Source organism: Gastrolobium bilobum, unplaced genomic scaffold, assembly GCF_033153095.1.
Source record: "Gastrolobium bilobum isolate Gb01-03AN ecotype WA unplaced genomic scaffold, APGP_CSIRO_Gbil_v1 utg8615, whole genome shotgun sequence".
NCBI classification, from domain to species: domain Eukaryota; kingdom Viridiplantae; phylum Streptophyta; class Magnoliopsida; order Fabales; family Fabaceae; genus Gastrolobium; species Gastrolobium bilobum.
This window is the reverse complement of record NW_026896078.1, coordinates 1,610-73,698: the sequence shown is the minus strand read 5'-3', so window position 1 is coordinate 73,698 and position 72,089 is coordinate 1,610. Positions and strand designations below refer to the sequence as shown.

General features: G+C 37.1%; 1 protein-coding gene across 2 annotated transcripts; it reads left to right on the top strand.

Annotated features, from left to right (window-relative positions):
- Window positions 1-24,430: 24,430 nt before the first annotated feature.
- On the top strand, window positions 24,431-36,287 carry LOC133297673 (uncharacterized). Of its 2 annotated transcripts, none has more exons than XM_061496842.1 (10): window positions 24,431-24,821; window positions 25,129-25,198; window positions 32,320-32,444; window positions 32,677-32,785; window positions 32,880-32,943; window positions 33,031-33,086; window positions 33,220-33,327; window positions 34,263-34,412; window positions 35,262-35,432; window positions 35,837-36,287. In XM_061496842.1, exons 1-10 carry the CDS (start codon window positions 24,607-24,609, stop codon window positions 36,068-36,070), a joined length of 1,302 nt encoding a protein of 433 aa, XP_061352826.1. In that variant the 5' UTR covers window positions 24,431-24,606; the 3' UTR covers window positions 36,071-36,287. The 2 variants fall into 2 exon arrangements, with proteins under 2 accessions (XP_061352826.1, XP_061352825.1); XM_061496841.1 differs by having other exon boundaries at window positions 32,677-32,797.
- Window positions 36,288-72,089: the final 35,802 nt, after the last annotated feature.

The following is a 72,089-nucleotide window of genomic DNA, read 5'->3' as shown; positions in this document are numbered from 1 at the left end:
GAAATGAGCTTCTTCGTGAAAAAGTATGGAAAGTTCTTCAAGAAGAAGAATTTTCAAAGAAGACCTCCAATTCCTCCAAGGAGAAGATTCAAGGATGAAGGAGCTTCTCAACCTCCTCATACATGTTATGAATGTGGAAAAACCAGACACTTTAAAGCCGATTGCCCTAAGCTTCAAAAGAAAGAAAAGAGTGACAAGAATCAATTCAAGGATAAGAAAAACTATAAAAAGAAGGCGTATGCGGCTTGGGATGAAGATTCAAGCTCCTCCGATGGTTCAAGCAATGAAGAAGCAAATGTATGCTTCTTGCAAGATTCTAAAGCCTCAAATGAGATAAGCAAAGGAATGCAACATATGTGTTTCATGACAATGGAAAATGGCAATGAGTCGGAATCTGAGGTAAACTCTACTTGCTCTACTATATCTCCTTCATATGATGAATTGCAAAATTTATTTGATGAATTACATAGTGAATCTTTAGAGCATGTTGAATCTCTTAGAGAAATGAGAAAGACCATTGTACCCTTAGAAAAACAAATTGTATGCTTAAACAAAGAAGTAAAAGAGTTAAAGGAGAAAATGAAACACTTAAGTTGATTGATGCTAGTACAAATTGCATTAAATTTTTATCATCAAATGATCATGCATCATCATCACCATGTACAAAGCACGCTGAAAAGTCTCGTGTTAGTGTGTGGGGACAGTCGTTGATCCTTGCAAGTTGCCAGACGTTACAAGTGGTATCAGAGCAGGGCCTCTCTTCCAGTACGGTGTGGTTCGAGGATGAACCAGGCAAAAGCTAGTGGGCATGTAACATCCCAAGCGCTGACGAGGGCAGGGAGTGATCGCCGGTGCGAAAGGGCATGGACAAGGAGCGACCCCTGACAGGCTTCCAGCGGGGGATTACATGCATGAATGAATCGAATCGACACCCGAAAGAGAGGGATTCCAAAGACTGTGCAGGTATGAGACTGCACAGTTTGGGATAGCTTATAAGAATTAATTGGTACTACCTATACTAACAAGATGCATCTACTTTTCGGTAGCCCGGAACGGAAGAACTCCATAGTTAAGCATGCTTGACTTGGAGCAATTCTGGGATGGGTGACCTCCTGGGAAGTTTTCCCGGGAAGTGTGCGAGTGAGGAAAAAGCACACTGAAAAGTCTCGTGTTAGTATGTGGGGATAATCATTGATTCTTGAAGCGGCTGGGCATTATAGATTCTCACCCTATGTGAAGGGAATAGAAATTGTTTAGTACTGATGGATTGAGTAAATGTCTTCTAGGAAGGCTTGTGATGATGAGATGTTAAGTTAAGACGATGGACTGATGGCTCTCAATGAGAAGTTAGTTGTGACGAAGTCAAGTAATGATAACTGATAACTTAAATTGTGTTCGGTTGGAGAAAAGGTTGATAACTCAGTAGAGTAACGTAGAGTATTATATGATTATACGTGCTTGGTGGGAGAGATGTATCCTTGGGGAGATCCAATATATGGATGCAATCTTAGAAATTGATTTAAGGAGGAAATTAGTTCCAGATGATTAAACAGTTATGTTGGAAAATCCCAAGGTGATGGGACTTATAAAAAATAATAATAATAATATATGATATAGTATATTGAGATGAACATCCATGATCAAATGTCGATGATTACGAAATTGAGGTATAAATAAGTGGAAAATATGTTTAATTTACAACCTTGGCATTGAATGATAAGTAAAAATGGTTAGTTGGTGAAAGTATTAGGCATGAGGCCTTTGATGCGGAAGTCATTGATGGATGTTGAGTTTATGATTTGAGATGGCTAAGTTGATAGAGTTGAGATGGCTAAGTTGATAAATAGAGTAACATTGAGTGGAAATTATAAATATGACGTTGTAAATGGAAAGATTCATGAATGAAATTGTGGGTGAAGACCTTGAAATGACTGACAGGAAGTATGAACTATGATGAGGGTTGTTAATCCCTGTATCACTAAGAGAAAATATATTGGTGATTATCTAAGAAGATGTAGAGACATGTGATAAAGTAAAGTAAAGGATATAAGTATAGATTTCACTGTGAGTTGGGATTGTAGGATACTGTAAGGTGTCATTGAAATTAGAAGGTATATGCTTAGTGGAAAAGCTAATACGTCAATGAAATTGTAAGATCAGTATTATCAGTGGAAAGGACAGGTATCCTGGTGTATCGTTGAAACAATATTGGCAGCGAAATGATTGAACTGTTAAGGAAATGGTGAGTTAAAATATTCAGAAAAATAACCGATAAATATACTTGGAAACCGTTTGAGGTTGTTATGTATGACCTTGGGTCAAATAAATAGATAAAGATGAAAATGAAGTGAGGTTCGGCAGACAAAATTATAATATAGCTATATTATTACCTATCAATTAGTGAAACTGCAACCGTGGCTTATGGAAAATTTAAATATAGTAAATTAAAAAGTCATGTCACCGGAATTGACAAGTATTTGTGAAGGATTGGGGACCGATGGATACCACAAAAATGAGGTTAAGCCTTTGACGAAAGTAAAATGGTAGAGGCGCACACCTGACGAGGCTACTTGAGAGCGGAAAGACGAGATTCTCCGGCTAGATCCCGAGTTAATGGACCAGTACGATGCTAATTTTACGGATAAAATTTCAAAAAGGAGGGGTGAATATAACACCTTGTATTTCTAAAACGTATAATTATATATGAAAATAAGGATTAAAGGTTAGGTTAGTGAAAATCCTGAAATTAAGGCAAAAATACAAAGGAAGGGTAAAATGGTAATTAGCTAAACACGTAACCCTAGGAAGGAAAAATTGAGTAGGAGGTCTCAAATGATAAAAATAACCTTGAAAATGGATTCAGGACGAAAAATTGAGTGGTTAGGCAAGTTTCTGAAAATTCGATGAATAGTGTTTTTACCGGGTAAAAATATTGTGGTACAGTTGCACCGTAAAGCGTGCCAATGAAATTTGAGCTCTCGGTTTAGGTATAAGTTATAAATGGTATACAGGACTAGGAAATATGATTTCTGGTGAAAATTGATGGAAATTAGTAAGTTTGGGGAAGTGTGTCCACGGCGCGCATAACAGCTTAAAACTGCAATTTCTCTGAACGACCAAAAAACTCTGAATTCATCTGATCAAGGGTAATTAAAGGACTATGGTTAATGTTAAAAATTAGAGTTTCTAAATAGGTTATGAAATTATGGACGTTTAGCGGAATAGACGGAAGATTTGAATTAATTTGGACGCGTGAGGTGGCGGTGGGACCCACCCCACTTAAGTGAAATATGACAACATGGCCTAGACACTATTCACTCACCTTCCTCCGTCTTCTCTCTCCTATTCCACGGCCTCCATGGATATTTGGGGAAGTTTTGATTCAAATTTTCATTCCCTCATAACTCATTCAATACTACTCCGAATCAAGAAATGTTTGTGAGCAAAGTTGTTGAAAATCATCACCCGAACACATCCCACCTATTAGTTTCCCTTGAAACGCTCTCATTTGTGAGAAAAAGGGAAAAGTCAGCCACGAATTTGAAGGTAATTTTGGGATATTTTGGAGTTGTTTGCTCAAGTCATTGTTTGGGGATCACTTGGAGGAGTCTTGTGAGTTGATTGTGGGTAAGCTTCAACACCTGTTACTGGTTAAATTGGTGAATCAATTTCATGAACCCTAGACTTGATTTGTGTGATTGATGTAGTTAGAGAGCTCAATTGAAATTGTGTATTAGATGAAAGTGACTTAGAATGATGTTTTAGAGTGATTGATGTCATAAAAGTTATTGATGAATTTATTGGTAACTTAGTCAAATTTTGGAATGGATGATTCAACACTTTATGAAATGACTATGTGGGATGATTGTGTAATTGAGTTGTGAAGTGTTTGTATGAATTAAATATAGGATTGTAAGGTGTGTGGAAGTATTAAATTGGATTGGATACCCTTTGGTTTGTGAGCATGTTGAATTCGGCCTAGAGAGGGCATATAGGGTGTGATGTTGTAAAATTATGTAATTGGCGTGTTGTGGTGTTAAATGGTGTTTAGAGGTGTTGTGTGATGAGTGGATGCATGAAAAATAAAAGGAAAAATACTTGGTTTGTGTGGAATTTACATTGGACCTAGAGTGGAATAAATGGAAAAAGGGTCTTGTGATGGTGTAGGATGGAAAGTAGCACCTAAAATGGTGTTGTGGTAGCATTATGATGCTAAAGAAAAATAAAAAGAAAATTTAGGAAAATGTTTTGGAAATTTACACTATGTTGGCCGAACCTACCATTGTGTAGGGAGGATTTTGACGTTTTGTGATTTTGGTGGATTCACCATGTACTGATGATCCATGTATGATCATTGTAGGTTGCCTCCCGCAAATTTGAACACTGAACCGTGAGCTTGGTGGGTTGCCCTTTGTCCCGGACCAAAGGGGTTGTGGTAAGTACTCTTGAACCATGCATGTAGGCTTGATAACTTGCATGTATTTGGGTGAATGAAAATTGAATTGGGAATGTCCTATGTGTAGGCATTTCTGTTTGTACCTGGCGCGGAAACGTAGTGCATTGGAGCTGTGTGAAGGAGATTATTAAGGTAATCCCTTGATACTGGGGTTTGATCCCCGTGTGTGTTCCACCATGCTCGTTGAGGGTAATGGTAGGAAATGTATGTGAATAATATAGGATAACATGCTCATGCATATTGTATGAGTTGTGGTACATAGGATGTACCGTGTCTCTGGCCAGTAGACTGTTTTCCTTCAGGCGTTATGAACTTCCACTGGATAGGTCTTTGTGAGGGAGTTCCAGTTGACCCCTGGGGTCGTGGTGTGTGATCCGTAGAGGAGCACACTAGGAAGTCTCGGGTGGATATGGATGGAGGGTGCCTTGGTTGATATTCTGGGAACACTCCTTGGTTTGAAACCCGTAGGCTATATGCCGAGGCCAATAGGCTGGACGTTGCGTGATTTTGGCATTGACCATTCCAGCTTCGTCGTATTTTGTTCCTTATGCTTCCCTACTTCACTAAATCCCTTGCTTTATCTCGTTTTAAATGTTATGTTATATTGTTTATATGCATCGAAATGAGCCATGGGGTTATGATATATCTGTATATTGCTCAAGTCATTGAACCTCTGGATTACTGAGATATATCCGTATATCTCACCCCGCTTTGGGGACTTTATTTCAGGTGGTAGCTGTAAGAACCTGCACCGTTAATTAAGGAAATTAATTAATTAATTATGTGAAATTAGAAAATAATTCCATAATTGACCCTAATAATTATTATGAGGCTTAAATAATTATGGTAAGTGATTAATAATGCTGGAAGTCGCTTTTCTGACGAAAAGTGCAGATACCGGTTCTGCTACTCGGTATAAATGCGTACCGATGAAGTATCCCGAAAAATTATAATAAGTGCATGAATATTCCTAGAATATTATATAGGACTTGTAAAACAAGTTTCAGGTCAAAATAATGAGAATTGATGCCTGAACTAATACTGTCAGTGTCAAAAAGCGTACCGGAAAAGTGTTGCGAAAAATAAAAATAAGAATATGACAAATCCTATAAAAATGGCTAGGTTCAGAATACGAAGTTTGAGATTAAAATGATAAGCGTAGCTATTAACGCTAATACTGCGCGATTAAGTTTAAGTGGGCTATAAATAGGTGTGCACACATTTCTAGGTCAGTTCTCTTTCCTCACAAAACTGATTTGTGTGTGCAATATGTCGTTGTAAAGATGGAGATGTCTAGTTTAACATATTAAAATCTTAGAATTTTTGGTAAAGAGCTGCAATTAAAGTTGTAATAAGAGTAAACACAGTTTAATGCTTAAGGCTTTGAGAAAAGCCTGCAGTAAGCGAAAATGAGAAAGAAAACATATTCCTTTTGACATGAAATTATAGAGCATGAGAATTGATATAATTGTTGGTCTAAAACAGATTGTGATTCTGCTGTGTTTGGACTTTGAGTTTGTGCGGACTCTTGGCTTGGATAGCTAGCTTGCAAGATAAGCTTTCGTGTCCTCGGTTTAGGCATTGTTTGTTCCACCATGTCCCATGGGGGGATGGTTATATGCCTGATATGTTTTCATGTACTGTTTTATTGAAATGCTATGGAGCTGTTAAGTGCAAATGCTTTATTATATGTATGTGGTGTGACGCCCAAACAGGAGGCCATGGGGCGATCCTGTGGGCGAATACAACATGGGCTGATACTGTGTGGGTAATAGACGTATTCCTGCACTTCTCCGATCAGTAGAATAGTTATAACACACATGACATGATTATCTGCTGCATTGCACTGATTTTGGAACTTATACTGTTGAACTGCTTTTAGAACTTATATTGCACATGTAAGTGAGCTTGGGGTGGAAGATCCTTGAGGACCCCTTGTCTTACTGAGATTTCTATTTAGAGATCTCACCCCACGTTTGGGGCACTATTTCAGGTTCAGGTAATTCTGGGGTTGAGACCTCTAGCGGCAGGAGACCGGAGCTTAGTTGATTGTTATATATTGTATGCTGACATGACTAGATGTTGGATGCTGTTTATGTTTACTGTACTCTTCATGTTTTATGAGTTGAGACTATGTTGGGCTTTGTTGCCTTATTTGGTGAGCATGGGGATTGTCCATGCCACGTTGATTTGACTTTATGTTTTTAGTTGTTTCAAGTTGTATAATCTATCAGGATATTCTCCAGACTACGTGTTATAGATCCGTGAGTAGATACACATTTTATATATGAGATATTTCAGTTAGCTGTCGTTTTGCAATTTAAATACGGGCAATGTTTTCGAAACGAATTAAGTAATTCATCTTGGTAATGATAATAACGTCATAATTGAAAGAAAAAGTTATTCCGCATTTTTAAATTAAGTGTGGCTTAATACGATGACATGTTAACAAACCGGGTTAACACGGGGTGTTACATTTTATGGTATTAGAGCACTTTCTAGGGTGCCTGTATGTATTGCAATAACTTAGGATGTTTTTTTGTGAGTCGTGTCTGTGTGTTCTCTCCGTTGGGTTTTGCTATGATGATGCATATGTGACCACATTGCATGGGCCTGATCAACTCATTCTATGTGTAACTTGTGCTGAGTCATGGTACTACCTCGGAGGAACCGAGACACTAGCGAGGATCAATTTGATCTTGTCCTGGCTGCATAGGCTGAGATGCAGGCGACGCGACCCTCCGACCAGGAGGCCATGAGAATGGCAAACCAGGCTATGCTGGACGCCGTCAGAGAGGCGAACAGGAAAGCCACAGAGGACGTATTGAAGGCGAACCGCCTGGCGAACATGACTATGATGAGGGTCATATTGGAGGAGAAGAGGGTTGGTCCTGCTGTTGGTTAGTTCCCTTCGCCACCACCTCCACCTAGCCTTCAAGATGAGAGCCTGAGTCACGTTGAGGGTGTCACTCCTCTTACTAGGATGATGGAACCCTATGTGGAGCCTGTTGAGGACCGCGATGCGATTGACCGTCGGCTGAATGCTTTTCGTAAGCATAAGACACCTTCTTTTGATGGGTCTTATGATCCCATTGCTGCTGCGAGATGGCTACAGGCGTTGGATAAGATTTTCCGAGTTATGTAGTGTACTGATCCGCAGAAGCTGATGTTCGCCACATACATGCTGGAGGGCGATGCACATGAGTGGTGGATAAACACCTCTCATGCCTACGAGATGCAGGGTCATGTTATGACATGGCCATTCTTCGAGGACTGCTTTTTGGGCAGATACTTCCCTTAAAATGCGCAGGAAGTTTGGAAGCAAGGGTAAAGGGAAGCAGCTACAGGTCAAACAACTGTGCAACAAATTCAAGAGGTCTACTACTCTGACAGACAACCTTTCTAGACCTTTGACTATCCCGAAGTGTATAGGTTGCGGGAAGGAGCATTGGGGACGCTGTGTTTCCGGTGAGCTGATATGTTTCAAGTGTGGCAAGGAGGGCCACTACTCCAGAGACTGCGTTACAAATGTCGTCGGTGCTACTGTTGCTCATGTGACGCCATTCCAGATGGTTCCTGCACCACCAAAGACCGACCGAGTTTTTACGTCGGATAGTCAGCAAGTGGACCGAGCTTTGTACCTTGCGAGAGGTATAATTCCTGTGGGTGGTACTATGGTGATGTATTGTTTGAATTAAGGATGGCGCATTTATTTTGTGAGTCTGATTGTTGTGGGGCTGGACTTGCCCATAAGTGAACTTTCTACATTTCTGAGGGTTATTACCACTACGGAAGAGAAATGCGATGCTTCATCTATCTATTAGATGTGGTATTTTGTCGGATGGCCGAGACTGCATAGCAAGTCTTAATTGTCTACCCATGGTCAAACGTGGAATCATTTGGGTACGGACGGGCTGTTGGGAAATTGTGTGTGGAATTGTGGTTGATATTTTATCTGATTCTGGGGATACGCTTTCTTGCATTGCAACCCCGATTGTTGTGGGGCTTGAGTTGCCCATGTATGTGCTTTCTCCACCGTTGTGGGTGACTACCGCCACCAGAGAAAGATGTGATTCTACCACTGTACATCAAGATGTCGTGTTTCAGTGGGATGGCCGTGACTTCTCGGTGGATCTAATAGGATTGCCAATGGCCAAGTCGGAGATTATTCTTGGCATGGATTGGTTGTCCAGAAATTGTGTGAGGGTTGACTGTTGTGCCTAGCGAGTGGTGATGTCTCCGTTTGACTCCTCAGCCAGTTCCTCGTTGTATATATCATTGTTGCAGGCTAGGAGAGCCTTGAGTGCAGGGGCATTCAGATATGTCATGTTGGGAGGTTTGGTGAGTGGGGCACATGAGGATATCACTGGAATTCCTGTGGTAAGGAATTCCTCGAGGTATGTCTAGAGGAGGTTCCTGAGTTTTCGCCGCAGCGGAAGATAGAGTTCTCCATTGAATTGTTGCTTGGTGTGGGGCTTAATTCATTAGCTCCATACCGAATGTCGCCATCAGGGTTGGCAGAGCTGAAGAAGCTTTTGTGGGTCTTTCGGCGGAAGACTTCACCTGACCGATCGTGTCTCCAAGGGGAGCACCGGTCATTTTTGGTTAATGGGTAAGATGCCTTACGTTATTACTTTATCGTGATGACGCTTTGTTTGAGAATGTGAAATTCGCTTTGTTTGGTTAATGGGTAAGCATAAATGAAGGGGATGAGGAGATTCTGTCGTCGTTGATTCTGACTTTGTCGTCATCCTCGTCGCTCTTCTCTGTGCTCTCATTTGTGTTCTTGGTCTCATCGCCGCTCACGCTACGCCTGTCTCCGCCGCTTACATCTATCCTCCACCGCCGCTGTGCAGCCTTCTCCTCCTCCTCTGGCCGCAGCAAACAAAGGCATCAAGAATAAGGTTCTACGCTCTCTTCCGATGCTCACAAGACCTCCTCCTCCTTCACTTCTGCTTGCAAGTCCTTGTGCTTCATATCTTTTGCAAAAATACCGAGAGAGATAGAGAGAAGAGAAAAAGATTTTTTGATAAAAGGGCATTGGACCGTGGAAAAAAGAGAGTCAGAGAGAGAATATATTTTCAATGACTGACAGAGGAGATGACTTTTCATATATCATTTTACACAAATTTGAAATCTTATCCCTTGCTGTTCTTTATTATTATTATTTAAATTTAAATTTAAATTTTTTTTTCAATTAAATTTTTATTTTTATTTTCACTCTTTTCTATTTTTTTATTTGAATTAAGAGTTTAATTTTTTTTCTATAATTAATGAAAATTAATTGTTAAATACATTATTAATAATTTAAAGTTTTAATTAAATCTAATATTGATTTATATATATATATATATATATATATATATATTAATTATAATTTTCTTTGATACATAGTATACTCTTACGTTTCGTTTGTGTTTCACGATTTTACGTTTTTGTTCACCCCTATCATTTCTACGTAGACTCTATGTTTTAACAACATTAGATACGATGATTCCAGAATAGGATTCTAAGGATCTTATATAGTTTGCTTGTGTCTCAAGTAAGTGTGTTATAGAGTTTGTAAGGTAAGCTCTCGATTTAGGAGTCGGTTTAGGAGTTCTCTCCAAACTTAATGTTCCACTCGGTTCAATGAGATCTTGGTTTATGATTGTATGGTTGATATATGTTGGATCATAGCATAGTTGCATTCATGTAGCACATGCATATGAGATTATGTGTAGTATTATTATATGTGATGATATGCTATGATACGTGAATTGAGAGTTCCTGATCAGTGAACACATGCAAAGTTATGATCTCGATATACATAAAGTATGACTGAGGGGACTTTAGTCTCTGATCACTGTGTATGACATCATGGTTATGATCCCAGATACATATGTATAGTCTGAGGGGACAATAGTCTCTGATCACCATGTATGTTTATTCCGGAGGAATCTATGATTCTAGGAAATGTATATTTGAACTCTTCATATGGGATACATCCCTGGAGCATACTAATTGGTTGTGTATGGATATGTTACAGTATATGATGTCTTCTATGCTATGTGATCTAACCCTTCATACATGAAGTGAGCTCTTGGGTGGAGATTGCTCCATAAACCAGAGTTTATTGAGCCCTACTTTATTTCAGGTATATGATGTCTTCTATGCTATATTTCAGGTACTCTAGTAGCAGATGAGCCATCTAGGGGCAAGGGACTCGCACAAAGTGGCTAGATCATCCAGCTGGAGTAGTTATATAGCTAGATATTTTGAAAGATTATATACTCATGTTTTGTATAGCAAGATATGTATATGATCATGTATTTATATAGTTATATCTTGATATCTCTTTAGAGAGACATGTGTAGCCTTCTATATTTGTACTCGAAGGATATGATTATGTGTATGTAATTATGTATATCATGAGATGGGATATCTGCAATGGCACAGAGCCATATGCTAGTTTATGTATATATGATGTATTAGACTTTTCTGTATATTAGGTACAAGACAAGTATATAGTAGGACTTAATCCCTAGATAGTCCAATTTATAGCGTTATGATGTCCGTAAAACTATATCCAAAGTAATCCTAGATATTATTTTCGGATATATATTTGATCATTAATTATGGTCAAGGGTTGTCAAGTATGGAGTCTGTGCAGGTATAGGGTTGTACAGATCTTCAATAGAAAAATAAGTTACGTGTGGAAAGTTACATGAAGGAAAAAGTTATGTCACATAGTTACAAAGCACTATTTTGATACTTTATATTGAGTCTCCCGCTACTTTTAATTAAGTACGCAGCGCTGTTATTATCATATTGCATGTTAACAAACCGACTCGAGACAGGGCGTTACACAATGGAAGAGGGGGAATGTTGATATGGAACCAACAAGAAGGGAAAAAAAAGGGAAAATATTTATATTTTTGTTGTAGAAATATTTATTCCCCCCAAACTTTTATAAAAGTGACTAAATCCCATCGCGAAAGGAAAAATAAGAAAAAAACTAATGGAACTTGCTCTTCTTTATATGAGTATGACAAAAAAAATATTAACGTCATTTCCTCCTTGCTGCATAATTTTTTCCGGTCCTAAGCAGTGATATAAAATCTGACTTTGACTGGCTGGTTCAAACCGAAAACTGGTGAACCCACGTTGAAACCTCTAAAGAACCAATTCGACCCAACTGGTTTGGACTGGCTGGTTTAAACCAGAAACTAGTGAACCGATGTTAAAATTTTTAAAGAACTAATTCAACCCAAAAACTTAAGTTATTGGGTGAAATAATATTTATGATTTATACTTCTCGAACATGCCCCTTCACATGAGAGCTCACTGAGTTTGAAAGATGAATAATGCATAAACTCATCAACATGTGCTAATAAACTTTATAATACTTAATTGATTATTAATTAAATGGGAGACAGGTAAAGATCGAATCCGTGACACCAAGACTTTAATACAATATAAATAACCAATTCAACTCATAAATAATATTTATGATTTTATACTTCTCTAGGTCCAAGTTATATAAGGATCAGATATGTTTATGAACAGCTATAAACCGGTTGACTCAGTTGGCTTTTGCAAGAACTGGTGAACCAGCCGATTGAAAGATACCGGGTCATGTTCTTAAAAAAAAAAAAAATTGGATTTTGAAGTGACGAATCTGATCGATGAAAAAGATTTGAAATTTCAGCATTGGGAAGTATCATATGACGCATATCTATGAACTACGGAAATATTAACATACCTTGAGTTTATATTTGCAGAGCATAAGTCTGAATGGGTTGAGATAAAGGTTCAAATAGTATACCAAGACGAAAATAGATTTAAAAAGAAAAGGAGAAGAAGATAGAAATGATGGGTTGAGAATAGACATCCATGATTTTGGTCTTATCTACACGTATGTGAGACAGAGAAATATATTATATTATGCTATTAGAAGAGCTATGAATAACAAGAAGCTAAAGAGACCTTTCTGTGTCTGTGCCCTCTTTTCCTTGTCTCTATGTAGTTGTATTAGTCAATTCAAATAATTTGAGTACGTCATCTGTAATAAAAGGCCTTCCTTTAACTTTTTACCTTTTGTTTATATATATATATATATATATATATATTTTGTCATACGGTATATTAAATTGGGATTTTAAAAAAATTTAATAGATTATTTTTAAACAAAAAAATCTATTAGTATTTAATTAAAATTTTAATGGATTAAAAAAAAGTCATGTGCTATTCGATTAGGATTTTAAAAGATTATTTTAGAGTCCGTCCAAATCCTTTGGTATTCAATCAAGATTTTAAACAATGAAAACATAATCTTGTGGTATTCAAAAATCTAACGATTTTAATGAATTTTTTATTGGTGTGAATTTCGTGAGACTTTTTAGTAAACAATATAAATAGGATGCTGTAACAGCTCGTTGTACACCGGTATTGTTAACATTGATTATGATATTAAGCGCAGTTACAATCACAGCAATTCATTTATAAAAATGCTAGTAAACTTTTTTCGTTTATTATGCGAGCTTTTAAAATAATAAAAAACGTAATAAATAAAAGTTGTGACCGTAACTGTAAACTCTTTGCGGAATAATTATTTAAACTACTTCTACACCATATATTACTTCACTCAAGTCACTAAGGGGTTCCCATAAACCCACTTAGATAAAATCTCACTTTTACGTATTCTACCAATCCGAACATGGTTCGGTCTTTAATTTTCTGCGGACAAACCGCATACGACAAGACTCTCATCTCTTTTGTATGTTATTCTAGACTTAAATACCTTTCTAGGAAGCTATTACACGAGTCATAAAGTTATTGTTTGCTCCGGATATCGCCATTTGAAGTTAGACAAGCAAATCGGCTAGCCAACCCCAAAACGGCTCCAAACAGCCTTCACTCAATCAATCATTGAGGAAGATCCACTCAACCAATTGCTCTCACATTTTTATACATGAAACTAGACATCCCAAGCTTCAATTTGACATATCATACACCTAATTTGACAAAGAAAAAAAGCGAGAATAATTTTCCCAATCTCGCACCAGATCTGTCACATGTGCAGTAACCAAATGGGCAGTCTGTGTTCTCTGCCTTCTACAGGCCGACGCTCAACCCAGAAAAATCCCAAATTTTACCACTAGATATAGGACATCCCAAGCTTCAAAACGGTGTATGGTACGTCCCTATCGGACCTCTGTGGAGGGAGATATGCTCTCTCAAAGTGCGCCTAATTTCTTCCAATTTCTAGAAAATTCGCCAGAGTTTTCTTTGTTTTTCTAATAATCCCCAAGTTTGCAAAAGTGTTCTATGACCTCAATTTGTACCTAATAATCATTGGGTGGCACACAAGGACCAACAATGCCTTGGTGCTCTTACAAACCTTCACAATTTATATCCAATTTAATCATTATGCTCAATTCATGCTTACTTTCTCAAGTTAATCAATTTCAATCACAAGATTCATTTGCATGCTTCTTGCGACATAAAACATAACTCAATCCTAGAATAGGCCTATTTTCATCATTGTTAGTATATGGATGTCCTAGAGACAATCTTTTGATTAGATTAGGACATATGTGGACCTTTTTATATTGTCGCAAATAAATAAAAAGCCCTCTTTATCCTGTTTCATATTTTGTCTCAATATTATTGTTAATATATTATATGAGCAACTGGATAAACCCCTTGGAATAAAATAGGTATCTATTGAGTATCTGTGATGAGATCACGATCATGAGGATTTAAGGATACCAGATGTTTATTCCTAATTTTATGTTCCTAGTCTAGAGACACTGAGAATGGGGATCAGTAATCCCGGATAAGACTAGCACGACTTATCTACTTGTATTCAGATACAAGGTAAAGACCTCATGAGCTACATATATGGATATGTCTTAGCTAAAGTCGTGGGTGGACCTATAAGGATATAGCTCGCACTGAACAGACCCACAAAGAGACTCTATGAGGAAATCTTACAAAAGTATCATTAGAGCAGTCTCTTAATATTTGGGTATGTCTTTCCTTAGACCATAAGTTGTCACCTAAACTGTGTTCTAGAAGGCATGTTTTGATTGTATACCTTGTCTGCCTGAAACATGGAGACTCGTAGGTATACTTTTGGGCATATCCTGAAAGAGCACATGCCTAGAGTGATAAGCTGAAGGAATTCGTCAAATCTCTGAAAGAGATTAGGTTATCTGTAAACCGGAGAAATCGGGATGACATTTACAGGACTCAGGAATCTATGCATAGTAAAAGAGATCATGAGATGATCTGCCTTTAGAGTCAGTAAATTAAAGTTTCCCTATTTCGAATTAAAGCTTACCCTAAACCGCAAGGGTTGATACACTTCCTCACCCTAGGTTTAAAGGGAAGGTAACCGAGACGAAAGGAAATACATATGGCAACCAAATATGTGTAATAGGGTGATCAAGTCATTAATCTAACTAGTTCTGGGGCAACAAAGCATTGCTAGTGCTCTATATTGTCATTAAATGGGTTGTGGGCTTGTTGGACCCGAGCCCATTTATGTCAGTGGCTATGTTGGACCTAATGGGTCACACACTAACACCTTATTGTCATGATGATCTAGCATTAAAGGTATTGGGCCTAATAATGGTTGTTAGCCCAAGAAGAAGTTTGGAAGCCCACCTAAAAAGGAAAAGGGCGCATGGATCATGTAATGGGCTTGGATGGTCCAAGACATTACTAATTAATTTAATTAGTTAAATTAATTATCAAATATTTAAATTTTGAATTTTGAATTTGAAGTTTGAAGTTTGAATTTTGAATTTTGAATTTTGAATTTTGAATTTGAATTTTGAAATTCGAATTTTGAATTGATATTTGAAATTTGAAATTTGAATTTGAATTTTGAGTTTAGAATTTAAATTTTGAATTTGAATTTTGAATTTTGAATTTAAATGTTTGAAGGTTTGAATTTGAATTTGAATTGGCTATGAAAAGTTGTTTCATAACAAAAGGATAAGATAAGATCTTGTTGGAACAAATCCCTTGTATCAAGAGGAGATCTTTGGAGACCACCAAGGGCTGTTTGGGGTGCTGATTTGGTGTGATTATAAGTGTCATCTAGTCAACCAAATAAGCTACAATCAGATTTGGTTGGTTTAGAGAATCAGTGAGTGAGTTGGTTCAAATTTGAATGCAACTGCTCAATGTATCTGGACCCCTTTTGGGGCTGAATGGGGCGCATAGATGGCTGGCCATATGATTGGCCATTAGGTCAAAATTTTGACTAGATAAAGATCTAGTCTCATAAGGATTGTATGGTATGTTGTTGAGAATTTTGAATTGCAACAACTCCACCCTTTCTCTCCCTTTATGTGCGCCATTTGTGATCAGAATTTTGAGAAGAAAATTTAATTGCATCCTTGCTTCCTCTCATCCTTTTGGTACGCCACTTTTGTTAGGTTTTTCCCTAAGTGTTTTGGAATTAACCTAGCTTTTTCTAAGAGCATCCATGTAATGTCCCACATCGGTTGGAGAAGGGAACGAAGCATGCCTTATAAGGGTGTGGATACCTCTTCTAGTGTGAGGCCTTTTGTGGGGTGTCCCAAGACATAAAACCGTGAGCTCGACGGTGCTTGTGCGCGGGGCAAAGCGGACAATATCATGCTACAGGATTTGAGGCTGTTACATTTGGTATCATAGCCTGGCCCTGGACCAGTGTGTACAGCGGGGACGCTGTATTCCCAGTGGGGGAGGATGTAATGTCCCACATCGGTTGGAGAGGGGAACGAAGCATGCCTTATAAGGGTGTGGATACCTCTTCTAGTGTGAGGCCTTTTGTGGGGTGTCCCAAGAAACAAAACCGTGAGCTCGATGGTGCTTGTGCGCGGGGCAAAGCGGACAATATCATGCTACAGGGTTTGAGGCTGTTACATTTGGTATCAGAGCCTGGCCCTGGACCGGTGTGTCCAGCGGGGACGCTGTATTCCCAGTGGGGGAGGATGTAATGTCCCACATCGGTTGGAGAGGGGAACGAAGCATGCCTTATAAGGGTGTGGATACCTCTTCTAGTGTGAGGCCTTTTGTGGGGTGTCCCAAGAAACAAAACCGTGAGCTCGACGGTGCTTGTGCGCAGGGCAAAGCGGACAATATCATGCTACAGGGTTTGGGGTTGTTACATTTGGTATCAGAGCCTGGCCCTGGACCGGTGTGTACAGCGGGGACGCTGTATTCCCAGTGAGGGAGGATGTAATGTCCCACATCGGTTGGAGAGGGGAACGAAGCATGCCTTATAAGGGTGTGGATACCTCTTCTAGTGTGAGGCCTTTTGTGGGGTGTCCCAAGAAACAAAACCGTGAGCTCGACGGTGCTTGTGCGCAGGGCAAAGCGGACAATATCATGCTACAGGGTTTGAGGCTGTTACAATCCATGCCCCACTTTTGTGAAGTTTTCATGCTGAAGACTTCACTCTTCTAAACACCTTTACTTAGCCTCCTCCTTCACACATTGGACGCCTAACAAGCTTTTGTGGTGATCAATTGGTGGCTTTTCAAGAAGAGTTCTTGCATCTTGACGTGGGGTGGGGTGGATCAACGTTAGAGGGTTTGAACCCTTCAAACCTGACACTGATCTCCTTGGTGTTTGAATCACAAACAAAGGTAACATCATGCTGTCTTAAAGCATGAATCTTGATTGCATGTGTTATTTCGCTTGAAAAATTTTGTTTTTCCCTCTCACATGCTTCGACCTTCAAGGTCATTTTTCTTTCAATCATATTACATACTTCATGATCACATCAATTCTCCATATTACAATTTACAACTTTAAATAACAAAATTACAATCTTCCTTCAAATATACAAAATAAATACTCCAAATAAACATAATAATCAAGACTAAACTTAGACAAAATACATCATGAACAAAATGATAACAATACTCCTAATCATATGCATTGTTTATGACCTAAGTCTAGCCTAGGCCCAATGGCCACCAAAATGCAAAATAAACAAAATCCTCCAGCTCAGCCTACAGGCTTCTTGCCCGCCGCACGAACACCATTGCTACCTCCTGAAATAAAGCCCCCAAAGCGGGGTGAGATATACGAACATATCTCAGTAACCCAGAGATTCTGGAGAATACTCCGCCCAATGGTTCACTTCGATGCATATAAATAACATAACATAACATCCGAAAATGGGATAAAGCAAGGGATTTAGTGAAATAGGGGAGCATAGGGATACAAAATACGACGAGGCTGGAATGGTCAATGCCAAAACCACGCAACGTCCAGCCTATTGTCTCGGCACATAAGCCTACGAGTTTCAAACCAAGGCGTGTTTCCGGAACATCAAACCAAGGCACCCTCCATCCATATCCACCCGAGACTTCCTAGTGTGCTCCTATTCGGATCACACACCACGACCCCAGGTCAACTGGAACTCCCTCACGGAGACCTATCTAGTGGAAGTCCGTAACGCCCGAAGGCAGACAATCTACTGGCCAGAGACACGGTACATTATATGTACCAACACACCTACAATATGCATGAACATGTTATCCTATATTATTTACATACACTTCCTACCATTACCCTCAACGGGTATGGTAGAAAACACAAGGGAATCAAACCTCAGTATCAAGAGGTTACCTGTATAATCCTCTTCGACAGCTCCAATGCAGTATATTTCCCGAGCTAGGTACACAACAGAAATGCCTACACATAGGACATTCCCAATTAATTTCCATTAATTCAAACACATGCAAGCTATAAATTCTACAAGCATGGTTTCAAATACTCACCATAATCCCTTTTGGTCCGGGACCAATGGCAACCCACCGAGCTCACGATTCAGGGTTCAAATCCGCAAAAGGCAACCTACAACGACCATATACGGATCGTCAGAACACGGTAAATCTATCAAAATCCAAAAACGTCAAAATCCACCCCCACCAAGGGTGTGGTTCGGCCATTATAGTGTTAATTTACAAAATATTTTGAGTAAATACCCTTTTGGGTCCCTAACAAAAAACACGGTCTCCACTTTAGTCTCTTACAAAAAAAAATTAGTCAGTTGGTCCCTAACAAAGTCAAAGTGGACCCATTTTAGTCCTTTTGATGGACTAATATGGGTCTTTTTTGAAATTGTGAGGGATCACAATTTCAACTAAATGGGTCCACTTTGAATTTGTTAGGGACCAACTGACTAATTTTATTTTGTAAGGGACTAAAGTGGGGACTGTGTTTTTTGTTAGGGACCAAAAATGGTATTTACTCAAATATTTTTCTTTATTTTCTTTTCATTTTTCTTAAGCATCCCAAGGTTACCCCAATGTGTTAGTATATAAGTGTCCTAGAGACAATCTGTTACATCAGATGAACACCTTTTACTACTTATATTTCATGATTTATTTAATATATGAGCACATTTCATCTTTTTCATATTTTGTCTCGCCTTAATATTAGGTTAATATGCGATTAAAGATAAAAGCCCCAGGAATAGAACAGGTGTTCATGTGAGGATCTATGATAGGGATCATGATCATGAGGACTCGAGGACACCACATGTCTATTGCCTAAAGTATGTTCCTAGTCTTGAATCACCAAGAGAGGGCATTGGTGATCTCAATAAGACTAGTACGACATCTTCTACTTGTATGGAGATACAAGGTAGGGACCTCATGGTATGCAGGTATGGTGATACCTTAGCTGATGTCGTAGGTGGATCTGTTCAGAAACAGATAGCACTGAATTGACCCGCCGAGAGACTCAACAAGGATTTCACTAAGTATCATTGGATTTGTTTAGTCTCTCATCGTTTGGTAGTGCGGGTCGTCCTAGACTTAAGGATGTCATCGAACACTATGTCCTAGGGTTATACTTTGACTGTACAACTCTATCCGCCTGAAACATGGGGAGAACAATGTACTCTTGGGTATAACTTGAATACATGAGTCTAGATGGACATGCCGAGAGGACTCTTAGTCCCCTATAAGGGATTAGTCGTTCACAAGACCGGTGGGACTTGGATGACTTCTGATTGACTCGGGAATCTATGCATAGTAAGTGATCATGAGGAGTCCTGATCAATCTTAGAGTCAATAGAAAAAGATTCCTAGTTCTGTGAAAAACTATATTTAGTCAACAAGAGAGATGATACTATTTCCTTGCTCTCGACTAAATGTGAATGATGATATGAGGGATGATTCCGACACGGTATCCAAATTAGAAAGGTAGATCACTTGGTCAACTCAGTTAGTTCTGGGGCCGCAGAGCATTGCTAGTGTCTTATGTGGTCATTAAATGAATTGGGCCTGTTAAAAGAGTTTAATTGGTCCAAGTTCATTTATGTCAGTGACTAATTGGGCCTAATGGGTCACACACAAAGGTTATTCCTTGTTGCAAGCAGGTTTGGGCCAATAATAAGTTATTGGATTTTATCAAGACTATGAGTTAAATTGGGTTGGAATTGGATTCCAAGCCCAATCAAAAACATGCGCCACATTTGGCCCTTTAGAGCGAAATTGTTTCTTGCTAATGGGATCAAATGTTTAGTTAGGCCCAGCAGGGTCTTTGGGCCATGGATCCTAGAAAGTCAAAAGTTGATTTGACCAAAATAAGTTTTGGACAAATTCGAAATTTGAATTTTGAAATTTTGAATTTTGAAATTCAAATTCAAATTTAAATTACGAAATTCGAAATTTAAATTTTGAAATTTGAATTTTGAAATTTTGAATTTCAAATTTGAATTCAAAATTTGAATTACGAACTAGGATAACAATGAAGTTTAAATTTTGAATTTAAAGTTTGAAAAGTTGAAAATCTGAATTTGAAATTTGAACTCATGAGATTGGGTTGTTGATTGATATCTAATGGAGATTGGATATAGATTTTCTGAACAGTTTTGTTTGAATTTAGAATTTAAACAATAGTGTTGGAGCTACAAAATGGAGAAGATCATGGTGATGAATTTCAAAATTTTGAAGATGGTTCTTCTAGAATCTAATTCAAAATTTCAACACTTGAATTTCATATTTTCAGCTCTTGGAATTTTTCGAAATTTTGGAGCCTCTGGAGAGATGTTGATTTCGAATTTTTAGCAAAATTGGTGGAAGAGATATTCTCTCAAACTACTCAATCTTTCAATATCTTTGAAGATTTGTTTTTAAATTTAATATTCTGATTTTTTAAATGAAGAATCTTTAAAAGATCACTTGTGAAGATATAAGAAAGCAAGCATCTTTTCAAAGGGCTCAAGAGAATAAAAATTCGCCCCTCTCTACAAGAAAAGCTCCTATGTGTTTTTTGAAAATAGATCATCACCTATTCTTCTCCATTTTCGTCCCACACCTAATCTCAAGACAACAATCATAGTCTTGAGAAAATTAATCAAACACTTGTAAATCCTCTAGCCTTCATTCGCCTAGCAAGCAATTAAGGACAAGGAGGATCAAGGAGAAGAGTTCTCTGTTGCGACATTGGAGATAGCTGTGTGGACTATCATTAGAGGGCATCATCCTTTTGAAGCCTACAAGAGATCGGAATAAGGTAATTCTAAATCCTCTCGTGTTTCAATTAGCGTTTTTCTTTCTAAATCACATGAGGGCATAGATTGTCTATGCATTCCGCTTTCATAATTTTTTTTTTATTTTTCCCTCATGTAGGCATATCATTGTGCGACAATGATAGTGCTAAAGTTTTGAACTTTCACAATATGGCGGGTTTCATGGCTCAAGACTACCACCAATGTGTTTGGGAGGTGATTTCCAATAAATTTCAAGTCAAAGTTTGCTTGATTTGGTTGAGTTTTGAGTGAGTAATGGAGGAAGGAAAATTTGAAGGCAAACTTGCCCTCCAATGGTGTTGGCCGCAAGTTTGATAGGAGTGAGGGGAGGAAGATGATGATTTAATGGTGGCTTTGCCATGTGGCAAGGTTCACTTAAGTGGGGTGAGTCCCACTGCCACCCCACGCGATTTTTCCAATTTCCCTCTGATTCCACTAAACGTCTATAATTTCATAACCTATTTAGAAACTCTAATTTTTAACATTAATCATTGTCCAATAATTACCCTTGATCAGATGAATCCTGAGTTTTCTGGTCGTTCGGAGAAACTGCATTTTTAAGCTGTTACGCGCGTTGTAGGCACGCTTCCCCAAACTCACTAATTTCCGTCAAATTTCACCAAAAATCATATTTCCTAATCTATAACTTGTATTCAAAACCTAGAGCTCAAATTTCAATCGGCACACTTTACGGTGCAACTGTACTGCGGTATTTTTACCCGGTAAAAATACTATTCACCAAATTTTAAGAAACTTTCCTAACCACTCAATTTTTCGTTCTGAACCCATTTCCAGGGTTATTTTCATCATTTGAGACCTCCTACTAAATTTTACCCTCCTAGGGTTGCGTGTTTGGTTAATTACCGTTTTACCCTTCCTTTGTATTTTGACCTGATTTTCAGGATTTTCACTAATCCTTTCCTTTAATCCATGTTTAATATATTAATATATAATTTAGAAATGCGAGGTGTTATAGATGCCTCTCTCACAATCTCATCCTAACCCCTAGGATTTCTTGAGATTTCTCTGTTGCAGTGTTTTCTTATTCCTTTGGCAAGTTGACCCGCACGAATTCGAGTTCCGCAATGGGAGCTTTGTCAAAACTAAAAAAACATATTTTTGAGCAATTTTCATCACAAAACAACCCAGAAACAATAAATCAACGATATTTTAATATAATCTATCTAAAAAACAACACATTTTTGAGCCATTTTTAAGAAATTTTGGAAGTTTAAAAAGTGATTTTTCAAGTTATGGGTTATGGTTTTTCTTGGCACAAAGATGTGTGATTTTTATATTAAAAACAACATAAAAAAATGGGAAAATAATAGGGGAACTAAAAAACAATTTTTTAGTTTCAGAACAAAAAAACAAAAATACTCGTTTGGTAAGGTCTGTTTTGTAAAAAAAGTTTTAAAATCTGTAACTATTTTTTTGTTTTTAAAATCAAATTTAGAGAACATGTCTGAGTTTTTTTTTTTTTTTTTTTTCTGTTTTGGTTTGTAACTTTCAAAACAAAAAAAAACACAGAAAACAACTGTTTCCATAATTATTCTATAAAACAGTTTTAAGAACAAAAAAACCAAAACCCTCAAACCAATTTTTCGTTTTACATCAATGATATATCAATTTAAAGAAAGATTGAAACTTTTATAATATGAACCCTATATTTCATAACAATACATTCATGAACGAAATTCTTTCACTATAAGAAACGACTTCAAACAATTTTTGTGTCAATAGATAACTAAAAACTCATTTTTCAAAAGCCCCAAAGCAATTTAAGGTTTAAATGTATCGATTGAAATTTTTTTTAGAAATTTTCTAAACTTTAATGTAATAAAATCCAAAATTTAAGATTCAAAATTTTCTTAGAATATGCAATGAAAATATGCATATGATATATGGTTAGAAAACTCTCATCACGTAGAACAAAAACCCCAAGATTTTCAAGATCAATTGCAAAAAATTTCAAACAAAATTTTATCATGAACTTTAGGTTCTATATGTAAATTTAGAATTATTTTAATAATTAAAAAAGTTGGGTCTTATAATCATATATGCATAGCTTTGATACCAAATGAATAAGATAATTTTAAACCCATTGGTCAAACCCAAGAGCAGGAACGAGAAAATGTTAATGCATAGATGACTAGTATAACTTTAGATATGTGAAAAGCTGTTGTTTAGGAATTTTGAATGTTTGTTAAAAATTACATTATATTTTACTGATTGAGAAAGTTATATTAGGTTTTATTTTATTTTATTAATTTTATTGCATTTCTTTGTTATTTTTTTTATGGAGAAGGTTATACTTACAATCTATTTTTGTTTACAACCTTTTACAATCATATCTTAACTATTGATTTTCGTCAATCAACGGTTATTATTTTCGCAAATCAAACTCATTAATTAGTATTTAATTTGCAATGAATGATAACAGTTGATTGAAAAAATCAACGGTTAAGATATAATTGTAAAAGATTATAAACAAAAATAGGTTGTAAGTATAATCTTGCTCTTCTTTTATTGACTCTTGTAATTTTGAATGTTTGTTAAAAATTCATATGATTTTTTAAAATCTTATAAATCCATATTGTTCTTTCAAATCTTATAAATTCTATTAAAATCATTTAAAACCCAATCTTATGAAATCTTGATTGTAAAAAAAGTCTTTAAAGTCCCTCAAATTCTAAATAATCTTTTAAAATTTATAAGATTTTTTAACTCAAAAAAGTCTTTTAAAATCTTAATCCAATATACCCCCTTAATCTCTATCTGTCTCTCTCTCTCTCTCTTTTTTTTAACACTCTAAGCTCTTTTATTATAACAAATTTTTTGACAGTAAATTATTTTATAATAACTTATAATTAATTATGTTATATTTAGGATGTTGAATTAATTTTGTGAAACCTATTTGATTAATAATGTATTGAATATTAAAAATTCAGCACATAAATTTGTTATATAAGGTTATTATGATTTTTAAAAAGGTTTGTTTTTTCTGCCCTGCATATAAGTTATCTGTAGTAAGTCCAATACGACGTCGTTTTAAGGCGAAATTCATGGTGTTTTTGTAATTTTAATTTATTTCAGGATTATAATAGTATTTATCATTCTAATATTTTTATTTTTCAACCTCAAAACGACGTCGTTTCAATAAACATTAGACAAAATTATCTAAAATAAAATTAAATACTTTTTTTTTCCATAACTTAAATATATATTTAAATATAATTATTCAATTTAAACAGTTGAACCAATAACCTAATATCCTAAACAAGTCAATTAGCGGGCGGAATTTTATAAGATTGGTCTCGAGCTTGGCAGTTGACACATATGGTTGTTAAAAATGATGGTGAAATCTATTTATTGTCAAACTTTTCAAAAAGTAATTTGGGGATTTACTCTCCGTAAACAATGGGTGTAAAGATTCAGTTGGGTCTCCGGTCGGGTCTATTCAACGGGCGATCGATTTAAGAATTAGAAGAGTGGATCAACATTTCATTTCACCCACCACACCACCACACCACCAATCCCCCACACACGCACTCGTTCAAATTCTTACAGTAGTTGGAAGCGACGATAAAGCAAAGTAAAAAAAAAAAACATTGGTATGGCTATCTCGTTGTGTACCCCTACCTCCTACAATCTCAAACTCAAATTGGACGGCAGAGTCTCCCATAAACTAAACGCAAACTCCTTTGCTCATTATAAGCGTCGTTTTGGCTCGAGCTCAACCAGAATCTGTTGCAACTCTAATAATTACGGCGACAACGACAAACGACGACCTCAATCTGATGCCATTCAAGTTTACACCCAAATTGAGAGGTTCTTTCTCTTTTATTATTATTATTATGTTACTCTTGTTTACTCTTTTGATTTATTTTCGTCTTTTAATAAAAACCGTCAATTGATTTGCATATCTGAAATAAATTAGTTCTTTGATGAGCGAGGAAAAAAATATAATAAATAAGAGAGAATAAATAAATATAGATGCTTGAGGAAAATAACTATTCAGGGTATTGGTGATTGAGGAAAAAGATATGGATAATTGGAATAATCTCTAAACTATAAGTTTTAGCTTAAAAACCGCACTGCAGTTTGTAGCTCATGGGTTTCTTTTATTTCTTTGCAGATTGCTTACAGATTCTGTTAAACAATCACAGGATGCCTGGTGGGGTTCCAGCGACTGGAGTGAAGTTGAGGTACATAATAGTAAATACCCTTCTGGGTCCTTGACAAAAAACACGGTCCCCATTTTAGTCCCTTGCAAAAAAAAATTACTCTTGAGGTCCCTAAAAAATTCAAAGTGGATCCATTTAGTTGAAATCGTGGTCCCTTACAAATTCAAAAAAGACCCATATTAGTCCCTCAAAAGGACTAAAATGGGTCCATTTTGAATTTCTTAGGGACCTCGAGACTAATTGTTTTTTGTAAGGGACTAAAGTTAGGATCGTATTTTTTGTGAGCGACCCAAAAGGGTATTTACTCTAATATATAGTATGATTTATTATTTTATATTCAGTATCATATAGTTAAAGTTTCATTCATGTTGGGCAATTTGTCAGTATATATTTGGTACTAGCTTTCGTCATTCTGAAAAAGGCTATTCTTTTTTTGAGCAGTCTGATGAAGATGATTCTTTATTAGAGAAGAAGATTACTGTATGCTATCATAGAGAAGGTTATATAATTATATGTGAGAGGAATTTGAAACACAAAACACTAGACTTCATATAAACATATCTGTATTCTGTTGGTATTGCAGTTTCTATTCTTAGGATTTTTTATAGTATGAAGGGCTTTTGTTTGATACCTTTGGAGACTCGTGACATGATGCTTTATATACCTAATAGTTTCTGATGGGCCATGGGCCTGAAAGTTAGTGAATTAGTTAGTTTGTTATGGAAATTATTCTAAAATATTCCTAAAGTATTGGATAAAAGGAGAGTGTGTGTACTGAGGTATGCATGAATTCTGTATTGGCTTATGGGGAAATTGGGGATCTCTGGGAGTTGAGATTTCTGAGTTTATTTTCTACATTTTATCCTTGTAAGGAGCTTGTCTCTGTTTATATTTTCTGCAATTTTACATTAATAAAAGTAGGTTCCATCAATTTAGTATCAAAGCACTACAATCCTAGGAGTGCTTTTTGATCCAGATCTACAAATAAAAAAAAGGAAAATAAAATTAAATGGGAGCAATCAGTGATTTAGAGCATAGGGAAAAATTGAAAAAAATCTTGAATGTCTTCAAGAAGGCAATGAAGAACATGGAGAGACAGAAGCTTGAATATGAGAAGATGGAGTCTGAGAGCTTTAAAAGTATCCAAGAAGCAGCAACGACTGAAGAAGCGAACGACGAAGAAGATGCAGATCAGAAAATAGAAGAAGATGACGACAGTGCAGAAGAAGAAAAAGAAGGAATCGATGAAGAAAAGGAAAAGGACACAGTAGCAAAAGAAGAAACAGGAGTCGTAAAAGATCAGGAAGAAGAAAGAGACAAAGAAGATGTAGCAGGATCAGAGAAAAAAGAAGAAGGGAAAAATAATAAAAATGCAGAAGATGTAGAAGAAGAAGTGGATGGAGATGAAGTTGCAAAAAAGGAAAGAAAAAAACATGCAGCAGAAAATGAAGAAGAAGAAATGAGCGAAGAAGAAGAAGAAGAAAAAATAAAAGAAATAGTTGATGACGGAGGCGGAGAGAAAGAAGATGGAGAACAGGAGAAGCTGCATCTACATGGCCAAATCGATCTGGATTGTGTCTCCATAGATCAGAAGATGGCTTTAGCTCAAATGGTGGAAGTTATGTCTGTGCAAGGGATCAAAGAAAAGGAAAAGCTAGCAGAGAGGATGATGATTCACTTGGGCCGTAGGGTGAAGTGTGAAAATAATAGGCCCAATATACATATTATGGAAACCACTAATGGGCCAACGGCCACAAGCCCGAACAACAAAGACCCAGATTCTAATAATTTCCAAGGTGTGAATAATAGGGCTGTTGGGCCTCACATTCGGCCCAATGAAACAAACCCTACACCTGTGCAAGTGGCAGTTGAAGATATAGAAGGGCAAGAGTCAACGCAGGGAGCTTCCGTGGGAAATGTCAATGGTGGCGATAGGTGCGGCACACATTTCCAACGACTGTCGTCGGAGGAGATGGAGGAACGACGGCGGCACAACTTCTGCTTCTTGTGTGACGCTCCAAACTCGGCAAATCAGGGGCTGGCGATGAGGGACCTAGGAGAATAGTGAGCAACGTGAACCAGAATTTGAAGGAATGGAAAGATTCAACACTATGCACCTAGATGTTTGAAGGAACGACATTTGCTGCATACGCAAATACTAAAATAATAGTCAAGCTGGTGGATGATGTTGGTGCTGTTTGTTAGAATAGTTGTAAAAATAGTTCAGTATATATATAGTCCCACATCGTATGAGCTCAACCTATTAGGTGTTTTAGTCTCTTTAAATAGAGAGCTCTTGTACATTGTAATACACTATGATTATTCAATATACAATTATTCTTTAATCTCAAGTTGGTATCAGAGCTTTTTCGCTCTGGGGATCCGCTTCCGCTAAAACCCTAAGCCCACTGCTTAGGTGTTCTCTTCTACTTTGCCGTGCATTCTTCCGGCGAGTTTTTCTCTAAAGCCGTGTGTCTCTCCGGCTTGTTTCTTCAACTGTCAGAACCACTTCCCGCCGTCAACAACCGCCGCTCGTCACTGTTCAGGCCACCGGAGCACTGTTCCGGCGAGTTTTCAGCCCAAACTACCTGCGATCAGGACCGTCTCATCCCGGCGACCAGTTCTGTGGTGGTCCGACCACCGTCGCGTCAGCCACGAGCCTCCACGCACCGTTCTTCTCCTCTGCGCGTGGTGCTCACGCGCCACCTTCAACCGACGCGTGTGCACTGTTCCGGTGGATTTTCCGGCCGTTCTTGGACAGAACTTCTCGCCTTCTTCTCCTCTTTCCGGATCTGTGCTTGGTTCTTTGTGGGTCTCACTTTAGACGCGTGGTTCTCCTTGATTGGATATCGTTTGCCTTCGTTTACGGCTTTTATATTCTATTTTTAAATGGCAGCAGCGTCCACTGATCTCTCGGAGGTTAACTCTCCTTGTCCTCCTGTCAAAACTTCCTCAGGAATCATCTCTACTAATATTGGGCCCATTACATCTTCCAAACTGAAGGATTCTACCTCTCTTGCTGCGAATATAGCTCAGTCAGACAATGCATCATTTGGTTCAGTTTCTCTCTCACTTGCGGATTATGCTGCACTCCAAACTCTTCTCAAGAAGGCTTCTCCTCAGTCTCAACCATATACTGGTAATCCCGTTGCTTGTGTTTCTCATTCTACATCACTTGGCACTTGGATATTTGACTCAGGTGCTACCGATCATCTCTGTGGTAATAAGGAACTCTTTACATCTCTTACTTATTCTGATCATTTACCTTCTTTTACCCTTGCGGATGGAACCAAAGCCCCAGTTCGTGGGATTGGACAAGCTCGTCCGACCTCTACCTTGGCCTTGACATCTGTTTATTACATTCCTGGCATCCTTTATAACTTAATTTCTATTAGTAAGTTGATCCACTCCCTCACTTGCACCATTACTTTCTCTAACCATTCTGTTTCTGTGCAGGATCCGGGTACGGGGGAAATGATTGGAGTGGGTCGTGAGTCACGGGGGCTTTACTATCTGGATGTGCCTCGTCCTTCAGTGGCACTCTCTCTCACAGATTCTCCACAACTTATCCACAGTCGCCTCGGTCATCCAAGTCTTTCAAAGTTGCAGAAAATGGTTCCTCTTTTATCTGGTCTTCAGTCTTTAGATTGTGTGTCATGTCAACAAGGGAAGCATACACGTCCCTCTTTTGCCAGTCGAGTCAATAAACGAGCTAATGCCCCTTTCTCTCTTGTTCATTCAGATATCTGGGGTCCAAGTCGTACCTTGTCTGTTTTAGGTTTTCGGTATTTCGTTACCTTTATTGATGATTTTCCCTGTTGCACTTGGGTCTATTTAATGAAAAATCGTTTTGAGTTATTTTCCATTTATAAAAAGTTTTATACTGAGATTCATACTCAATTTGGTGTTTCTATTCGTATTTTACGTAGTGATAATGCTAAGGAATATGTTTCTATTGATTTTTCTAATTTCTTGGCCACACAAGGTACTTTACATCAAACTACTTGTCCTCACACTCCACAACAAAATGGGGTGGCTGAACGTAAAACCAAACATCTCATTGAAACTACACGTACCCTTCTTCTTCATATGCAGGTTCCCCTTCACTTCTGGGCAGATGCTGTACTCATCTCTTGTTTTCTCATCAATCGCATGCCCTCATCTGTGCTCAACAATGACATTCCTCATAACCTATTGCTTCCAGATGTTCCTCTTTATCCTCTAACTCCACATGTCTTTGGTTGTACTTGTTTTGTTCATGATCTCACTCCTGGTAAGGATAAGTTAACATCCAAAGCCTTTCAGTGTATCTTTCTTGGTTATTCTCGTCTTCAAAAGAGTTATCGTTGTTATTCTTCCGATCTTAAGCGTTACTTAGTTTCCGCTGATGTCACTTTTCTTGATCAACAACCCTTTAATTCTATTCCATCTCAGTTGTCACAGGTTGATCATGTTCTTCCTGTCCCTTTTCTTGACTTGTCTTTGCCAGCTGCAGGTGCTTCTATTCCAAATGAGCAACCTATTGCTTCTATACCTGAGGACCGTCCCCTTCTCACCTATCAGCGTCGCAAAACTGTGCCTCTTGTCGACTCGACTCTTGCTGACTCATCACCCACTGCTGTTGCTTCTTCCTCTCCGGATCCTTCACCAGAGGCTTTTCCCATTGCTCAAAGAAAAGGTACACGTACTACTCGTAACCCTTATCCTCTTTATACTTTTTTGAGCTATGACCGTCTTTCTTCACCTCATTTCACATTTGTTTCTAGTCTTTCTTCTATTTCTATTCCTAAGACCACAGGTGAAGCACTTTCCCATCCAGGGTGGCGCCAAGCGATGCTTGATGAGATGACTGCACTTCATTCCAATGGCACTTGGGACCTTGTTTCTGCTCCTCCAGAGAATTCTACAGCTGGTTGTCGCTGGGTGTTTACTGTGAAAGTTGGACCTGATGGCCATGTTGATCGACTCAAGGCCCGCCTAGTTGCAAAGGGTTTTACTCAAATATTCGGCCTTGATTATAGCGATACATTCTCTCCGGTCGCTAAGATGGCGTCAGTTCGCCTATTTCTTGCTCTTGCTGCTATTCGTCACTGGCCACTCCTTCAACTTGACATCAAAAATGCCTTTCTTCATGGTGATTTACAAGAAGAAGTTTATATGGAGCAACCACCGGGTTTTGTTGCTCAGGGGGAGTCTGGGAAGGTGTGTCGTCTTCGCAAATCCTTCAAGCAGTCTCCTCGGGCATGGTTCAGTCGCTTCAGTTCTGCTGTTCAGGAGTTTGGCTTAATTCGCAGTAAAGTTGACCACTCTGTGTTTTATAGGATCACATCTCCTGATAAGGCATCTATTTGTTAGTCTATGTTGATGACATCATCCTCACCGGGAGTGATCAAGCTGGAATTTGTCAGTTAAAACAGTATTTATTCAGTCAATTTCAGACAAAGGACCTCGGGAAGCTGCGTTACTTCTTGGGAATTGAGGTAGCACAATCTAGACATGGAATTTCTATCTGTCAAAGGAAGTATGCCTTGGATATCCTAGAAGAGACTGGTATGTTGGAGTGTAAGCCAGTTGACACACCCATGGATCCTACTATCAAATTACTACCTGGACAAGGAGAACCATTATCTGATCCTGGACGTTATCGGAGGTTGATTGGGAAGCTCAATTATCTCACTATGACTAGGCTGGACATTTCTTTTGCTGTTAGTGTCGCTAGTCAGTTTCTTGATTCTCCGTGTGATTCTCTTTGGGATGCTGCTGTTAGGATCCTTCGTTACATCAAAGGAGCACCAAGTAAAGGTTTATTATATTCAGATCAGGGAAATACTGAAATTTGTGGTTATTCAGATGCCGATTGGGCAGAATCACCCTCGGATAGGCACTCTACTTCAGGCTATTGTGTTTTCTTTGGAGGAAACCTGATTTCTTGGAAAAGTAAGAAACAAACTGTTGTTGCCCGATCTAGTGCAGAGGCCGAGTATCCTGCAATGGGAGTTGCTACCTGCGAGCTAATCTGGTTAAAGCAGTTGATTCGGGAGCTCCATCTTTGTGAACAGAAGAAACCCATGACTCTCATTTGTGACAATCAAGCTGCACTACATATATCCTCTAATCCTGTATTTCATGAGAGAACCAAACATATAGAGATCGATTGTCATTTCATTCGAGAAAAGATTCAGTCAGAAGAAATCAAAACGGAATTTGTCAACTCCAATGATCAACTCGCGGATGTCTTCACTAAAGCTCTTAGGGGTCCTCGGGTTGAATATATTTGTGGCAAGCTGGGTGCTTACAATATATATGCTCCAGCTTGAGGGGGAGTGTTAGAATAGTTGTAAAAATAGTTCAGTATATATATAGTCCCACATCGTATGAGCTCAACCTATTAGGTCTTTTAGTCTCTTTAAATAGAGAGCTCTTGTACATTGTAATACACTATGATTATTCAATATACAATTATTCTTTAATCTCAAGTCTGTTGTCCACGATTATCTTGAGGTCAATAGCCACTTGAAGGACGTGTTTGTCCCAAATGATAATGTGTCCATGGCAGAGATGCAGTTTTCAAGGAGTGAGCAATCCCAGTATTTTAGCACTGCACGAATGGAAGCAAGTGGCAGTTTTTTGGTTTCAAGAATTGGTCAATATGTTTCAAGCAGTGGGACCCTGGTGGATGTTTTCTCACATTATTTGTCCTCTTCCTTCACCTTGAGGACAATGTGAGTTTTGGAGGGGGAGTATTGATAGGCCATGAGCCTGAAAGTTAGTGAATTAATTAGTTTGTTATGGAAATTATTCTAAAATATTCCTAAAGTATAGGATAAAAGGAGAGTGTGTGTAGTGAGGTATACATGAATTCAGTATCGGCTTATGGGAAAATTGTGGATCTCTGGGAGTTTGAGATTTCTGGATTTATTTTCTACATTTTATCCTTGTAAGAAGCTTGTCTCTATTTATATTTTCTGCAATTTTATATTAATAAAAGAAGGTTCCATTAGTTTCTAAAACACTAAAAGCAGCAATATGGTTTTGGCTTCGCGAAAGTTTGTTGGAAGAGACAATTATCTATTCTTATCGCATTGTTTTGAAATTATTCTCAATCTCAATAATCTTAGTACATATTCATTGTATAATTTCAGGGAGCATGGATTCTCAAACCCAAAAGCTCCAAACCCAATTTTGTTGTTCATTTTATCGGAGGTATATTTGTTGGTGCTGCCCCTCAGCTTACCTACCGTTGGTTTCTGGAGCGTCTCTCAGAAAAGTAAGTCCCTGTGATAATTACTTGTTGATTGTGGGCCTCTTGAATGCTTTTTCCTTTTCTTTTTTGTTCTTTTCTTTTTATAATGTATATATTGTTATTTTAGTTTAGAACCTTTGGATATTTCCATTAGCTGACAAATCCTATTTGTTCTATGAAATATCCTTACATCTTGAGACTCAGATCTAGGATCTATCAATGAAGAAAACTAATTCCAAACCTTTTCTGTTACTAGGGGTGTATTGATCATTGCAACGCCATATGCTAGTGGGTTTGATCACTTCCTCATTGCAGATGAAGCACAGTTCAAATTTGATAGGTGCTACCGCTTGCTGCAAGAAACAGTAGGTTTCAACGTATGACATGAGGGCTAATTTCTTTCTATTTTCTAATTTTCTTTTTTTGAAAGGAAAATGATAAAGATACTCATTGATTCAGATCCAAGACCTTCCTATTTTTGGTGTTGGCCATTCTCTGGGATCAGTTGTCCACCTTCTGATTGGTAAATTAAACACCTTCTGCTAAACTTGATTGTAGAAGGTAAATTGATTTGGTTTGTGAATACTCAATAAATTGATTATTTCACCAGGATCAAGATATGCAGTACAAAGATCTGGAAATATTCTCATGGCATTCAATAACAAGGTATTTCATCTTGCAAGCAACTTATATGTATACAATCTGCCTTGGTAGAGGATATATTTTCTCAACATTTCCTATGTAAGAATCTCCTTTATAATCAAATAATGATTGCCTAAATTTTGTTTCATTGTTGCAGGAAGCAAGTTCAGCTGTCCCGTTGTTCTCTCCAGTTATTGTCCCAATGGCTCAAAGCATTGGTCCACTTCTATCAGATATTTTTTCTTCACCAACTCTACGTGCAGGGGTCAGTATTCCTTCATAATTATCTTGCCTGGAAATGGAGGAAGACATCTATTAATATTTTCTAGGAGAAACATCAACAACCTCCTCCGAGGTATGTCAAATAGAATTTGGCTCCTTTTCTGTTTTATGTCATATTACAACAACCTTCCCTTCAGGTTCATTAAACAAAATTAAGTTGGAACAGTCATATCCTGATGTAGACAAATTCTTTTAATATCTGGCTTTTTTTATTTTTTTATTTTAATTGTGCTATTGGATACAGTTAGACCTTTTTCAGTCAAACTCTTAGACATCTCACGTAAGGTGTTACTTTATTCATGTGAAAGACAAAGCTGCAATGTCAAATGAAAAGTTTTTTTAAAAAATAATATTTATTTCTTACCATGAAACATTAGTATATCTCTTCTATTGATTTTTCCATCCAAAATGCTTTTATAGAGAGGAGTGGGAAGTCCAATTGCAGAGTTTCACCAACAAATTAAAAGATGAAGAAGCCTAGGATTTCTTAAGGGAGGTTGTTGCTATATGATATTAAAAACAAAGGGAGTCAAGTGCTATATTAGAAACACGATAAGTCCTTGTCATTTGACCATGTCTCAAGAAAGCTACCGCAATTTCCTTCAAGTGTGAATTGTTCAATACAGTAATTGCATAGTAGAAGTTAAAAATGTTTCGTGTCTTGGGAGCTTGTTGCAGTAAGGGAGTCAACTAAAATATTGGAAACAAATTGGATGGTGTTTGTTAGGATATTGCTTTGATTTTCCCTGTTATTTCAGCAATCCTTACTCTGACAGCCGTTGCTGCTATGTCTAGTCTGGGGCAATTTTGTGGTAGATTTACATATTGTTTTCAAGTACCAACAAGTATCCTTTGCACAGTGTTGGTTTTACTTCTTTAGATGGCTAATCTTAGACGTCTGAACTGAAATACTTGCAGGCAGAGATGACTTTGAAACAATTAGAAAACGTTAGCCCTCCCATTATGAAACAGGTTCTTCCTTTGGTTGAGCAGCTCCCTCCCTTGTACATGGATTTGGTCAAGGGAAGAGAAGATTTTACTCCAAAGCCTGAGGAGACACGTCGACTTGTATGTGATATCTCTGATTACTAATTCCTAACATTTTGAACCTTGTAATAAGTGAAGGGTTTGTTTTATCATTCATGCTGCCTAACTCTCAACATTGCAATTCAATCCTCTGTCAGTGAGCATAGTTATTTGTTTATAATTAATTGGGGAAAACATTTGTTTTTTTAAAAGATATAACTTTGTGTCATTTTATATCCTAATCGTTGATTTCCGTCAATCAATGGTTATAATTTATTGCGAATTATTAATTAATTAAAAAGTTTAACCTAATAAATGATAACCGTTGATTGACGGAAATCAACAGTTAAGATCTAAAACGATACAAAGTTATATCTTTTAAAAGGACAAACATTTTTCCCTAATTATAATACTCCTCTTGCATAAATTATATTTCTCATTAACATAAAGATTGCAGCTATAGTTTCTTCCTGCATTGAATTCTTAGGTCTTAGAATTTTGAGATCATACTCTTTTCATGGTTTATATAATCACATCTTAGAAGACAGCTTTATAACTGAATGTCATTTTATGGTGTAGGTTATTCATATTTATTACGTAATCCTATAGTTATTCTCATCTTACATTATATTTACAATGAAAAAAGGGAGGGGCAGGGCGACAAAGTTGATGCTGATATAAAAAATTGCCAATCTTATCCAACTCTCTTTTAATACTGTTAAGCTTAAATTACTAATTAGGGTCCAAAACCAACAATTGTGGGGCCTTTTGTTGAGATTCATGTAATTATTGAGAGCAGCAACTTTTGTTTCGTATTTTTGTTTTTCTGTTTTGAGTTTCTTTTTAGGTTTGCATTTGATTTTTGCCATTAATTGTTTCTTAATTCTTCAGATAAAATCATACTATGGCATATCCAGAAATCTTCTAATAAAATTCAAGGATGATTTAATAGATGAGACTTCAACTCTAGCACAGGTGCTCAGTTCAGAATCAGCAATTAGCTCAGTGCTAGACATGTCAATACGCAAATTGCCTGGAGATCACGGTCTTCCATTGCAGCAGGTACTTCTAGTAAATATGGAACAGTTGACCAAAGTGTTACTGTTTGGCAAATTTTTTACCCAAATACCATATGAACAGTACTTTTTACTAGACTGCCACACTTCAAAGTTCGCTACCACTGGTACCAAACTTCATCGCCAATGATTTCGTGACACATGACATACTTTCACAGGAAAAGTTAACTGGTGGTAGCGAACTTGGTATGCTATGTGGCACACGAATAATGTTATGTGTCACGAAATCACTGGCTACGAAGTTCGCTACCAGTGATAGCGAATTTTGACGCGTGATATTTGGATAAAAAATTTGCCAAACAATAGTACTTTGGTCGATGTTCCAGTAAATATAAGTTTACTTGTCCCAATATGGCTTTTTTTGGGTAATTTTTATTATCCCCTTTGCAGGCCCTACCGGATGTTCCACCATCAATGGCCGATGCAGTTAATCGTGGAAGTGAGCTTTTGTCAAATCTTACCATAGGAACACCATGGGAGATAGTTGCCAAAGAAGTGGGGAACACGCTTGGCATGGATTCAAAAGTCCTTCGTGCTGAAGTCTCAAAGGACATGGATCTGCTTTTGGATGTGATCTCATCCTGGATAGCCTCCAACTCAGGGCCTAAACTTTTGAGGCCGTAAGGTCACAATTTGAGCAACTTTTGCAAATAGAAAGAGATGCTTTGTAGAAATATATAGAAAAAACAAAGTTGGCATTAATACTTCTTTCATCCTATCTTGTAGAATGCCGGTCATGTTAATGCATACAAGTAAAGCAAATAGAACTTTGCCAATCACCCGATGTAAAAATATGATCTGCATTGAGACAGAAATAGTTGTGATATAAAAATTATTGGTTTCTCGGAATTTAGCCGTTCAAAATTGTCGTTCGTATTTTCCGAAGGTATGATAGGATGCCAACCTTCAATTAATTTATTTTTATTTTTATTTTTTTTTAACAATCTTGCTTGCACAATTCTAAGCCTAGGGGGTGGTTATGTTGATTTTAAAATCCTGATGATCTATGTTTAATGTATGTAAAAATTCACGTAAATTTTGTTTGATTTGTCATGAGCTAGTTTTTCCAATAACTTAAATTTTTAGGTGAACATACATGAATTGTAACACCCCAAATTTCTAACAATTTATAAAACAATCTTATAATAAATAAATTGTCAAAATTCATTTTTTTTTTTACAATTATAATAATAGAAATATTGCGGAAGCTAATCTAAATTTAATTTGGGGAATGTTACCGCCGCACCTGTACAATGGACAGGTGCAAGGCTAAATTTATTACATTAAAATAAAACCAAGGGATAGGATATTGTGACACCCAAGTTATGTTACACCCATGTGACACCCAGTCAATCTCACCGTTAGATCGCTTATGTTGATCCAACGGTTATATTTATTTCCATCTTTGTATGGTCATGATTTCCCAAATTTAAAGTGAAAGCATTAAATATGGGAAATCATAACCATACAAAAGTAGAAATAAATATAAAATATTAAATTTGGGAAATCATGACCATACAAAGATGGAAATAAATATAACCGTTGGATCAACATAAGCGATCTAACGGTAAGATTGACTGGGTGTCACATGGGTGTAACATAACTTGGGTGTCACAATATCCTATCCCTAAAACCAAAGACTAAATTTATCCGAGTCGTGATCCTCACTGCCCACAGCTAGTCCCATCCTTTGCAACATGCTTCACTGAAAATCTGCTCCCCCGCAGCCGCAGGATCATTGCAGTCAAACAAACACAAAAGTCAGCAAAGCTGGTAATCCCAATCAAAATACAATTAATGTAATTAATAACAAATTAAATCAGATATCAAATAGTGTTCAAATCAATTCCACATTAATCAAATCAAATATCAATATAATAATCTAAATTCCATTATATAATATTTATCGTTATTAAGTTCATTTAATGTATTTGGTAATTATCAACTAACATGTTTAGCACAACATTAATCATAATATGATAATATTCACAACTCAATGACATTCTTCATAATCAAATCAAATAAAAAATTTCATTAATAATAATGTTTAAGTTCATTATATTTAGTGGGAAGAGAACCATGGTAGACCCGGGAAACCCTGCCAGTCACAAACAAATCACATTGGCCATAATCAATTCACATCTTCCTAGTGTGCACACCTCTTCCCAAAGTTGCTACTAGTATCCCGGGAAACCCTGCCAGACACCACTTTGGGAAGAACGGATACAATCTTTTCACATCAGTTTCACATCGGAGGCATAAAGCCCAAAAGTTGTGTTCATGCAAGGAGTAGGGGATAAAATGGGAGAATAAGGGGGAGAGAGAAGGGAGGAGGCATGGAAATTGAGTATTAAGAGGAAGGTCACCTTGGGCTCAGATTTTTTTGATATGTCTGGTTTATGTTGTAGATCAATTTTTCTGGTCTTGTAAGGAGGTTTCCTCCATTATTTTCTGTTTCTGTAAGGAGGATTTCCTCCATTATTCAATAAGTTTTAAAAAAATACAGGTTATTTCTTTGGGGGGTTTTTTTTGTAATTTTATTAAATTTTCCCATCAATATTTTATCTACAACCAAACACACATTCAGTTATTTAACTAAATTTTCCTGGTAAAATTTTGTCCAACCAAACAACATTTTTTAAACTTTCCTATATAACTCACTTTCCCCGCAGATCCCCAATAATTACATTTTCCTAGTAAAACAAAATTTCTCCTGAACCAAACACTTTGTTTCTTTCTTTTCCTCCTATGCACGCAACTCTCTTCTTTTCTTTCTTTCCAAGTTGCTTTATTCTTTTAAGTGGCCAATGACATTGGTTAGAATGTGGAAAAGTCAATAGAGTAAAAAAATGAAAGTTTCTTAGTCATTTTGGACCCATTAGGTCGGTTGCTCTCTTGTCTTTCTCAATAGATGACACTTCTTCTCTTTTTTACCTAAGAAAGTCCTGAGCTTCATAGAAAGGAAGGGTGAGCTTGGAGCTTAGGTTAAATCCATAACACAAAAAAAGAAAGCTTATCATTTAGTGATCAAAATCTTCCATTTATTTCTTCTTGTGGGGCTGTATATAGTGAGCTTTCTCTCCGCGACATACTTGTTTGTCTTCAAGATATATATATGTGTGTGTCTTGAAAGCTTTATATGGTAAGATATATATATATATGTGTGTGTGTGTATTGGAAGCTTTATATGGTAAGAAACCTAATTTCTAGTGGTTGGATTTTAATATATGAATTTAGGTTTTATGTGTTGGGGCTGATTTTAAAGGTCATGAGTCATGATTATTTGATGGTTTATATGATTGTATGTTGATTCTTTAGTTGGTTGAAGATGTTCTATGTTTGATATTGTTTAAAAGAAAAATCAAAGAACCTTGTACATATAGGGTACAATTCGGCCATCACCAAGGAAATGAGCTTGGAAGTGCATTTCATGATGTCTGTATGTTGTATGATGTTCCTTTATGGGATGGAACTAAGATATAAGGTGGATTGGATCAATTAATAGCCAAAGAAATATGTGAAAGATTAATGATTCCTAAAGCCCACAATTCAGCTATCATCATGTAGATGATGTTTTAAGGGAAAAATGTGTGTCATTTTAAAGGATGTAAAGTTGTGTCATTTTAAGAGAGAGAGAAAGAGATAGATAAAGAAAGAGAGAGAGAGTTGACAAAAAAATAAAGATGTGGGTCCCACCTCTTTATGAGAGTGAAAGGATATAACCTTAAAGTATGCACTCTCTTCTAGGTTTTTCCATTTTCACGTAGACATTGTCTTGTTCACTCTCACGGTTGCCACCTTTTGTTCTACAAGAAATTTCCTCAAGAAAATAGCCAAAGACATAACCTTTCTTCTTCCTTCTTCCATCCTAACCCTCTAGCCACTTGAAAGCAAGTATATTGGGCAGAAAACCCTATCCTTGGTGTGTTCTTGTTGTTGTTTTGGGGTGGAAAGTGTGATTCTTGTGAGTTTTGAGAGTTGGAGCCAATATCAAGCTTGCTGGGAGGCTCTTGGTGGTGAGCGGAGGGATTTGTATCACTCCATTTTCGTGTATAGTGCTTGGCGAAAGCAAACTATGGACTTGTGACCTTGAAGACTCTTCATTTTCTGTTCTTGATGCTTTGGGTACATTCTTCACTCTTTGTTCTTGAGTTTCATTGAAAAGGAGTAGTCTTGAACATGTAAAAAGAGATAACTAAGTAATCTAGGGGTGAACTAGCATGGATATATACCTAAAAGCGTGTGCTTGGACCGTAACTGATAACTCTTTGCGGAATAATAATTTAACATGCCTAGATATCATATAACACTCCTCTCAAGTCACTAAGGGGTTCCCATAAACCCACTTAGCCTAAATTTCACTTTTACATTTTCTACCTATCCGAACAAAGTTCGGTATTTTAATTACTGCGAAAAATCCGCAAGCCGCACGCTATTCATCTTTTAGTATGTTGTTATAGACTTAATTATCTTTCTAACAAGCTACACGAGTTATAAAGTTCTAGGGACACGCCTTGGATGAGACCCATAGGCTTATATGCCGAGGACGTTGCGTGGTATTGGTAGCTACCATTCCCGCTTCGTCGTATGTTGTATTCCTACATTCCCCAGTTTCTCTAAATCCCTTGCTATATCCCGTTTTGAAAAGAGGTTGTTTTATATTATTTATATGCATCGAAGTGAGCCATTGGACGGAGTTTTCTCCAAAACCTCTGGGTTGCTGAGATATATTCGTATATCTCACCCCGTCTTGAGGGCTTTATTTCAGGAGGTAGCAGTGGCACCAGAGCAGCGGGCAAGAAGCCCGTAGGATGAGTGTTGGAGGGCATTTTCATATTTTGCATTTTGATGGCCATTGGGCCTAGGCTAGACTTAGGACATGAACATTTCATATGGATGTAGGAGGAGATTCATATTCATATTTGTTCATGTCATTTTGCCTAAGTCTAGTGTATATGTCATTTTAAGCTTTATGTTTCAAGTTGTAATTTAAAGTTATGAATTTGTAAGTTGTAATATGTAATTGAGATGTTGTAATTGTACAATGAATACTTGATGTAATATGATGGAAGGGCTTTAGGCCTATTTTAGGATTATGATTATGTGTATGTTTGGAAAATGCATTTAAATGGACATTGGTGATTGAAATAAGTCAAGGATTAATAAAGTGAGAAATATGGTATGAATTGTGTAATAACTATAAACTGAGTTGGGTTGTAAGTGCCCCAAGGCATTGTTGGTCCTTGTGTGTGCCACCCATTGGTTATTAAGTACATTTGAGGTATTAGAAAGCATTTGCAAACTTTGGGATTTTTGTAAAAACAAAGGAAACTCTGTCGAATTTTCTGTAGAATTGGCAGAATTTAGGCGAATTTTGGGAGAGTATATCTCCCTCCACAGAGGTTTGATAGGGACGGTACATATTCCATTTTGAAGATTGAGATGTCCTCTATCTTGTGGTAAAATTTGAGAGAATTATGGGTTACATGGCGGCCTGGGGAAGGCAGAGAGTACAGACTGCCCAATTGCTCACTGCACTTGTGGCAGTTCTGGACCGGTTTTGGGAAATTTATTCCCGCTTCGTTTCTTGGTCAAACTAAGTGTATGATATATCAAATTGAAGCTTGAGGTGTCTAGTTTATGGTATAAAATTTTTGAGAGCAATTGAGGGAGTTGTTTTTCTGCAGTAATTCGTGGAGTGAAGGATGTTTGCAGCTGTTTTGGGATTGGTTGGCAGTTTTGCTTGTCCAACTTCAAACAGTGATATCTGGAGCAAACGAGATCGAAATGACTCGTGTGATGGCTCATTGGAAAGGTATTTAAGTAAGAAAAAAAGATAGCTAAATATGAAGGACTGGTTTTGTGCGGTGTGTCCGCAGAAAAATAATAACTGAACCATGTTCGGATGAGTGGAAAACGTAAAATCGAGAAATTAGCTAAGTGGGTTTAAGGGAACCCCTTAGTGTCTTGTATTGAGTAAAATAAGATATAAAAATAGTTTAAACAAGTATTCCGCAAGAGTTTACATTTATGGTCACAGCTTTTATTTATTACGTTTTTTACGGTTTTAAATGCTCGCGTAATAAACGGAAAAAGTTTACTCTAATTTTTATAAATGAATTGCTGTGATTGTAACTGCGCTTAATATTGTAATTAATGTTAACAATACCGGTGTACAACGGTCTGTTACATTTTATGGTATCAGAGCAGTTTTGTTAGGGAACTCTGATAATGTATCGCTGTGTTATGTGCTGCATAGTTGTATGTAGATTCTTATCGATTACTGCATATGTGATTCTTTAGTGTGGGTCTGATCAGCCCATTCCTTTGTGGTACATGTGTGGTCATCGTAAGAAGCCTGCGTGGCAACCCTGGAGCATCGAATGTAAGTCCTTAGCCTGATGTTTTGGCTGCAGTGTTAACTGCTCCATGGACATGAGATGGCAGTAAGTAAAAATATAAATATTAGAGGACTTAAGGAAAACAGACTTAAATGTTTTGTCTGACCTTTTTGTTGAAATTTATAAAGTTGTATCATAAGTAAAAATTGTAAACAAACCTATGGTGTGTACAGTATTAGCATAGGAGAAATTTGCAGTATTGTGGATAATAAATATATAATTGAGATGGGTTTTGTAGTACGAAGACAGTATTGGTAAAATTCTTATGTATATGTGTAGTGTAGTAAAACAATTATGTACAGGACGACTTGGTGAATGGACGTCATTAAGGTGAGTGACTTAGAACTTGATGGATTATTGAAAAATGCGAACAGGTATGCTTAGGTATGAGTTTGAATAAATTATGTTTGAGTAGAAGTTATAAGTCCCTGATAGATGGTGTACGCTTGAATGAATTGGGGTGGTTAATGTAGAGAAACAAATGGAAGATATGATGTCTAGTCCTAAGGGATTGGACCACTTGAAATTATTATGCTAGTGAAGTGTTAATTTGAGAGATATTGAATTATGGGATTTAAATCCATAAGGAGGTAGTGTTGATTAAACATAGGTGAGATGAATTAAGTATGTATTATTGTATAGGGAAGAAGTTAAGAGAATCACCATGGATAGCATAAGATAAATGTACCATGAAGGCACTATTATAGTTAGTGAATGTCGATTCAAATTGAAAGACTTGTCAATGACAAAATGGATAAGATGGTTGAATTGTATAATCATATGTAAGCTAGTAATGAGAATTGTAAAGAAATTATGATCTAGTGATCTGTATATATATATTACTAATAGTAGTGTGCTTGTGAAATCATTTAGTATTTGATGTGGATTAATAGACGGAGTGGAGGTATTTTCAATGTAATGAATATTCTACAACCACCAAGGGTGGAAGTGAGAAGGAAAATTGATGGGTTGCTCTACAATATTGAGTATAGGTTTATGTGAGCCGTAGCAGACAATGGATTAGAACGATGACAGGATTTTGTGAGTTATTGTTGTACAACAACAAGGTGAGATGGTATGATTAGTGTATGAACTAAGGTGCATAGAGTGTGGAACTATGTAGTTAGCGAAAGAACTAATATGTAAAAATGATAAGATTAGCTAATGAGCTGAGGTAATTTTCAGTGCAAGGACTGACGTGTAAATTCAGTGCAAGAACTGATGTATAATTATCACTGTAAGGGTTGATGAACAATTATTAGTGCAAGGACAGTTGGGTTTAGAAAACCTTTGTGTGATGAGAATTATATGTGGAAATATGATACATTATACTTAGAGATGTGAGAGGTGTACATAACCTTGAGAAAAATTCTGAATTCATGGAATAGAGATTATGATATGAACCATGTCAGGTGACTAGTCAAAATAAAAGAGTAAACGACCTGTGAGAAGAATAATCAAGGAAGAATTAAGGGACTATACGTATATGTGATATGAGTATAATACTACTACTACTATGATATCGGGGGCAGCCCCATGTGAATATACCAAATATATTTGCCGTTATATATGGATGTGATACAGACACCAAATGGACTGGGTCCATGTGTGATCAGGAGTATATGGGGTACCCGTTTTGCCATTATATACGGATATGTTATAAGTATGAACTCCCCTGTGTACTGGGTACATGTTTGCTGTTATATACAGATGTGTTATAAATATGAATTCCTTTGTGCACTGGTGCATGTTATACGACTTGATAGTATGGATATCTCTGTGCGGCTTATGTGCCCGGAGTGTATGGCTATCTCCGCGCGGATTATGTTCCCGGAGACTACTATTATCTTATATGAGTAATATGAGACGAGGAAGTATCCCGCATTTATGGGACTACTAGTATAGTTGAGGTGTTTTATATAAATGCACAAATAAGAAACATTTGGGGATGCTCCTAGCACTGGGGCAGCTGGTGGTAGGTTACCTATTACTGCATGGATCATAAGGATAGATTCTCTGATCGGTGGGTCATTTAAATCTGGGCCCTTAGGACAACAAGAGCTCGAGGGGTTTAACCTGGGGATATTTTTACCCACTGTATTGGAAGGATTGTGTCGTGTAAAGAACACAAGATATGATATCAGGTAAATTTAAGTGAACAGTAATATATCAAATGGGATATAAGATGTGAGGCGTCATGAGAAGGTATTTTGAGGTATGGTTCTGAGCACTAGGGGATTTGTATACGTGTGTACCAAGTGTGGTGATATGGATTTTGGATTTCACAGAAATTGTGAAGTGATCGAGGGGTTCGTACCCTATGAGAAAGGATAACAATTTGTTAATGCTGATAATTGAGTAAATGTTTTGCTAGGAGGACTGGTGAGGAAAAAAAAACGTGCAGTTAAGATGATGGCCTGATGGCCTTTCATAAGAAGTTAGTTGTGATGAATTAAGTGGAGATGTCTAATAAGGATCAGTAATTGAAATTGTGATGATTAAAGAAAGGTTGATAACTCGATGTAGTGCTTTGGAGTACGGTAGTGATACATGCTAAGTGGGAGAAATAGGTACCTTGAGATACAAATTATTAATAAAATTTTGAAAATGGTTAAGAATGAAAGTAGTTCCATATGATAGAACGAATATGTTAGGAAATTGCCAATGTGATGAGACTTTCAAAGGAGGATTAAGACATGGTGTTTTGAGTTGGACATCCATGATTAAATGTCGATGATTACGAAATTAAGGTACAAAAAAGGGGAACATGTGTTTGAATTACAACATGGACATCGAATGAAAAGATAAAAACGGTTAGTTAGTGAAAGTATTAGGAATGAGGCCTTTAATGCGGAAGCCATTGATAGATGTTGTGTTTAGGCTTGGAGAGGGCTAAATTGATAGAGTTTAGATGGTTAAGTGACAAATAGATTAACAGGGAGTGTGGATTATAAATATGATGTTGTAGATAGAAAGATTCATGAATGGAATTGTGGGTGAAGACCTTGAAATGACTGACAGAGAGTATGAGCTGTTGTTAGGATTGTTAGCCTCGCATCCCAAAGGGAAAAATATAGTGGTGATTATCTAAGAGATGTGTAGACATGTGACAAAGTAAAGTAAAGTATGCAAATATGAAATTTAATGTGAGTTGGGAGTATTGGGTACTGTAGAGTGCCATTGAGACTAGAAGGTATGTGCTCGTGTGAAAGCTAAGGCAACAACAAAATGGTAAGATTGTAACATTAATGGAAAGGACAGGTATGTTGGGGTAGTGTTGAAACAATAGGGACAACAAAAAGAGTAAGTACTAAAGAAAGTGTGAGTTGGAAATATTCTAGGAATAATCAGTAAATATACATGAGAACGATTAGAGTTTGTTATGAATACGGTTAGAGGCTTTTGGGAACGACATTAGGTTAGAAAGATAGATAAATATGAAAATGAGGTGAAATTAGACAAACAAGTTTGTAATATGGGTATATTATGACCTACAAATTAACGAAAATGCAACCGTAGTCTATGGAAACAGTGAAAATATAGTGAATTAAGAGGCCAGATCCTCGAAATTGTAAAGTTTTGTGAAGGATTGGGTAACGATGAATACCACAAAAATGAGGTTATGCCTGTGACGAAAGTAAAATTCTAAAGCTGCACATCTAAGGAGGCTAGTTGAGAGTGGAAGAACGAGATTCCCTAGTTATATCCCGAGTCAGTGGACCGGTACGAGGTTAATTTTGCGGACAAAATTCTAAAAGGTGGGGTGATTATAACACCTCGCAATTGTAAATTATATATTAAAAATATTAAATGAGGATTAAAAGGGAGGATTAGTGAAAATCCTGAAAATTAGGCCAAAATACAAAGAAAGGGCAAAATGGTAATTAGCCAACACGTAACCCTAGGAAGATAAAAATTGAGTAGGTCTCAGATAAAATAACCCTGGAAATGGATTCAGAACGAAAATTTGAGTGGCTAGGCAAGTTTCAGAAAATTCAGTGAATAGTGTTTTTACCGGGTAAAAAATATTGCGGTACAGTTGCACCGTAAAGTGTGCTGATTGAGTTTTGAGCTCTAGGTTTTGAGTACAAGTTATAAATGGTTTATAGAACTAGGGAATATGATTTTTGATGAAATTTGACGGAAATTAGTAAGTTTGGGGCCCGCAACAACTTAAAACAGCATTTTCTCCGAACGACCGGAAAACTCCGGATTCATCTTATCAAGGGTAATTAAAGGACAATGGTTAATGTTAAAAATTAGAGTTTCTAAATAGGTTATGAAATCATGGACGTTTATTGGAATCAGAGGGAAATTCGAATTAGTTTGAAATCGCGTGAGGTGGCGGTGGGGCCCACCTCACTTAAGTGGACTTAGCCACATGGACCAACAATATTCATCATTATCTAAAACCTCTTTTCTCTCTCTAGAATTCGTGCTCCCTTCCCCCCTCCATGACCATTTTCATTCAAATCTTCTTCCTCCCTTAACTTCATCGATTCTTAACCGAATCGGACAATTCTTGTCTTGAAATTTGTTGGAAATCACCTTCCAAACACATTGGTGGTATCCATTAGCCTTGAAAACCTCTCATTTGTGAGAAACAAGCAAAAACCAGCCACAAATTTCTTGAGAATTTTGGTGTTCATGGAGTTGTTTGGAGCTTCAATGGTTCAGGGTGTCTTGGAGAAGCCTTGTACCTAGCTTTTGAGTAAGTTTTTTCATCATTTCCATGGTTTAATTTTTGGATTTTATTCATGAACCCTAAAGGGGGTGTTGTTGATTTGTGATGTTAGAGAGCTCAAATGGAAAATGTTTGTACATGAATGTGTCTTAGAATGATGTGTAGTAGCCATAAATGCAATAAAAATTATTGAGTAAAAATGTGATTTTTAACTTAGAAAATTTTTAGGATGTCATGACTTTGGGTTTGAAATTATTGTTAGGATTGAATAATGGGATTGTGGCATGTTGTATGATGATATAATAGGATTGTATGAGGTGTGGAGTAGTTAAAATTGATGGAAATTCCTTGGATGTACACCATTGAGAATTTGGCCCTTTAAAGGAAAATTAGAGAATTGATGTTGTTGGAAATTGTTTGAGTGATGTATTATGTGTTAAATGGTAATTAGATGGGTTGTGTGGTGGTTGGAAGGTTGGAAAAATAATTGGTAGTGTTGAGTGGTTAATTGGACCTAGAGCAAAATATTAGGCAAAACGACGTTTTAATGACGAAAAATAAAAAGTGGCACTTGATATGGCCTTTTGGTGACCTAAGGATGCCTAAGAAAATGAGAAAGAAAATTTAGAAAAATAAAATGTAAAATAAGACTACGTAGGCCAAACCTACCTTGTGTAGGTGAGGTTTTTTGACGTTTTCGTACTTTGATAGATTTGCCGTGTATTGATGAATCGTACATGGTTGTTGTAGGTTGTTGTACGTTGAATTGAACCCCGAACCGTGAGTTCGGTGGATTGCCCTTGGTCCCAAACCAAGTGGGATTGAGGTGAGTAATTGGAACCATGCTTGTATAATTGGTAACTTGCATGTGTTTGTATGAGTTTTAGGTAATTGGGAATGTCCTCTGTGTAGGCATTTCTGTTGAGTAACGAGCTCGGAAAATATATTGCTTTAGAGCTAAGTGAAGAGGCTTATTAAGGTAACCTCTTGGTACTAGGGCTTGATCCTCTTATGTGTTCCACCATGCCCGTTGAGGGTGATGGTAGGAAATGTATGTAAGTAAGGTAGAATAACATGATCATGCATTTAGTATGATGTTGGTACATAGGTACCGAGTCTCTGGTCAGTGGACAGTTTGCCTTCGGGCGTTTCAGACTTCCACTGGATAGGTCTCCGAGAGAGAGTTCCAGTTGACCTAGGGTCGTGGTGTGTGATCCAGATAGGAGCACACTAAAAAGTCTCGGGTGTATATGGATGGGAGGGGTACCTTGGTTGGATGTTCTTGAAACACGCCTTGGATGAGACTCGTAGGCTTATATGCCGAGCCATTAGGCAGGACGTTGCGTGGTATTGGTAGCTACCATTCCAGCTTCGTCGTTTTTTGTATCCCTATGTTCCCCAGTTTCTCTAAATCCCTTACTATATCCCGTTTTTCAAGTTATTATTTTATATTATTTATATGCATCGAAGTGAGCCATTGGGCGGAGTTTTCTCCGGAACCTCTGGGTTACTGAGATATATTCGTATATCTCACCCCTTCTTGGGGGCTTTATTTAAGGAGGTAGCAATGGTGCAGGAGCGGCAGGCAAGAAGCCCGTAGGATGAGTCGTTGGAGGATTTTATACACTTTGCATTTTGATGGCCATTGGGCCTAGCTAGACTTAGGGCATGAACATATAAATGTTGATAGGATGAGAGTTATAGTCATATTTGTTCATGTTATTTTTGCCTAAGCTTAGTTGTAATTGGATTATGTCATTTGGAAGTTTCTTTATCATGTATTATTTGGAGATTTAAGTTGTAAGTGTAATATGTCATGTGAAGCCTTGTAAATTATGTATGAGTTGATGTAATTATGAAGTACTCGTAATATGATGGAAGGGCCTTAGGCCTATTTTAGAATTATGAATATGTGTGTGATTAGCAAAAGCATGCAATTGGACTTTGATGATTGAAACGTATTAAGGATTAATAAAGGAAGCAATGTGATACGTATTGTATAAGTATAATAAACTGTGATGGGTTGTAAGAGCCCCAAGGCATTGTTGGTCCTTGTGTGTGCCACCCTATGATTATTAGGTACATTTGAGGTCTTAGAACACATTGGCAAATTTGAGGATTTTTCTAAAAACAAAGGAAACTCTGGCGAATTTTCTGTAAATTGGCAAAATTTAGGTGAACTTCGGAAGAGAATATCTCCTTCTAAAGAGGTCCGATTGAGACGTGCCATATGCCATTTTGAAGGTTGAGATGTCCTCTATCTTGTGGCAAAAATTGGTAAAATTTTGGGTTGACAGTCGTCCTGTAAGAGGCAGAGAGTGCAGACTGCCCATTTGCTCACTTCACATGTGGCAATTCTGGACCGGTTTTGGGAAATTTATTCCCTCTTCGTTTCTTGGTCAAATTAGGTGTATGATATATCAAATTGAAGATTGAGGGGTCTAGTTTATGGTATAAACATTTGAGAGAAATAGGTTGAGTTGATTTTCTTCAGTAATTCGTGGAGTGAGGGATGTTTGGAGCTATTTTGGGGTTGGCTGGTAGCTTTGCTTGTCCAACTTCAAACGGCGATATCCGGAGCAAACAAGATCGAAATAACTCGTTTGATAGCTTCCTAGAAAGGTAATTAAGTGTATAATAACATCAAAATATGAGAGGTTCGTGACATGCGGATTCTTCGCAGAAATTCAGAGACCGAACCACGTTCGGATAAGTAAAAAACGTAAAAGTGAGAAATTGGCTAAGTGGGTTTATGGGAACCCCTTAGTGACTTGTAGTAAGTAAAATAAGTTATAAAAGTATTCCAAATAAGTATTCCGCAAAGATCTTACAGTTACGGTCACAGATTTTAATTATTACGCTTTTTATTGTTTTACATGCTCGCGTAATAAACGAAAAAAGTTTACTCTCATTTTTATAAATAAATTGTTGTGATTGTAATGCGCTTAATATAATAATTGATGTTAACAATACCGGTATACAACGGGCTGTTACAGTAAACATCCTTCATCTCCCATCTGGCTTCTTTATCAACTTCGGGTTTGTTAACCAAGTTGCATACTCTATTTCACGTATGAACCCTGCCTCCAACAGCCCCTTCGTTCTTTCTTCAATGGCTTTCCTCTTTTCCGGGCAGAACTTCCTCTTTTTTTGGGCCACCTGCTTAGAACCAGGAGCCATCGACAATCAATGAGATGACAGATCTGAATCTATGCCGGGCATATCTGACGGCTTCCACACAAACAAGTCTACGTTCTTCCTTAGTAATTCTCTTAACTTGCCAGCTACTTGATAACACATATTTTGTTACACTTATTTGTTACTCTTGATTAGTATTTTTAGGATTTATTTGAATAAAATAATGATTGTTAGAGTTAATTTAGGTTTTTAGTTTTTAATTGGGTTTAATTTATTTTCGTCAGAATTTTTCAGCTTTACGTTACTTCTGTATTTTGGCCATATCTCGGTCCATAGTTGTCGGATTGACTCCGTTCTTGTTGGGTTTTTCAGATAACACAGAGAGCTACAATTCTTATGCAGAGCTCTAAGCCCAATTCGGACTAGAAGCTGGTCGATTTCGGACACCAAGTTGGACGCATTTTGCTGAAGTTTTGTTTGACTATTGGGCTTGTAATTTAAATTAAAACCCAATTACTTAAGTGGCCCAAAGCCAAGTTTTATTGTTTCATTTTATTTTATTCGGTTTTTATTTTATGTTTGGGCTGAAGCGATGAAACCCTAGCCGTCCTGCGTGACGGCTATTTAAAGGGGACTCTAGGAAACCCTTGGTAGTCAGTTTTTACAACAGAGAAGTTCTCTCTGAGTTTTTATTCAATTGCGTTCTTCATCTTTTTTCTTCTTCTTCTTCTTTTTATTTCAATTATGTTTACCTTAGCCATGCGAGGTTAAGAACCTTTTAATCAACCTAAGGGTAATGGATTCCATGGATTGGTCTTGAGGATCTGCGTTTAATTCAAATCAGTTTTGTTTCCCTTCCCAACTCAGATTGATATCGTGCGATCGTGGATATTCAATCTGAGGTTCGCGATTGCGATTATGGAAAGGGATTAATCATCAGATTTGATGATTAGGTTGATTGACCCTATGACCTTAAATCAAGCGGGCTGATACTCTGCGATTGTATGAGTAGAAGCATCGTCTTTGATCAAATGCTAAGCGATCGCTTAGAGAGGGTTGTCAATTGGAAATAAGGATTCTGATCCGATTGACAAATCAATCACGATTCTGATATCTTCTTATCCGAGGAAAGACGCCCATGGAACCCAAACCTTAGGTTGGTTATTTTTAATTACGAATTTTTATTCCAAATTTATATTCTGCCTTTTTAATTATTGAATCAAAATCCAAAACCCTCCTTTTAATTTTCTGTTCTCATAAGCGATTTTAACCAAAACAATTTCCTTGAGAGACGACTTAGGTTTCCACTTTACTGCAAATTTTCTGAACCCTAAAGAATTAATTTTTAATTTGCGCGAGTTTGACAACTCGTGTCAAATTTGGCGCCGTTGCCGGGGAAAATTGCATCGGTCTAAATCGCTTTCTGATTCTTGATCATCTTCTTTTTCATCTTCATCTTCTTTAACTTTCGTTTTTGAAAAAAAAAATCAAAAAAATAAATAAATTGGGGAAATCGGTAAAACTTCGGTTTAAGCGATTGGTTCCAGGAGTTCTATTCCCCAAAGGAATTCGACCTTCTGAGCATAATTCACACCCTTAAGGGTGTGAGGTGACCCTTGTTTTTGCAAAATTATTTCGTTTACTAACCGTTTTTTCTGTTTCTTTGCCGTTGCAGGACGTATCGGGTATTTCTGAACTTGTTCAACTTGCTCTGATCGCTCTGAAAATTTGTGAGCTGAAGGAGACGATCATCCCTGTCAAAATTCGTGAGGCTTTGCCTCACGAATCAGGCCCTGGTTTTCCCAAATTCCTTCGTTTACTATTTTATTTTATTTTTCGAAAATATTTTATTTGATTTTTGAGTTCGTAGGGTCATTTAGAGTTTAGGAGAGTTGGTCTCATATCATTCTGAGTTCATTTAGTATTTTTAGTAGATTTAGTTTTGCTTCTGTTTGCTATGTATCCAATTTTTCACCCTACAGATGCTTGTCCTTTCTTTCCAGACAACGGTTTCCAAGTTGATCAGTCTGTTGCTGCAGTTTTTCCTGGAATGTCACAGTTCCAGCAGCAAAACAATCCTTTCTCTAATGCATATAATCATGGCTGGAAAAATCATCCAAATCTCAATTGGAATCAGAACCAGCAAAGTGCACCATTCCAACAGAGGCAGCAGTTTGCACCTTCTCAACAGAGGCAAATTTTTCAACAATTTGCACCTCCACAGCCAATGCAGCAGCAAGCCAGTAGCGATGGTCCTTCTTTGGAGGATTTAGTGAAGCAGATGGCAACTATCAATCTGCAGTTCCAGCAGATTTCTGAGTATTCCCTCCAGAATCTGCAAACACAGATTGGCCAGCTTGCAACTTCAATGAGTCAAAATCAACAAGCAAGTGGCAGCTCCCTTCCATCCCAAACAGTTCCAAATCCAAAAGGAAGCGGAAATGTGAGTGCTATTACTCTGCGGTCTGGCAAGCATATGGAGGAGCCAAACCACACTGCTGCTGAGTCATCTAAGGGAAGTGACACTAGCTCCAAGAAGCAGAGCACTGATACATCTGATCATCTTGTTTTTTGCATTGATATGATAGATGAAGTTGTTGAGGATTTTTCTCCTGAATTCCTTACTGATTTTTCATCTATTCATGGTTCTGATTTCTGTGATTGTAGTGATAGTCAAGAGTGCATTGTGTGTGCTGAAATAGCATCACATCTTTCTGGTTTTAACGATGCACTTATTGATGAATCTGATTCTGAGTGTGAATTTGCTCTTTCTGAATTGCCTGCTGATATTATTGATGATCCTAATTCTGTTTCTGAGAATTTGTTTACAGGCATTGCTGCTGACTTGTTTTCTGCAGAATTTGCACCACCAACTACACCTCTTCCATCCAGTGAGCAGCCTCCGAAATTGGAGTTGAAGGTTCTGCCCGACCACTTGAAATATGCATTTCTTGAGGAAAATGAGCAGTTACCTGTGATAGTGGCCAAGAACCTTCTACCTGAGCAGGAGGTAAAGCTTCTGACATTGCTGAAAGAAAATAAAAAGGCAATTGGATGGACTTTAGCAGATAATGTGGGAATCAGCCCTTCCATGTGCATGCACCGCATTTTACTTGAAGGTGTTAAACCAGTGAGGCATAAATCAGGCTGTTTGATGCTGTTTATTCTCCTTAGGGAGTTCAGGGAGTTCTCTTCCCTCTTTTTCTTTTCTTTCTGTTATTTGCATTTTTATTTTTCTTTTCCTTTCTTTCTTTTAGTTTTTGACTTTTTCTTTTCTTTCTGTTATTTGCATTTTTATTTTTCTTTTCCTTTCTTTCTTTTAGTTTATGATTTTTTCATAGGTAGATTTTCCTTTTCTTTCTGGTAATTATTGAGTGGTACATAGAGTAGACATAGATCACAGTGTTTGATAGCATAAATCTGTTGGGCTTTGATCTCGATTCTTGGATTAAAACTACCTGTTGATTGATTCTGTGTTGTTGATTGCATGACTTGGTTTACCCTTGTGAGGTTTTGAGCCTGCATACATGGCATATCTTCTGGCCATGCTTTCTTTCTTGTGTGTTTCTGCTCTTGATTGTTGTCCTCTAGAACTTGCTCTTGTTCTTTTTGAAACTGCATTTTTCACTTGCATGAATGAACATGATTGAGGCATTCTTTCTTTTCTGTACCCACTTTAGCCAGATAGCCGTCCCTTATATTATTATCCCTTGGTGAGCCCCTTTGAGCCTTTATATCTTTTATTTCTTAAGCCGCATTACAAGTCTAAGTGAAAAACCAATTAATTCCACACCCTGGAGTTTTACTGAGCATTGGTTTCATTGTGATGTTGTGTTTAAGTGTGGGGGTTTGCCCGAGACGGACAAAAGTTTAAGTGTGGGGGGTGACTATCTGATTCATTTCTGCTATGTGGTTTTACTTCTTCAAAAAAAAAAACAAAAAAACAAAAAAAAAAAACAAACAAAAAATAGAAAAAAAAAAACAAAAAAAGTGTTTATCTTTTCAGTATCTTTGTTTTATGTTCTTAGTTTAGTTCTTAACTTTTGCTCTTTGTAAAATTCTGGGGTGTTTAGCTTTCTCTTCCATATTCATCCATACCTTTACCTCAGCCCCATTACAACCCTGCATAAAGCCCTCTTGATTTGTGCATGCATGTGTTATGAGCAGTGGAGAAGTAGAACTTGAGCAAGCCTATGGTAGGATGATTTTCTTGAGTTGATTTGAGTGATATACTGAATTAACTGATACACTTGAGAGAGAAATTGAGAGCATCTTGTGAGGAACCATTTTTATGCTGTTAGCAGTTGCAGTTGAAGTTAGCAGGTCTTGTGATTTGAGATTAGGGAATTTTTTCTGTCCTGATTGATTTATCTGTAGAAGACTTGTGATCTTTGTATATTTTCTATATGCTTAGTAATTGTTAGAAAGGATTGGTTGATCTTAGTATTTACTTTCAATTATAGTTTTTGCCCAGGAGTGCAAAAAGATAAGTGTGGGGGAATTTGATAACACATATTTTGTTACACTTATTTGTTACTGTAACACCCTCCCTTGTATGCATCCAAGAGAGTTGTTTGCTAAGCGGATTAGAGTTCTTTAATCATATTTTAGAGACTGAAAATCACTTTTACAATGCCAATTAAAAACTCATAATTTTATTTTGAAATCGGGTTCGTCACAAAAATCTGAGTATACTTTCAAAATTTCTCAACTACTAAAAATATAACTTTCCTGGCAGACCCTGCTGTTTTAAAAAATTCGTATAAAATTCACTTCAATGATTCAAAAAAATATCCTTTGTAATCTAGAAACTAGACATCTGGGGCTTCACGTTCATATAAAATAATAGTGATTTGGAGTTCGTTTGACCCTCAAAACATAACTCGCAAAATAAGAGAGAGAGTAGTGGAAATATCACAAATGTCCTGGCTGTAAAATTCATAATAAATCGATCTTTCAGAATTTCTTTGCAAGGTTTACATATAATGAAACTTGACACCTGGGGCTACGCGTGCATATAAATTATAAGAAAATCGGAGGTCCGTAGCCCCAGTGCGACAACTTACAAAGTGCTCGCAAAGACTTTTCAAAACTCAGCATTTAGATAACATGTCAAAATCCTTTTTTCAAACGTTTCAACATCTGTTTCCAAAATATTTGCTGGTTATAAAATCGTAATGCAATAATAAAATCATAGTTCACAGTAATAAAAGCTTCTCAATTTCATACAGTCATCCATAAAATATCACATCAATAGCAGCATGCCCAAACAGTAGAAGCCAACAGCAAATATCCAAGTCCTCAAAAGCTTTTACGTCCTCCTGCCATTTTGTAAAAATAGCAGCCCCAAAGGGGTGAGAGAAAATCTCAGTAGTGTGACAACAAAACCATAATGCAACAATATGAACTAGGCACAAAATCATAAATAGTCACTTCAAACATTTAATCCTTTTCATCATATATCATAACGCGTATATAACGCCCTTTTTCCTTTACGCTCATAGCACCGTCGTGCGCGTAGCATCACAGTGGGTATTCCTAATGGCTCCCATGAAGGTGAATCCCACTGTGGAACCTATGCGGACTGAAGCCAAGTGTCCCCTCTCCTGGTACCAGGCATGCCTATATGATGCATGCTCAGTCACATGTCCTCAATACAAATATATATATATATATATATTCACGATGTCATGAATCAAGTATACATGCCATGTTATGCAATCGCACCCAACAGAAAAATGTATTATGATGTAAAATGCATGCATATGTCATATCATCCTTTTCATATTCTTACCATTGGCTCATCATCATCATAACATACATAGAACAAATGTGAGCAACACATCACAATTCCATACACTAGCCAATAGTCACATTAGGTAATACCGCCTACACATACCTCGAGTCTTTAACATTTTATTTTTATCAAAGCATCACCAATCAGCCCACACTTTTAGAAGTTAGCACACCTAAACATTGGGTACCAACAATCAGAATTCACATCTACTATTCCAATAAAATGCATGTACTTTCCGTGCTTTCAATACAAGACTTCTAACCAATTTACCATGCATACCTGTTATTTAATTTTCTGTTTTAACTTTAGTTTTTCCAAAGATTAACAATTAACATTAATATAAATCCCTAAGCATTTAATTTGGTTGTCCTCACCATTAATTAGGTGCTACCAATTTTCCTTTAATTACTGCTAATTAAATTATGACATGCTGCCCTTACTGAATAAAAACATGGCAAGCCACATTATCATACAGGTTCCAAGGTAACCTATACATACCCATTCTGTTTTGGTCATCCACAAGGTGCTTCAATTATTTTATTTATCTATTACTTCCTACATGACTTAGGAGGCGATGAGGGTCTCTACGTTCGGTCCAAACAATTATTACTACATGTACAACTAGGTTCATAACTAGTCCAAAGAAACAAGCCCTCACCATTAATGGAGCTATTTTCAAGCTCCCAAACATCAAATTCGACTTAAAAGTACCAATCTCAAGGATGTTCACACAAGATGAAAACATGCAGATTGCATAATTATTTTTCCAACTATAAGGACAGTCCAACCATTTCACTGAGGTTATTTCTAAATTCATAAATTTTTGGTTTAAGTTCACATGCATCAAATCCTTAGGCACATAGGTTCGGTTTTTATAATTGTTGGGTGTTTATAACTTAGCTATTACATATAATGTCTCATACGGTTTGAGGTGTGCTGGGAAACTAAGGGCATGCTGTTTTCAACAATTAGTCCTATGTAATCCTTAATAAATCTTCTATTCTAAAGTACAACTCAGTAAAATATAATGAAGCCACTTCTTAACCCATAAATCGAATACTGTAAGCATGTATGCCTCATCAACAGTTACAGTTTTCATGGCTGAGCACAAAGAAAATTGAGAAACGACCAAACTATCTTCCTAACTAAACACGCTTGCTGCCAAAACAGAAAATATAAGAAAGGAACCCAATTATTTCATTGTTACCTTATTGTCTATACACCAAAAAGCTCTAGCCAAACAAAAGAAATCCTTCACCCTTTCCTTTGCTCCAAGGATCAAAACTAGTTGCATGCAAGTGAAAAGAGTGACTCAATCATGGCTGAGTCTTGAGCATGCAATGAAAAAAAACAAAATCGTATAAGGACTTATCTAGTAGGAAACAGCCACAAAGAGACAAACATATACCTCTTTGCTTGGGAGGTTTCAGCCGAAAGGAGAGAGAGAAATGTGTGAAATTGTGTTCCAAATTTCCTGGTTGGTTGTTCCACTCAGTTGAAATATGCAGAAGAAAAGAATAGGAACTTGGATGATCATTTGCCTCCAAGGGAATTCACGGCTTCAGTGAGTGAGAGAAGGGGATGCAAATGCAATTCTTTCTTTGAGCTATGTCTTTTTTGGCTTGCGGCAGTGAGGAAGAACATGAGAGAGGTCAAGGCGATTCTGAATCAAAGAGGAGCAATTACTTTTTCTTGGAGAGTTCTTTCTCTCGGTAGCATTCAGTTTTGAAAAGAATTTGGGCTGAGTTTGGTCAAGGCATCAAATTGACAAGCAGGCAGCTTTGGAGGTTCACAAGTGACGCTTAGGAAGAGAAAATATATACTACTTGATCCTAATCTGATATGAAAGCTAATGAACTAATTTACTCATCCTATGATGCGCATGAGAGAAGATAAGAAAAGATAAGTTGGATGAGAGTTGTCGAGGACCAATCAGATTTCATGCAGGAAGATTTCATTCGGACAATTTAATGATAATGTTCAAAGAATTTTGGGCTGGACTTGGTTCTATAAGGGCTTGGGCCATCGCCCTCTTGGCTAGTTGGACCCTAATTAACTAAATCATATTGCTTCATGTAATTTGCCAAGTATTTACTAGGATTTCATTGTAGTTGGCACTTAAAATTACTCTCATCCTACTCTTACATACAGTTCAACTTCATGACCTATGTCCATCTCCCTAATTGTATATTAAATATTTTTTTCTAATAATTATTATTCCATATTCCCACTAGGTAATAATTAGGCTTTCTACCTCTATTGTAATTAAACGTAATACTATCCCTTCTTGACTAGTATTTCGAATTCTTAAAATATATACAAACACACACAGATATATATATATATATATATATATATATATATATATATATATATATATATATATATATACCCACTTATAGTTGCCATAAAGGTAAAATTCATAATAAATCGATCTTTCAGAATTTCTTTGCAAGGTTTACATATAATGAAACTGGACACCTGGGGCTACGGACCTTCGATTTTCTTATAATTTATATGCACGCGTAGCCCCAGGTGTCCAGTTTCATTATATGTAAACCTTGCAAAGAAATTCTGAAAGATCGATTTATTATGAATTTTACAGCCAGGACATTTGTGATATTTCCACTACTCTCTCTCTTATTTTGCGAGTTATGTTTTGAGGATCAAACGAACTCCAAATCACTATTATTTTATATGAACGTGAAGCCCCAGATGTCTAGTTTCTAGATTACAAAGGATATTTTTTTGAATCGTTGAAGTGAATTTTATACGAATTTTTTTAAAACAGCAGGGTCTGCCAGGAAAGTTATATTTTTAGTAGTTGAGAAATTTTGAAAGTATACTCAGATTTTTGTGACGAACCCGATTTCAAAATAAAATTATGAGTTTTTAATTGGCATTGTAAAAGTGATTTTCAGTCTCTAAAATATGATTAAAGAACTCTAATCCGCTTAGCAAACAACTCTCTTGGATGCATACAAGGGAGGATGTTACAGTTACTCTTGATTAGTATTTTTAGGATTTATTTGAATAAAATAATGATTGTTAGAGTTAATTTAGGTTTTTAGTTTTTAATTGGGTTTAATTTATTTTCGTCAGAATTTTTCAGCTTTACGTTACTTCTGTATTTTGGCCATATCTCGGTCCATAGTTGTTGGATTGACTCCGTTCTTGTTGGGTTTTTCAGATAACACAGAGAGCTACAATTCTTATGCAGAGCTCTAAGCCCAATTCGGACTAGAAGCTGGTCGATTTCGGACACCAAGTTGGACGCGTTTTGCTGAAGTTTTGTTTGACTATTGGGCTTGTAATTTAAATTAAAACTCAATTACTTAAGTGGCCCAAAGCCAAGTTTTATTGTTTCATTTTATTTTATTCGGTTTTTATTTTATGTTTGGGCTGAAGCGATGAAACCCTAGCCGTCCTGCGTGACAGCTATTTAAAGGGGACTCTAGGAAACCCTTGGTAGTCAGTTTTTACAACAGAGAAGTTCTCTCTGAGTTTTTATTCAATTGCGTTCTTCATCTTTTTTCTTCTTCTTCTTCTTTTTATTTCAATTATGTTTACCTTAGCCATGCGAGGCTAAGAACCTTTTAATCAACCTAAGGGTAATGGATTCCATGGATTGGTCTTGAGGATCTGCGTTTATTTCAAATCAGTTTTGTTTCCCTTCCCAACTCAGATTGATATCGTGCGATCGTGGATATTCAATCTGAGGTTCGCGATTGCGATTATGGAAAGGGATTAATCATCAGATTTGATGATTAGGTTGATTGACCCTATGACCTTAAATCAAGCGGGCTGATACTCTGCGATTGTATGAGTAGAAGCATCGTCTTTGATCAAATGCTAAGCGATCGCTTAGAGAGGGTTGTCAATTGGAAATAAGGATTCTGATTTGATTGACAAATCAATCACGATTCTGATATCTTCTTATCCGAGGAAAGACGTCCATGGAACCCAAACCTTAGGTTGGTTATTTTTAATTACGAATTTTTATTCCAAATTTATATTCTGCCTTTTTAATTATTGAATCAAAATCCAAAACCCCCCTTTTAATTTTCTGTTCTCAAAAGCGATTTTAACCAAAACAATTTCCTTGAGAGACAACTTAGGGTTTCCACTTTACTGCAAATTTTCTGAACCCTAAAGAATTAATTTTTAATTTGCGCGAGTTCGACAACTCGTGTCACTACTTCTTCCTCAAACTCAGAACCTTAGTAATATAACACCTTGCAATTCTATATCAAATATTAAATTAATAAATGAGAATTAAAGGGAAGGATTAGTGAAAATCCTGAAAAATAGGCCAAAATACAAAGAAAGGGCAAAACGGTAATTAACCAACACGCAACCATAGGCAGATAACAATTGAGTAGAAGGTCTCAGACGATAAAAATAACCCTGGAAATGGATTTAGAACGAAAAATCGAGTGGATAGGCAAGTTTCAAAAAAATTGATGAATAGTGATTTTTTCGGTGTAAAATAATGCGGTATAATTGTACCGTTAAGAGTGAAAATATAATCAGTATTTTTAGGAAGTGAAAATATGACGTGAACCAGAAAAATACGTAGGTTATGAATTGGTGATTTAAATTAGGTTATTGATTAAAGTTAAATTGCATGTGGGACTCACCTCACTTAAGTGGACCTTGCCACTTGGACAACACCACAAATCTGATTTTTCTCTCTCCTCCTTCCTCCTCCAAACCGTGCTAGCCTTCCATGGAAGGGCAGATTTGCTTCCAAAATTTCTTTTCCTCATAACTGCTTCAATACACCTCCGAATCAAAAAAAGTTTGTGAGCAAAGTTGTTGGAAATCATCATTCGAACACAACCCACCGATTAGTTTCCCTTGAAACCCTCTCATTTTTTAGAAAAGGCCAAAACCAGCCACGAAAATTGGAGGGATTTTTGTGATTTTAGAGTTGTGTGTTCAAGCCATTGCTTGGGAATCACTTGGAGAGGTCCTAGGCCAAGCTTGTGAGTATATTTCAACACCTCTCATGGATTAATTTGATGATTTATTTTCATGAACCCTAAAGAGGGCTTGGTTGATTGATGTGTTTAGAGAGCTCAAATTGATGTGTTTAGAGAGCTCAAATGAAAAATGTTTGTACATGAATGTGTCTTGGAATGATGTGTAGTATCTATAAATGCAATAAAAATTATTGATGCAAAATGTGAAATTTTAACTTTAGAAAAATTTTAAGATGTCAAGACTTTGAGTTTTGGAAATGTGTTAGGATTGGATTGATAAGTTGTGGCGTGATTGTAGGTTGATATAATGGGATTGTATGATGTGTGAAGTGGTTAAAATTGGAGAGAAAATCCTTTGGAATTGCCTATGCTACAATTCGGCCATTTGAGGAGAATTAGGACTTGGATGTGGTGGTTGGGAGGTTGGAAAATCAATAGAAAAATATTTGGTAGTGTTGAGTGTTTAATTGGACATAGAGCAAAATATTAAGCAAAACGACGTTTAAAAGACGTAAAGTGAAAAATGGCACTTGATATGGCCTTTCGGCAACCTAAGGATGCCTAAGAAAATGAGAAAGAAAAGTTAGAAAAATAAAATGCAAAATTGCACCTTAATGGGCGAACCTACATAGTGTAGGGGAGGATTGTAATTTGATAGAATTGTCGTGTATTGATTGTTTGTACATGGTTGTTGTAGGTTGTCGTACGTTGAGTTGAATCCCGAACCGTGGATTACCATTGGTCTTGGACGAAGTGGGATTGAGATAAGTGATTGGAACAATGCTTGAATAATTGTTAACTTGCATATGTTCGTATGAGTTTTAAGTGATTGGGAATGTGCTCTGTGTAGGCATTTCTGTTGAGTAACGAGCTCAGAGAATATACTACTTTGGAGCTAAGTGGAGAGACTTATTAAGGTAACCTCTTGGTACTGGGGCTTGTTCCCCTTGTGTGTTCCACCATACCCGTTGAGGGTGATGGTAGGAAATGTATATGAGTAGTGTAGAATAACATGATCATGCATTTATTATGTATGTTAGTGGTACACTAGATGTACCGAGTCTTTGGCCAGTAGACGGTTTTATCTTCGGGCGTTTCGGACTTCCACTGGATAGGTCTCCGAGAGGGAGTTCCAGTTGACCCAGGGTCATGGTGTGTGATCCGGATAGGAGCACACTATGAAGTCTCGGGTGTATGCGGATGGGAGGGGTACCTTGGTTAGTTATTCTTGGAACACGCCTTGGATGAGACCCGTAGGCTTATATGCCAAGCCATTAGGCAAGGCGTTGCGTGGTATTGGTAGCTACCTTTCCAGCTTCGTTGTATTTTGTATTCCTATATTTCCCAGTTTCTCTAAATCCCTTGCTTTATCTCGTTTTTCAAGATGTTGTTTTATATTATTTATATGCATCGAAGTGAGCCATTGGGCGAAGTATTCTCCAGAACCTTTGGGTTACTGAGATATATTTGTATATCTCACCCCGTCTTGAGGGCATTATTTCAGGAGGTAGCAGTGGCATAGGAGCGGCGGGCAAGAAGCCCGTAGGATGAGTCGTGGGAGGACTTTATGCTTTTGCATTTTGATGGCCATTGGGCCTAGACTAGATTTAGGGCATGAACATGGTATTTATTTATAGGATGAGTTTATGTTCATATTTGTTCATGCTATTTAGCCTAAGTCTAGATACAAGTATTTTATAGCATTTGGAGATTTATGAATTATGTTGTAATTGGATAATTGTAAAGATTGTATTTGGACCTTGTGTAATTTGAAGCATGTGTAATACGATGAAAGGGTAATAGGCCTATTTTAAGATTATGATTATATGTATGTTTAGAAAATGCATGTAAATGGACATTGGTGATTGAAATAAGTTAAGGAAAAATAAAGTGAGCAATATGGTATGGATTGTGTAATGACTATAAATTGAGTTGGGTTGTAAGTTCCTCAAGGCATTGTTGGTCCTTGTGTGTGCCACTCATTGGTTATTAGGTACATTTGAGGTATTAGAAAGCATTTGCAAACTTGGGAATTTTTGTAAAAACAAAGGAAACTCTGGCGAATTTTCTGTAGAATTGGCAGAATTTAGGCAAAATTCGGAAGAGCATATCTCCCTCCACAATGGTCCGATAGGGACGTGTCATATGCTATTTTAAAGCTTGAGATGTTCTCTACATTGTGTTAAAATTTGAGAACTTTCAGGGTTGGTCGCAACCCTATAGAATACTGTGAACACAGACTGTCCAGGACGCACCTGTGAACACGGACTGTCCAGAACTTTTTGGGAAATTAATTTCCGCTTCGTTTCTCAGTAAAATTAAGTGTATGATATGTCAAATTGAAGCTTTAGATGTCTAGTTTGTTGTATAAAAATTTGAGATCAATTGGTTAAGTAGATTTTCTGCTGTAATTTGTGGAGTGAGGGATGTTTGAAGCTGTTTTGGGGTTGGTTGGCAGTTTCGCTGGTCCAACTTCAAACGGCGATATCCGAAGCAAATGAGCTCTAAATAAAGCGAGTGATAGCTTCCTAGAGAGGTAATTGAGTGTAGAATAACATGTCAAAACATGAGAGGAACATGAAGAAAATTGAGAGAATGTAAATGAATATACCGAACCATGTTCGAATGGGTGGAAAACGTAAAATCGAGAAATTTGCTAAGTGGGTTTATGGGTTCCCCCTTAGTGTCTTGTATTGAGTAAAATAAGATATAAAAATAGTTTAAATAAGTATTCCGCAAGAGTTTACAGTTATGGTCACAACTTTTAATTATTACGTTTTTTATTGTTTTAAATACTCGCGTAATAACAGAAAAAGTTTATTCGCATTTTTATAAATGAATTGCTGTGATTGTAACTGTGCTTGATATCATAATTAATGTTAACAATACCGGTGTACAATGGGTTGTTACATTTTATGGTATAAGAGCAGTTTTGTTAGGGAACTCTGATGATGTATAGCTGTGTTATGTGCTGCATAGTTGTATGTAGATTCTTATCGATTACTGCATATGTGATTCCTTAGTGTGGGCCTGATCAATCCATTCCTTTGTTTTACATGTGTGGTCATCGTAAGAAGCCTGCGTGGCAACCTTGGAGCACCGAATGTAAGTCATTAGCCTGATGTTGTGGCTGCAGTGTGGTCTGCTCCATGGACAAGAGATGGCAGTAAGTAAAATATGAATATTAGAGGACTTAAGGAAAACAGACTTAAATGTTTTGTCTGACCTTTTTGGTGAAAACTACAAAGTTGTATCATAAGTAAAAATTGTAAACAAACCTATGATATGTACAGTATTAGCACAGGAAAAATTGTAGTATTGTGGATAATAAATATATATTTGAGAGGAGTTTATAGTATGAAGATAGTACTGGGAAAATTTCTACGTATTGGTGTAGTGTAGTATAATAATTATGTACAAGTGGACTTGGGGAATGGACTTCATTAAGGTGAGTGACTTAGAACCTGATGGATTATTGAAAAATGTGAACATGTATGCTTAGGTATGAGTTTGAATATTTTATGTTTGATTAGAAGTTATAAGTCCCTAATAGATGGTGTACACTTGAATAAATTAGGATGGTTAATGTAGAGAAATAAATGGAATATTTGATGTCTAATCCTAAGAAATTGGACCACTTGAAATTATTATGCTAGTGAAGTGTTAATTGGAGATATATTGAATATAGGATTTAAATCCATAAGGAGGTAGTGTTGATTAAACATAAGCGAGATGAATTAATTATGTATTATGTGTATAAGGAAGAAGTTGAGAGAATCGCCATGGATGGCATTGAACAAGGTTCATTGAGAGTATGATTGTCCGTAACAGAATAATGATCTAGCTTGACAGATATGCCATGAAGGAAACAAATGTGATTATATGTGTGCGTTAATGTGTGGAATTCTCCTTGGAAATGGCTACTTTGTAGAGGTTCAGGTGTTATTAATCATAAGAGGATTGATCCATGATGGAGGTCTCTTGGAAATCTCAAACAATGAATATCGTAATTTAAAATGGCCTAATAACTAGTGGATGTTGTAATGCATTGTGAATAATACCTAATGGCCTGATGGCAAGTATACCTATTCTGATGAATAAACGGATGATAATCCAGTGATGGCCTAAGTGCCAGTATACATATATATGTATGTACACCTTGTGATGGCCTGAGCGCCTAATTATTCGTGTTGAGGTAAATTATTAAATTTTTGGTAAAAGGACAATGAGGTCGAATGAAATGCCCGATGATGGGAAGTATCTGAAGAGATTGTATGATTAGTGAAAGAGCTAATGTACAATTCAATGTGAGATTGTATGATTAGTGAAAGAGCTAATGTACAATTTAATGTGAGATTGTACGATTAGTGTATGAGCTAATGTGCAATAGCACTTAGAATAGCATGATTAGTGTAAGAGCTAATGTTCTATTGAGTTGAATTTGTATGATTAGTGTAAGAGCTAATGTGCTATTGAGTTTGAAATTGCATGGTTAGTGGAAGAGCTAATGTGCAATAGAAATTAAAATTTGCATGGTTAGTGGAAGAGCTAATGTGCAATAGAAATTAAAATTTGCATGGTTAGTGGAATAGCTAATGTGCAATAGAAATTGAAATTTGCATGATTAGTGGAAGAGCTAATGTGCAATAGAAATTGAAATTTACATGGTTAGTGGAAAGGAACATACCCAGGAAGTCATAATGAATTATGCATATGTGAAATATGTTTAGTATACCACTATTCATATAATGAGGGTAGCCTCATGTGTTTATACAAAACACATCTTGCCGTTAGATACGGATATATTATGATTGTTATCTCTGTGCGGCTTATGTGCCCGGAGTGTATGGCTATCTCCGTGCGGATTATGTTCCCGGAGACTATTTGTGACACCCTCTCCTGTATGCATTCAAGGGAGTTGTCTACTAAGCGGATTAGAGTCGAAATGTTAACGAGTAAGATCTGAAAATTTGTTTTTAAGTCTCATAAAAATTTTCGCGTTCAAATCTGTTCTAAAAATAAACCGTGTGAAAATTTAGACAAAAATACATTGTTTGCTGAAACGTGGGCTCCCCTGACAGACCTTGCTGCCTTGCAGGAATTCTATAAAATCGAGTTCAATAGCTTAAAAAAATATTCTTTGACACAAGGAAACTAGACATCTGGGGCTTCGCGTACATATAAATTATAAGCGAATCGGGGGTAAATAGCCCCGCGAAACAGAACTCGCAAGGTACTCGAAGATTCATTGTATTTTTCCAAAAACCTCCCAACTCGTAAAAATCATAATAAATCAGGATTTCCGAATTTTACTGTAAAGTTTATATAATCTGAAAGTATTCAACTGGGGCTTTACATACATATAAATTATACCTCATTCGGAGGTCTGTAGCCCCAGAACGACAACTCGCAAAGTGCTCACCAAATCTATTTATAAGTCAGCACTTAAAACGTTCACAAATCGTTTTTCGCCAAACAGAACTAGAATCTCCTAATTTACCAGTTGGCCATAAAATCTTAAAAGTAACAATTTAAAACATGTTTCAACAGTAGTCCAATCTTCCCAAAATATTACATCAAATTATCATAATCAGCCAACATCTACAAGACCAAGCAGGCAGCAGCAAATATCCCAAAACAGCAGCAATAAACAGCAAATATCCAAATAACAATATCATCAAATGCTTGTTCGTCCTCCTGCAATTTTATAAAAATTGAGCCCCAAGAGGGGTGAGAAAAATCCCAGTAGTGTGATAGCAAAACCAATATGCAATAGTATTAAACTAGGCATAGAATTCCAAAACAATCGCATCAACATTTAAAATTCCGTACAACTGTTAATCATCATCTTATTGCGCACATAACGCCATGGTCATGTATATTCATAATAGTCATAACAGTGCCTATATAACGCCATTTCCTTGTTAGTGCGTATATAACGCCACTTCCTTGTACGTTCATAGCACCGTCGTGCACGTACTAACATACACAGTGGATATTCCATGATGGCTCCTCAAAGGTGAATTCCAACTGTGGCCTATGCGAACGGAAGCCAAGTGTCCCATACCCTGGTACCGAAGGGATGCCTATATGATGCGTGCTCAAACGTATGCATATTTATATAATTATCCTAGTCCATGAGCAGCATGAAATTCGTGCATGTATGCCATGATATGCTTTTCACACAAACAAGAAACAAATGAATTATGAGGTGTATATGCATGACTGGATCATCATCATAATATCATATATTTCATGTACTTTCAATACCAAACTGCCACATAACAATTACTTCTCATAACAGAATTTTCCATATCTCCCATTCATAGGCAGCATACATATAGCATATAACAGCACATTAATCCAAGGCACGTGCGAGCAACAATTCACAATTCTATACGCTAGCTAATAGTCACATTAGGTAATGCCACCAGACACTTACCTCGGTGCGTACAATCTTTTAATCCAAGATCGCCAAATAGCTCCACATTTTAAGTTCTTGAACACCTAACAAATATATGTACCAAATTAGAATTTATGACATAATTTTCCTATACATTACATAATATTCCCCTTCTCCTAAATCCTAGTTCTACAAGCGGTTTCCAAGTTCTTATACCAAACACATTTTCTGCCATATTCTTAAATTACCAATTGTCCTCAAGTGACAAGTCCAAAATGTCTTACATATGTTCGGTCTTCAACCACCTATTAGGTGCTCGGCATTTTTATTTTATATCTCCTAGATATTACAAAGAATTTCCCTTCCTTTTGGTACTTAATTGTAACCGAATTTCAAGGCCTTTGACTAAGAAATTTTCTTACTTATAATCGGTTTTATTACTTATTCTCAAGTGATAAAACTCAAAGTTCCTCATTCATACAGATTCGATTTTTTTAGGGTCATTAATTAGGGACTTTCAATTTATTTTGTTTAACATAGTATTACCCATCTAAATAAAGCATGCACTAATTATATTCTGCCCATTACTAGGTTCCAAGCATGATTCATTTATATAGCAATTTTCACATGACATAAAACAAACTTCTACATGTCGCCCACAACATACTTAGCACATACTAATTTTTTTACTCGCTTTTCTTAGTCCAAAAGAATCAATCCCACAATAGAACAAAAGAGCTATTTTTATGCTCACAAAAATTCGGTTTTGGTCTAATTTGTATTAAATCCTAAACTTGTTTTAAAGGGGCAAAATTTAAAGAAGGAACCATATCCCCCATAAACTATCTTCCTAGCATACAAGAGGGAATCGAATAGAGCTGTGCAGGAATAAAAATAACACCAGAACATTTATTCTCCTAACTTCCTCTACCAACCGAAACAGTGAGTGAAAAGAGAAGCTTAAGGTTCAGCCTATACCTCTTTGCAGCACACACTCAATACACTACCATCGTCCAAGGATGTAGTCACCCTGATTAAGCTAAGATTTCCACCCTTCTATCCTCTAAGAATTTCGCTGGACCACTGCATGCAAGAGAATTTCTTCACTTCTCAAGAACCCAGATTCGAATCTGCATGCAAAGGAATTTTCCCATGAAAACTGTATGGAACAAGAGAGCAACCAAGAGATTAGAAAGGACATGCTACCTCCTTGAGGTAGGTTGTTCGGCGGTCTAAACAGTGAGAGGAGAGGAAGATGATGCTTTGTGTTCTTTGCTAATTACTCATGGTCTTGAGATGAATAGGATGAAGGCTCACAGTCAAAAGGAAAGGAAAGATTGCAAGTCACATTCTTGTGGTGCCTCTATGATGATTAACGATTTAGGAGGGAGGTTGAGAGGCTGTATTTTCTGTTCTGAATCTAGAGAGTAATATTCATCTTTGTTCTACCCTTCATCACGCAAGAAAGAAGAAGATTAGGGCTGGTTGTGTTTGGTAATTAGATGTCAATTTCAGATGTGTTCTATCCCCTAACCAGCGTGTAATAACCCAAAAATCTTGTACTCGATATTAGCCTAATGAAATGAAATGAAAAGGGATCAAGTCCATATTCAGTGAACGAGTAGCTTTGAATAAGCAACATTAGTCCTAAGTTAGAACCCACTTTAAATAAGATAATTAATAACTTAGCCCAATAAAGTTAAAGCCCAACCTACTTAAGAACATAACTAAGTTAAAGGATTTAAGCCCAAAGCAATACAAGCCCATTTTATAAGAAATGGCCCAATTAGCATCTAGACCAAGATCCAAGCCCACACCACCTAGCCTTGACCCAATTACAAAGGGTCCAACACTTATTAACCTAATGGGCCAAGACACTCACCAAGCCCAACCCAATTCAAAGGAACAACCCTAGATGAGGTGTCATCACATGATTGGAGGAATTTGAATGAGCTCCACCTCCCTTGGAATAGCAAACTCGGCCATGACAAGAAGAAAAGGGAGTGGTGTTGCTTTCCACACTCCCTAGGCGCCACTTAAGGAAAGAATGGACAAGTAAGAGCTTGAGTAAGACACACTCCAAGCCTTAACCATGCATGTGATTTCCTTCCTCCAAAAGCAACTCTACTTTCCATACCCACCTGGATGACGCAAAATGATGGAGAAAGGAAGATTGCTTCTTCCACACTCCAAGCCTTAACCATGCATGTGATTTCCTTCCTCCAAAAGCAACTCTACTTTCCATACCCACCTTGGATGACGCAAAATGATGGAGAAAGGAAGATTGCTTCTTCCACACTCCAAGCCTTAACCATGCATGTGATGATCTTCTCCAAAAAGCAACTCACCTTTTCTCCTTACACACCTTGGAGGGCGCACTCATGACAAGGAAAAGGGAAACTTTCTTCTCCCACACTCCAAGCCATGCATGACACATCAAAGACTCATGAACCCAATACTTTCCTTATTCATGATTAAAAATGTAGATCCACTTTTCCCCTCCCCCTAGGCGAAATTGTCATCATGAAAGGAGTCAAGAGCATGACTTGTCTTACACACTCTATATTGAGTGTTGCACACTCAAAGCTACCTTATTCAACCTCCCTGCATTGGGAAGAACACCATGACACCTTAAGCTCCCACCCTCCCTCTTTATGCGAACCCCTCATCACTTGGTGCATGACATGGAGCTTGCTTGTTTTACACACCACACATTGAGTACCCTACACAACCATGACACACGCTAACCAATGATCTTATTGGTGAATCAAAGTTGAACCTTGCTTTCTCTACCCTAGGCGTGAGATGCAAGAAGGAAACACTCAAAATCCCTTCCTCCCCTAGATCCACGTGAAAGACTTCATGAAAAGGAGATGGAGTATAGAACACTCAAGCATGACTACCTCTCCTCCCCATGCGCACACCTCCCCAAAGGACCAAGGAGAATAAGTGACTTATATGACACCTTGAGTGTCCTACACTCTACACACTCTCATTACCCCCCCCATGCTTATGACAACCTTGAACAATGTGAGGAGACTTGCTTACCCCACACTCAACCAAGACCTAGCCTATCCTATCCTAGGCATGATGATTAGGGAGACTTGAATAAAAAGGTGTACAAACAAAGATCTCTCCCCTTCCTAGCCGTACACTACCTAAAGAACCAAAGCAAGGACACACTCCCTCACTTCTAGCGTCGGCCACCCACTCATAAACAAGAAACAAGTGAACCAACACCTCTCCTCTCCTCTTAGACTTATGTAAAGATAGATCAAGAAGTTGTTGGAGGCAACTCTCAATCCTAGAAGACTACTTGAAGATCAAGTTGGAGTTATATTTTAGACATCATCTTTGAGGTAAGATTTCATGAGCCCTTCATCCCTTCAAGTGAGTAGAATGAACTCTAACTAGTTTATATGACTAGATCTTGGACTAATAAAGCCATGCATGCATCTTTCATCTTTAAAATCACCTCTTAAGTATATCATCTCTAAATGGCCGAACCTCAATGGTATGCATGCACCCTCTAAATATTCACAACATTTACTAAGCAACCTAACCCTAAATGACCGAATCTATATGTACCCGACTAGATATTGAATATGTTCTTTAAGGTAATATGAAAAGTGTTGAAGTAGATGTTTTAAACAACATGTAGGAAAGCATTACTTGAAGAATCACCACCTAAATGGCATTAACCCTAAATGGCCGAACTTGATGAGTATTAGACCCATGAACATGTTGTCAAAATTATCTCTAGGCATGCACCCTCTAAGTGGCCGAACCCTAATAAGCCTAAAAGGGAAATATGTGAAGGTTTTCTTAATACCATGATGTGTGGCCGAAATGTATGCCATAGAATATGACTTATGCATGAAAACAATTAGTAAAAATTATCTCCTAGGCATTTTTATCCTTAGAGAGCCGAACCTATGACATGAAGAATATTAAAGTTTAGATCTTTTAATTTTAGAACCATGTACTAAGGTTGAATATGTGACTAGGACAAACCAAAGCTTGAAAAGAGATCCAAGATACTAGGACCTTCATTTGGCCGAATCCATCACCTACGGGAAGAATTTACAAAGCGAAAAAGTGTAAGTGATTTATGGTTGTTGAAGCGGCTACCCTATGGTTGCCACCCCTTTATGTTAAAGTGAGGTTTGACTGCAATATGTTATATGATGCATTACATGATATGTTTGGTTGTTTGGAACTAATGTTTATTCATGCAAGTTTTGTAAGATGGCCTGTGCACTAATACCACAGAGGCAACCTGACGAGGACCCTGGGTATTCGTCCATAAGACCATGGAGAGTAATTGCCATGGCAGGATTGGTATGATGATATGAAAGCATGATTATTTTCCAAACTATGTTTCCAATGTTTTGCCATTCTATTATTGTACATGTTATTATGTGACTATTGCAGGAGTAAGCATCATGGTTTGGAGGTTGCTCCAACTGTGAGTCCTTACTGAGACCCCCAATCTCACCCCTCTTTGGGGAAACCCACTTTCAGGAAAAAAATGACTAAATGGGTAAGGCAGGGAAAGAGGCTGGTACGAGTTGAAGAGGAACCTGCACAACCACGTGCAGTTGATGATGACTCCAAACTAATGGAGATATTTAGGAACTTACTAGCCGAAGGAAAGCTCTTGGAGGCAGACTATCTTATATCTGCTCTAGCTGGGCCCATGTGGCTTGAAGAGGCACCTTCCTAAGGGTGTACCTAAGTTCTAATTTGGGATGACTGTAATAGACTATGCCACTTAGACTATTTTGAACATCTTATATGCCTTTGAAGTACGATATTTTGGGATGTTTATGTTTTATGGACTTATGAATTTAGTAGGAAAGATTAAGTAACATAAGTCACTATCCGCATAAGACACTTAAGTAACTACCTACTGGGTAGTAGTCAACACTAAAATTATGATCATGTAAGTGAGCTCCTAAAGTAGCGCATAAGTGTAAGTAGGGTAACCAAGTAGAGATTAACGTGTAAGTAGACTGTAGACAAAGCAAAAGAGAAACTCATGACTAGAGGAATAGATAAGTTAGGAAAAAGAACGAAAAAATTCCTATTAGTAAATTTTAAGTTAACCACGCTTAAGTACATTGATTCCGCGCATTGAATGTCAAGCAATGTTACACCTTTGATGAGGATATTAAGGGTGTTACATTTTTATGGTATCAGAGCAAATTTCTGATCTTTAGGATGAGAATTACA

Bases quoted from the DNA above. Each gene is read 5' to 3' on its own strand.
- LOC133297673 (XM_061496841.1), top strand. From the start codon at position 24,607: ATGGCTATCTCGTTGTGTACCCCTACCTCCTACAATCTCAAACTCAAA. The intron at 33,087-33,219 runs GTATTTCATCTT...TCATTGTTGCAG, and splicing joins TCATGGCATTCAATAACAAG to GAAGCAAGTTCAGCTGTCCC. The intron at 34,413-35,261 runs GTATGTGATATC...TTAATTCTTCAG, and splicing joins CTGAGGAGACACGTCGACTT to ATAAAATCATACTATGGCAT.